This window comes from Diadema setosum, chromosome 5 (assembly GCF_964275005.1).
Source record: "Diadema setosum chromosome 5, eeDiaSeto1, whole genome shotgun sequence".
NCBI classification, from domain to species: domain Eukaryota; kingdom Metazoa; phylum Echinodermata; class Echinoidea; order Diadematoida; family Diadematidae; genus Diadema; species Diadema setosum.
The window spans coordinates 39,583,495-39,652,392 of NC_092689.1; the positions used below are offsets into that span (position 1 = coordinate 39,583,495).

The window sequence follows — 68,898 nt, forward strand, 5'->3', positions numbered from 1 at the left end:
TGCCTAAGCTGCAAAGTCACTCTCCTTTAATGCTTGGATTTTGAAGACAAAGTGCACAGTATGTTTAAATGGAGCATCACATTTGATATTGATTACAGAAAATTGTGGTTTCACTCACACTCTTTGATATAAAACAAACATAGAATGCGCAAGAGGAATGTAAGCATGGAAAGCTTGTAAATACATAAAACTGCGATAAGCAATTTTGTTTGTGCACACAACATACAGTACAACTATCAAACCTCTTGGAATTGTGATTTTTTTTTCTCTTTCTGGTGCATCAAGAGTTTTGGAATGCCATTCTATTTGCATCTTGAGTTACAAAAATAGCTCCTGCTCACTACACTGTGTAGTATGCTTTTCTTATGTCTATCCTATATCTCTACAATGTTGGGGGAATATTATATGACATATTACATTGTATTTGGTTGTAAAAGCTGTGGTGTGATGAAAACAACTTGATGAGGATGCTATTCAATGCAGTCATAGAAGAACAAAAGAAGAGAACATCAATAATACAAAAAAAAAACAACAACAACAAAAAAACTTTATATGTATTTGGGTAAATTGAATTATGTCATTATGAAGATGCATTTCAAGCCAGGTTGAGAAACAAACCCTTCTTGAAACATGCAAGAGAGAATATAAATAGTACAAGCTGAAATCAATATTGTTGCCATGGTATCAGAATCTATTCAAACAATTTGCTGTATTACAAACATGCTATCACAAAGGTACACATACGACAAATCTCAGGAACCATATAGAGCAGAACAGCTGAGAAAATTGCTGAAAAAAAATGAAATCTCAATATAAAGGACTGAATTTGGCAATTTATGCTTCTCGCAGACATAGAAGGAGCTGTTGATCTTTAAAATGTCCAATTTTTCCTGTGAACATCTTTCTTCTTTTTTGTGCACTTATAGTCATGAGACCCATATCATGGATTTATTCATGTTCTGTTTTGTACAATCTGTGCACATCTACAATCTTACATTCCCACTTTTTCCCATAAAGATGTTAAATAGCTCAACCATTTATACAAAACCACAACCTTTCTTTTTTCTTTTTTTTTTCTTCACGATGAATATAAACCTATTTACACATTGTGAAACTGCTCTTACTGTTACCTTTTTAAAATCAACAATTTAAATTTTGGAAGCCACACAAATATCAGCAAAATTGCACCAACTACCCTAATACTTCTAAAACAATGGAGACATCTGCATCATCTCCTTGCAATCTGTAAGTTCATCAATTGTTCTCTCAGTTGAAATGATCTCCCTTCAACTAACAATTTTTGCATCACTGACTAATACCTATTATGGAAAACAGCACTATCTCACTGCATTATGCAATCATGCATAGAGAACTGTTTAAGACAACCACGGTATACAGGAAGTACAATGAACAGATTTATCACTGATGATTTGAAAGTTACATCACTTTGCATTGATTTGCTAAAACACACATAAAATGAACTTAAACAAGGCTTCTCATTTCTGAGAATAAAATTCGTCTACACAACTGTCAAACAGATGGAAGATGTTTTCTACATCTGCAGGTGACACATGACATTCACGGACTTGGTAACTAGAAACTTATTCAGTAAATAGCTGTAAAAGCAATCAATGTTATGCACCACTTTTTGATATTAGAAGATATGGAATGATGATTTCTTTCTTGCAAATCATGAATTTCAAGGTCTTGATGCCCAACAGCTAGTACATCAATGATTGGAACCTCAAGATAACAAAACACAAGTTTTCATACACGCCTTGCAGTCTTGAGGGGCTTATCATTGCTGAGATACAGGGCAAGTTGATACTCATTCATATGCATATAAACTGAGAGAATGTAGCAATATCAACAGAACACATCAGTGAAAGTTTGAGGAAAATCAGACAATCCGTTCAAACGTCATGAATTTATTTTTGAAGTTTCTGCACACTCATTGCTGGATGAGAAGACTACTACAGCTTGTGATGTCACAGAAACTTCAAAAATTCACAACTTTTGAATGGATTGTCTGATTTTCCTTAGACTTTCAAACTGATGTGTTCTACTAGGATTATTACATTCACTTAATCCACATGTATGAAGGTGAACTTGTCCTTTAACCCTATTCTAACTGGGCTATTTGAGACCAAGTTTTTACTGAGGGGGGGTCAATTTGACCCCCCCTTCAGATCTCGGCCGCCGATCGCGCAATCGCCGCGAAATTTTGCCTGAAGATAGAGCTGGATGTCAACTACAAGATTACATTGTCATACAATAGAAAAATATTGCCTTTCTATTTTTAATAAATTAATTATGCAAATTTGTGCATGAAATCATATTTTCACCTATAACTCCATTAAAAAGACTGGAGGATTGCTAAATTTTTGTGTCAGAGTTCCTCAAGACACATCAAACAATTTTTGTGTAAAAAAATAGCTCAATTGAAATTAATTTCTTTTGTTTTTTATTGTTTTGTTAATTTCTTATGTATTTTATTGTTTTTTAACCTTTTGTTTTCCATTGTTTTTTTGCCAAAACTTGTTGCAGGCACTTTTTCAGGCTTATCTACACTAGAATTGATTAATTTCAATGGTTAAAAGTTGAAATAATCTAATTTATATCAATTTAACCAAAGAACACAATTTGCATTGGATTTGCACACGATATCATGAATTTGAGCTGTTTTTTGGTTGACATGCATATGCAAAACATTACGTAACTTCAAAACGGTGTACCCGGACGTCGCAAATTTGGTCTCAAAATATGCGGGAGACTTCAATGAAAAAAGTCGTGAAACGACGCGGCAAAAGCTTTGCGCGTTGCGAAATCGTGGCACGAATCGTCGAGGGGGGGGGTCAATTTGACCCCCCCCAGTTAGAATAGGGTTAAGATTACACATGTATCATGTGCAGACATGGCACGACTACCACTTTTTAGGTGATACGCTATCAGCGTATCACCTATTGTGATTGTCAAAATCTCTCTTTATTTCTTTTTATTCTTCTTTCTTTCTGGACAATTTTGTGTCATCAATATCTCAAGAGTGACATTACAGAATGACATGACATTTTCAGGGAACATGTCTCATGACAATATCTAGCCACAATAAGGTTTTCATGACAGTAACATGTCTATGACGTCATCTAGGCGCCATTTTGTGATTTTCGGACCATGTTACATGATCGATCATAACTTCATAAATAAAGGTCATTTCTGTATCATTTTCTGTGGACATTAAGTTCAGGTCACGCTCTATCTTACATTTTAATGCTAATTACCTAGGACATTATTACGCGCGCGTACGCGCGCGTCAAACTTTTGAAAGGCTCAAAACAACTTACCAATGGGAAATCTCGAAGTTTCAGACAATTTTAAGCGTTTCGCGCGTTCGCGTCCGTCCGCACATTTTCGCGCGTAGTGCGCGTAAGCAAAATGAAAATGCACATTTTTTGACAGATTTGGATTCCTGATACATTAAGCAACAATATCCCTTGATTTCCGATCAATTTTGACCTATAACAAAGGAATGCGTTGGCGTCAAAGTTGAAATTTCGTGTGCGCGTCTATGTGCAAATATAGCGAAAAACATGTCTTTGTTTATTTCGCCATAGCTCTTTAAAACGTCTGGTTACCCTATGTTTTTATTGCATATTACAAAAACATATGAATTGGAAATAACGTTTCAAGTATCAATATCTCCATGAATACATTATGACGTCATCATATCATTATCTGAAATCAAAAAAGTGGAATTAATTTTTTTAAGGTACTGTTTCTGACATTCATTCGCTCGTATCTCTGTTGTTTAAGCTCAATATTATCCCAAATTTAGATATGTTGTACCTTGAACATTTGCCTTTCAAGTCCATGTCATAGTTTTGAAATTTGATGACGTCATCATGCTTTAAATTGTGTTTAAAGGTAAAGACGCAAAATCGGACAAGTTTACGTGTTATGTCTATGGGAGGTGATTTTTTTAGAAACCATGCATTGACTTGACAACGTTTAAGCACCTTTATCTCAGCTGATTTTGCTTCATTTCCTCTGAAACTTAAGTATGTTGTAGCTGTGACAATAAGCTGCAGTAATCATGCATTTTATTCTTTGAAATCTCCTCATGAGGTTGACAATTTTGCGATTTAAAACTGAAAATGAGAATGGAATGCGGACGAAACGATTCCTGATTCATCTTTCACGTACATAAGTTTACGTTCCTCTAATTTTCTCGTCGAGACGTATGGCCGAGTGGGTAGAGGCGTCGTCTCAGAAACGTGAGGTTGCACACGTACGGGTTCGATCCTCACAAGAGCACGAAAGAAAATTATTATTTTTTTACTTTTTTTTCTTCAATGGAGTACTAACACCTTCGTCCATGTAGAAATCACGTTTGCATGTAAACACACATATACGCACACACTCACACAGTATACCTTTGTTTTGCGTTGGAGACTGCATTACTTCGACTGCTGCAAAATTTTGCAGGCTGGGCTTTTCAAACTGATACAGTATATTGTAACAAAATAAAATTTGTTCATATCAATTCAGTAACACAATGTAGTCGTGGTTACTTTGTGCTGATTTATACATGTAACAAGCTATACATTGTAAAAAAGGTATTTGCATTGTTCCTTTAAGTCAGTCTTCTGTATTGATGATTATTTGTGAATTATTGGTTTTTGTGGAGTTTCAGATAGTGATAAAAAGTATGGATGATAAGTGCAGCGATAATTCCTACAGTTAGTTCAAAGTTGTGTTACAGATGTTTGATACATACATTTAGCAGTGTGTGTGTGTATATACGTGTGTATACAGGTTGGCCATATGACACATTCTATACAAATAATCTTAATTAATTAGTAAACGTGATCAGCTATGGAACTGAATATGGTACTAATGTATGATGTTAATGATTCTAATTAAACTGTGACGAGTTTAAAGGGATAGCATAACTGTGTGTAAAAATAAGGCAATTATAAGGAAATTTTAGGGGAATTTGATAACCATGCCTATAATAATTTCATACAGGTACTAATACCTGCCTCACATTACTGAGACAGTTCGTCATGTCAATAGCAAACTGACAACGTACGATGAATGTGTTATATATTGAACAACTGTCTTTCAAGTCCATAACGTTCCCCATATTTTCTCGTCGAGACGAATGGCCGAGTGGTTAAAGGCGACGTCTCAGAGACGTGAGGTTGCGGGTTCGAACCCCACAAGATCACGAAACAAAATACTTAGCTATTTTACTGTTTTTTTCTTCAATTTTGTATTACATATTCGTCCATGTAGAAATCACGTTCGTATATAAACGCACCTATACACACACACAGACACACACACACGCCATATCCCTCTTTTTTGTGTGTTGGAGACCACATTGCTTCGACTGCAGCAAAATTTTGCAGGTTGACTTTGTCAAACCGATCATAGTATGTAATGACGACGACTGAGGTGTTGTACTTTGAACAATTGTCTTTCAAGACCATGTCATTGTTTTGTAATTTGATGACGTCATTACACTGAAAATTGTGATTAAAGGCAAGGTATCAAAACCAGCCGATTATAAGTTTTATGTCTGCGGGACGTATTTTTCCCAAGTTGCCAGAAATGGCATAGCGACCTCAGTCGTTACAAGGCCGCTTTTCCGTCTAGCAATGCAATAGATGTTCACACGGCCACGTTAGTTGAGTGGGCATTGACTTTCCCCCTGTTATATCTATACATTGTTTTTTTTTTTTTGTCTTACCATTTCCGTGGATGACCCGTGGCCGAGTGGTTACAGAAATGGTTTCGCATGCACGCTCAATATAACTTCAAGGTGCCTATATCACATTCTTTTCTTTGTCGATCACAGATGACTGTCATCTGATGACCACAAGCGTATCACCTAACTCGTCCTCAATGTGACGAGTTTTCATGTCTCGTTTGTCTTTGTAAATGATTTTTTTTTGTGTGTCATTATTTGGGTGGGGGGGGGGTAATTTTACTAGTTGCAGAAACTTGCAAATATGGTACCTATTCCAACAACAGCCTTGAATATACAATGTATATGTACTGTATGCTATTTTGTCTAGCAACACAATTTGCTGCAGATGAGTGAGTGGAGCTAATATTGATGATGTCGAAAACTTGGTTTGAGCTGGCAGTGGCCTCCAAACAGGTGTAACTCTGTTGGTAGATTCACATGTTGCCTGCTGCTATGCTGATGTTTTCATTGTGGAATAGCTACTTCTTCTTCCACTGGTATGAGTTTGCCGTCCCTGCTCCGGAACCAGCACGCACACCTGGACAAAAATACATACATCACGAGATATATCAATGTCGTGGAGAGGGAGAGACTGATTTAGAATACATTATTATGAAGTCACTGGTCTTGTGCATTGTGCCATGACAAAATTATTACAAGGAAATGCTTTTTTTTTTTTTACATCATCAATTATGACTTAACAAGAATGGAGAGGTCAAGATTTAAGAACTCATCTTACAAAATAGGTTTTTTGTGGTTATGAGGCAACATTCACAAGTCACGAGCAGATTGCATTTCACTCTATCAATCCTTAATGCGTTTCTTGATGAAGACATCAGTTCAACTGACAGTCGGCAAAGATGTAATGAATATAATTTTCAATAAATTTCAATGTGATCACAAAAATTTTTTCTAATCACTATTGTATCTTCTATCTGTAGGATTGTTAGGCCTCGACTATTGTTGCCTACCTTGCATGATATATCATCAAATGTAAGAGTGAATTAAACTTGAATGCAAATAAAATGATACTGCATGTTCCCGCTCTTTATGTTGCCATGTACAATATATATATATATATATATATATATATATATATATATATATATATAATTTATTTTTTTTTTTTTTTTTTTTTTTTTTTTTACACACAGCTCATGAAAGCAGAGATAATTTTGAGGGGCAGATTTATTGATCTATATCTATATATTGATCTGATATATGATATATCATCAAATGTAAGAGTGAATTAAACTTGAATGCAAATAAAATGATACTGCATGTTCCCGCTCTTTATGTTGCCATGTACAATATATATATATATATATATATATATATATATATATATATATATATAATTTTTTTTTTTTTTTTTTTTTTTTTTTTTACACACAGCTCATGAAAGCAGAGATAATTTTGAGGGGCAGATTTATTGATCGATACCCATGTGCATACCAATACCAGACACTCAACTCATCCATAAGTACAATGTACTGTCATTTATAAGAGTTACCAATCTACCGGTATACACACATACATGTAGCTGCATGAATACACATCCTGAATGAAGAATTAGTAAACATAATGCAGAAACCTATATTTGAAAACATGCAGGTATGTATACCGTAATCACATACACATGCAACAACCCACGACAGATCTAAAAAGCCTCATCCAGTCACTCACCGGCAGGACCAAAATTCTTTTGGTAGCATGGGTTACAGTATGGCTGGCCATCTTTCTGCACAAAGAAAAAGGAAGCATGAATTGTTATTGGGAGAGTCTTTAGGAAATGGATATACTCTCTCAGCCAATATTCACATTTGCAATCACGACTACATATTGACCCTCTAACGGTCATCAGTGGAATGTACCCTGGATATCTCACTTCAGATTGCTACCAGTGGTGATCTAACAAATGACATATCATGAAGGCAGCACATATCTGAGAATTCTGCTGAGAATATTATTGGTTGTCCCCTGCTTGCTCATAAAATACCGGCCAATATCTACTGTCTGGTGCCATATATCTCCATGAGGCCAGAGGGAAATGAAATATAAGACTGCAGATATTTTCTGTATTTTGTAGGGGGTAATGATTTTATCTTTTTAGTGTGTAGATGAACTAGGTCTAGATGAATTTTGAAGTGCAATCTCATTGGTAAATTTTGAATTTTAAAACATTATTCATATTTCAGAAACTTTGGTCTACTCATCACTTGTGTTTTTCTGTCTTTTTCTTTTCATTACTGCTGCTGTGCTGCTACCGAGTAGTTAACTTCAACAGTTCAAGTGCACACAGCTGTGGTGCACAAAAACGTCAACAGTGAAAAAAAAAATGAAATACAACACACAGGGCAACGGCCTCATTCACAAAGTAGGGAAACATTCAGTGGATGATTGACCAATGAGACTATCACTATAGAATTAATAATTCATGAAACCAGCATATGGGCATTAATATCATTAAAAAAATTCCACTTCTACAGTACTCAGCCCCCTGAAGTGAGAGGATGCATGTTAATGGAGTAATTCCATACATTAAACTACAAGACATAAATTTGTGAACACCTGAAAAAAAGAGACAATTATTACTAAAATCAGGAGACTGTTTGATTCCAGTAGGATCAAACCTGCAAAACCTGGGGCACCAGGGGTAGTTGTACCCCCCCCCCCCTTCTCTACATACTGTTCTAACTGTATATTGCTCAAATTTTCACAGAGCTTTTGCATTCACCACTACCAGGGGCTGTGGAATGGGGGAGGGGGGGGGGGGGTCAGAAAAAATTGTAACGAAGAACAACAGATAAAAAAAAAAATCAAGATTCATATTTTCCAAAGAGAAATGGGGGGAGTATGCAGACCCCCGGTCCTACAACCCCCCCCCCCCCCCCCGCTCCCATTTTGACAACTGTTCAACTGCCCTTGTTTTTAACTGTTTACTGTTGTTTTTGATGAGGTTGATTCTCCTTTATTGCCTGCGTGCCTTGTAGTTTGGGGGAAGGGATATCAAATGCATGTCACCATCTGACAGGAAACACTATCATCATTGAGGGATCATAAAGAGTCTCCCCCTTGTCTGAAGTGGTCATTATCACAACATCCAATGAAGGATGCTCAAAATTAAGGGGGAAATCACCAGCATGACAACGCCATTTCTCTTACAATGAACCAAAAGACCAAAAATACCAAAATACAAAAAACACCAGCAACTGAGCAAGAAATATGATCATTAAAGATTTTGATGCAAAAATAGAGAAGAAAACAAGGATATTACCAAAGTGGTTTTGCAGAAAATTGTTTGTGTATATCTATCAGTTTCTTAATGAATACAAAGACTGAATATCTTAGTAAAATTGTCTAATATGACCCATATTTGGAGTTAAAGGGATCGTATAGTTTTGGTTGAGACCTAATTTCAGGTGTCTAACATTTTTGGGTGAGATAATGAGAAACCTCAGTGCCAGCCACTGAAGTATGTAATCACTCTTTTTTGCCCTTTTTTTGGGATACACACATGTATGTGCAAGTGATGTGTTAAATGGACCAACTCTGGCAGTAGTATCTGAAAAATGTTAAATAAAAGTTATCTACAATAATGGTAGATGACTTTAATTTAACATATTTTTATTAACAATTATTGTGATAAGAACTGAGAAATACATTATAATACCACAATCTATTATCACTATCAACTTTTTTTTTTATTAGACTTCTCCAAATCACCCCATCTATTTTATCATAATTTTTAATATCTAGGGGTAATATCAAAGGCATTAACAGAGACTCCAACTCTCCCGTTTTCGACGGGAGATCTCCCGCCGAAAACCCACTTTTGCAAAATCTCCCGTTCTGCCGCTTGAGATCTAATTCTTCCCGCCCTGGCTCTGTGTCTCCCGTTGGAAATGATTTCTTACTTATTGCTACCGTATGTTGAAAAAATAAGCCTTAGATAGCACCAGAGAGCATCTAGAACCCTAGGAACTTCGCGCTTCGCACACATGAACTTGGAGTCTCCCGTTTGCTAGGGGTTTCGGGCGGGAGAATCTCCAGATCAGAAGGTGCTTGGGGTTGGAGTCTCTGCATTAACCCCTTTATGTCAGGGCTACGTGTGTAATTACTTTGACTTACAGTAGTGTGCAGGAATTAATATATTCACTCATGTGATTGATTCTCCAGGTTCCTGCTTCATGGCATGGGTACGTTGCAGGGTGCGCCCCTTTGCTTAAGGATGCAATGTTGCTCAAATTTAATTCAACCATTAATTCATATTCACAATCAGATTCCTCATCATCTTTCTTTGTTTAGAGGTACATATCATTCATACCACTTATAATAAGTTGCAACATCTCTTTTAAAGCCCAAACAAAGTTCTGGTACGCCTGCAAAAGTTGTAAAAGTTCACTCCCAAATGTGAACGTATGCCTAGGAAATGTGCGGAATAAAGCTGATTCCATGAGGAATTCAACGTTTATTTGATGAATATTGGTTTTGAAATGGCTGAGATATCCAAAACAAGAGTGATTCAAATAAAGTGTGGGACCCACACTTTAATACGATCGCTTTGTTTTACTTTGTTTTTGGATGTTACAGTCATTCCAAACCCCATTTTCATCAAATAAACTTTGAATTCCTCTTAAAATGGTATGCTCTGTACTATTTCATAAGTGTTTTCTTGGTATCTTGCAAAAACGTAAAAGCTCAATTCTCATCTCCACCAATACTGTACTATCCCTTTAATGATTACTGGTAATCATTACATTTTTGTTGAAAAAGAAGAGATTGCCTTTCACACAAGTACAGTAGAAGTACAAAATTTAAAATGTCATTGGCTTTTTTTTCAGTAGCAGTCCTCCCCTTTTAATGATTAAGGCTTGTCATTTTATACATAATAAAATTAGCTCAAACTGCAGTTCTTGCACCAAAAGTAGTCAAATTGGCTGAACTAAGTGCGTGTGAAGGAAAGGGTTGTCTTATATGAATTGGGTAATCTGAGAAAGATTATCTGTGCTTTCACACATCCTGAAAGTGTTTAATTTGAATGATGAATTACAAACAAATTGCAATTATGATTCAAATTATCATTCATTCACACAACCAAGGACGGCATCACGGATTCTGTGGTTTTGATTTTCAGAGCAAGGAGGGAGATTTGGCTTCTTTCCAAGTTCTCATCAGTAATCACTCTTGAGCCATCTTTTTGCAAGAATGGTTGGAAGGACACCATAATCTCCGCCCCCAAAGCACGATTAGAGTTCAGTTATGGTCACACGGTCATTTCATCACTTAATTCTGACATAATGTGATTGGAAAACACCTCCGGACCATCATTTGGGACACGATTAGAATTACGTTTCAAATCACCCTCCGCGACTCCAGTTTGCATTCACACGGCAAGAATGTATGCAAGTTTGAATCAAGATTCTCATGATGCTTCATTACAATATGTATTTCAAATTGAAAGCTATAGCCTGATGGTTTACACAACAGATTATGTGCACAGAATAATGGAAAGTTAATAAGCTGTCAAGGACCATGTTGGTTTGTGCCTTCCACATTGATTGATTGGTGAGTAAAGAGGTGCAATAAAAAAAAATCTATATATATATTTCAAGAAAGGAAATCTAATCAAGATATCTAATCAAGAAAGAAAGAAAGAAAGAAAGAAAGAAGGTCACAAAGAAACAAATAATGTAGATAGGTGAATGATACTTACATCAGAAAAACTGCCAATGGTGAGGGTCTTGTTGCATGTAGAGCATTTCAGGCAAGTCTTGTGCCAGGTCTTGCCCAGGGCAAGGGCCTGTTCCACTGCAAGAATCAAACATGGCAGAAACATTGCCGTTAATCAGCATGCATTTCAGTCAGCATCATACTTTCCTTCAGTTACTAAAGAAAAACCAGCACTATCACCACTGCATACACTGTGCAGAAAGAATGCCCACAAATGCCTACAAATACCGTAACATTCTTTTGTCTAATATCATAAACCTACAACATGACAAGGAACGTTTAAATGTAACACTATAGAATGACCAACCTTCAAATTCAAATTATACATAGCAACAGTTGCTAAGCAGACCAAAACAAAAACAAAAACAATTTACAGATCTGAACTGACTCCAAGGCAACAGTTACAACCAACTCCCACACAATCAGAGCTCAGTAGAATCATATTTTCTCAAAAAACAATACTAGACATACCACACCCAAGCATGGTATGTCTGTATATTTAAGAGCATGGCTATGACAAGGTTATGGATGGTTGTCCTAATGACGCCAGATGTCATTATTTTCTCATTTATTATTTGATTGAAACATGAATCCAACTACGCCAAAAGGAGCGACCACAATCAATTGATGTCCATGATGCATATGATGAGCAAACTATTCTGCTGTTACAAGGTTTTCTCTTTCTTTCTTTATTCTTTCATTCACATAAAGAAATGGAGATGATGATAGCTGATTTAGAGCAATTAGAGGCCATATTCATCCAATTAGATAAGTTTTTATTGATTTAATGTACTTACCCCACAACAAAATGACCCTAAATACACTTGGTAATTTCAAAATTACAAGGAACAAAACTGAGAAATTCTCATACGGACAAATCGAAACTACATCTTGTCACTAATGTCCCATAACATACAGCCCCAAGTGACCCATACAATTAGCCTGGATATCACTCCACAAGGCGCAAGATTATCCTTTCATCATCAAAAGATAATCTAAAGGAGTAAATGGTTCTGCATACTTTCTGTTTCCTGGTTATGCACAGGAAGAATGACAATATAAGGACATCATCATCAACTCAAATCAAATGCACTTTTCCTTGGGATAATCGGGAACTTGGGACAACAGGCATGTTTGCATACAGTGTACGTTGTAGTTTCAAGTGGAATATTGTGTGGAACATGAGGCAGTAAGATGTCAACTGGACTGTTGAGACATGGCAATTCTCCCTACATATTCAAATACTTATAGCATACCCCATCCCGTAAGCAATAGGTTCCACTCTAGGCATGGTAGACAATAATGACACATAAATGAAGTGTCATCCACGCAATCAGCTAATGGAACTTGCATTGCAACAACTTCATGCAATAATAACAAACTATACAATATTCAAGCAATAATACTGTACGAGCTGAAATTTTCGCATACAGATATTTTCGCGAATTGCTACAAGGAAAACATTTTCACGTGTTGTTAATTTCGCGGTTGCAAGGTCTAACTGTGGTTATCTGTTCGCACGTTGTTATTTTCGCGTGTTGTTATTTTCGCGGTTCAAAGGCGATTCGCGAAATTCGCGAAAATAAAACCACCGCGAAAATTTCAGCTCGTACAGTATATATATATATATATATATATATATATATATATATATCACACCCTTTCCTCCATTCAGTCTAATGCCATTTTAGGTTTTTATCACATATATATATATTTTTTTTAATTTATTTTTTTTTTTTTACTATCACATGTGCCATGCAATTTTTGAACCCTATAGATACAGTTGCTTTGGCATACAAGTCTATCCTGTATTGTGCAAGAAAAAGTGCAGAATCAGGCATCAGGGATGTACCAAATTTTATGCTACAGTCACACAAGGTGCAGCACAGAGGTGACTCTGAAGGGCTTTTTACACTTGTAAATTTTTGCTTAGTCCCGTACCAACGGTGGGGCTAAGGGGGGGCCTTAGCCCCACCGTTGGTACGGGACTATCCTTAGCCCACTTTCTGTTTACACTCGTTTTTGCCAAAGTGGGCTAGCCCCACCGATAATCCCGTACTATCTGGCCCTGCAAAATAGCAGGGTTAGCACCGCAATTGCGGTGCTAGCACCGCAATTGCGGTGCCAAGCAAGTGAGTGTAAACAGAACGAAAAAATAATCCGGGGCTAAGCGACGGAGACGAAGTCCGACCCCCACTGACCAATCAGAAACGAGGTAATCAAGTGCTGCCGGTGCGTGCGTGTACGTGTACAGTGAATATTCATGTGGCTTGGAAAGTCCGGGGCTAAGAAATATGAGTGTAAAAAGGTCAGTTTTCTCCTTAGCCCCGGACAAGAGATAGTACGGGACTAATTGGCCAGTGTAAAAAGCTGAAAAAATTGGTACGGGACTAACGATAGTCCTGGGTCAGAGAAAGTCCGGGGTTAAGAAACACAAGTGTAAGAAGGGCTTGAGTGTGATAACACTGTAAGAGGCTCCTCTGGTATAGCAGGGAGACAGATCCAATCATGTTCACACTCACTGTCCCATTTCATTGCACCTGTGCCCTCTCCAGGCCTGCTAGTGTACTGTACTGTAAAGTAAGATACTTACGTGGCATGATATTTTCACGAATTGGAGCCAACAGCCATTTTTGCGACATGACACTCTTGCAAATTGCTACTGGCATTCGATCAGTCATACAGTGCAGACAAGAACTTTCGCATGCATTTAATTTTGTGAATCTTGGTTTTTGAGAAAGGCACATGAATATTTTCTGGTTTTACAGCTATACCTTCACTTACACAGGGCCAGCCACTGAAGTATGTAATCACTCTTTTTTGCACGTTTTTGGGATACACACATGTATATGCAAGTGATGTGTTAAATGGACCAACTCTGGCATTAGTATCTGAAAAATGTTAAATAAAAGTCATCTACAATAATAGTACATGACTTTCATTTAACATATTTTTATTAATGATTATTGTGATAAGGACTGAGAAATACATTATAATACCACAATCTATTATCACTATCAACTTTTTTGATTAGCCTTCTCCAAATCACCCCATCTATTTTATCACAATTCTAATATAGAGGTAATATCAAAGCATTGAACCCTTTATGTCAGGGCTACGTGTGTAATTACTTTGACTTATTGAAGTGTGCAGGAATTGATATTAACTCATGTGATTGATTGATTCTCCAGATTCCTGCTTCATGGCATGAGTACATTGCAGGGTGCGCCCAATGTACAATGTTGCTCAAATTTAATTCAGTCATGAATTCTTATTCACAATCAGATTCCTCATCATTCCTCATCTTTCTTTGGAGGTACATATCATTCATAACACTTAAAATAACATTTTGTTGCCACATCTCTCGTAAAGAACAATGGAGGTATAATTCTCAGGGAACTACTCAAGACTAGACAGTACTGGTAATTAGCCTAATATGATGACGAGCATATTGAGCCGTCTGCAATGCACTACCAGTCATGCATTGATAATGGTTGCCATGGAGACATGGGGAGGGGTATGAGCCTCGTCAGAAGGAAAGAGGGCGTGGCTGGCAGTGAGGATGTGTTCTGGACTGTTGACTGTCATAAACATGTATTCTTTGTGTTCTTAGAACTGGTCAAGAGAGAGACAAATCAGTTCTCAGTTGGACAACTTCTGCACCTTTCCAATGTGGTCGTCATGCAAATATCAGTGAAGATGATGTATTCATAAATCTGAACAATTTCCTGCAATGATTTGACAGTGAAGTGAGTGAGAGGACTGAAATAGATGGCACATGATTTACTTTCTTCACCACTGAGAGCATAATCGGTTAATGTCGTCTAAGGTCAGCTGAGTTAATCTCTAACCCCCCTCCAATAAGTGCTTTTTACGACATCATGTTTTCAAGGGTTGGATTAAGTACAGGAGAGATACAAGTGTCTGCATACTGTAATACGAGGAATGTTCACATGCATTTTGATTTTGCGAATTTCGCTAGCAGCAACATGCGCGAAATTAAAATGCACGCAAAGTTCTTGCCTACACAATATGCATTGGATGCCAGAGGCAAGTCGCGAAAATTTCATGCCGCGAGAGAGGCCGTCGGCTCCAATTCGTGAAATTTTCATGCCGCGAATATATCATGTTTTACAGTACTGCTTTCAAACTCTGTGTGAAATACTGTATCCACTTATACACCAATAAACTTGCCCTGTTTTGAATAATAATAATAATAATAATAAGGTCTTATTTACCCAGGGTAGCCTCTTCAGTGTTGCCACTGCTCTACCAGAGGGCCCTGCCATTATTATTACCCCAGCGTTGCCAGGTACTCATTTATACACCTGGGTCGAGAGGGACATGGTGGGTAAAACATCTTGTCCAAGGACGTAAGCGCTGGGCGGGGTTTGAACTCGGGTCCTCCGAGCGGGAGTCTGGAGTCTTATCCACTATGCCACAGCGCCCCCATGCTCTGTCTCTGCCTATTCATATTCTTTTTAGTATACATTGTTTGAATAAATGTGCATTTGAAATCATCAACATATTTTGCTCATTTGCAGTTTACTTAATGTTGACTATAAATCAACTGAAAAACAAAGACAAGATTTAAATTCTTAGATCCTTACTAAACTAATTAGAAACAATACTTCAATGTCAATGTTTGGAATGGTCTTCCATTTCAATTTAACAACATGACTGATTCTACAATCTTTTCCCATAAAATTATTCCATTCCGTGAAAAAATCATACTCCACTGCATGAAAATCCTATGAAAATCTCCACAATTTGTGGACCCCTCCCCCCTGCCCACAAAAGTCTTGTCAATTTCTTAAACCTGAAAGGAAACACTATTCATATAACAAATGTTATGAATCAAAGAAGAGAAGAGTAACCCTTGTTTTCAGATGCATATAATTTAAACAGCACACCATCAAGCTATCATAGAAATTATAAACTGGCTTGAAAAGCATGACAGTTGTCTTTTTTTAAGGGACATGAATTAATAAACTTGAAAACTAATCAAAATATAGGTCAAAAAAGTAATTTTCTTTTCTACAGATAATTTGCTCCTCATTTTAGACTTTTATAACTTTTTTCCCTTTTTGGTTCTGAGAACACACAGCAATGGTTCCTCAGACATTTATTCTCTCCTTCTGGTGATATTTTACAGCTGATCATAAAGAATGCACTCCATTGGAGCATGGGGAGAGAAAACATTTGACAGGCTGGAAGACAGGCTACAATCTTCCACAGCTTTTAAGGGAATGATTTCCTTGAATTGTGTCTGCTAAGGATGTATGCCTCAGTGGAGAAAAGGGATTGCTGGAGGATATGTGTCGCTCTGTTTGGCCATAGAAATTTCCTACTGTTCCAGGGTCACCTGGCACCCATATGCACTCATGCTTTTGTCATAGCATAGACATTCAAACCCACACGGCGAGCAATCCTCATAACAGTATCATTCTAAGTCTGCATGTTTCAATGAATGGTCTCCACCCTACTACAATACGCAAGAAGGACAGGCACATATTCAACGGTGAAAAAGTCCTTTTGACTGCTTAATTACATGTTGACCATGCAGCATTCAAGAAAAAAACAACCTTATGAAACTGTAATCTGCATGTTGATCATGTAGCATTTTAGTGCCTGCATGGATTTTATCTTTAGGTTAACACACAGTGATTGTGAAAGGAGATGATGGCTGTTTTAAAGCAGTCTTGATGTGATAAACCCTGTCTTGATTCTCCTTTGTCATCCTAATTTCATTCACACTGTGCTGTCAGCTAGGCAGAGATTGCATCATGATTTAGAGCAAGTCTCATCCATGCATGGACAGAATAACAGCATATTTGTCAAATTTTCCTATACAGTCTAAAATAATTTCTACTTGAAATCACAGGCGTGGGAGTTAATGGACTGTACAGTACTGGTTGAGGTGGGGATTCATGTTTTGAACATTCCTAGGTGAGATGAGAAACCTCTTATGAAATATGAAATAGCACGTAATTTTAAGAAGGATTCAACATTTATTTGATGAAAATTGGTTTTCAAATGGCTGAGATATCCAAAAAAAAGTGATAATAACAAAAGGCGACAGGCCACGCCTTTTATTAGGATCTCTTTATTTCTCCTTGTTTTTGGATATCTCAGCCATTTCAAAACCAATTTTCATCAAATAAACTTTTGATTACATGTTCTTTGACATCTCAAAGAGTGGTTTCTGAATATCTCGCAAAACGTTAAAAGCTAAATCATCGCCTCGACCAGAACTGTACACACCCTTTAATGTATAGATGAAGTAAGAGTATTTAAAAAGAGCAGCTACAGTATTTACAGTAGCAGTAGTAGTAGTATAGTAGTAGTAGCAGTAGTAATAGTGGAAGAAAAGCAACAGTGTATTCTAAAAAGATATGGAAGTGGCCTACATAAAATATATATACTAGGTCTCAACATTAGCAGTGGCCCAATGTATTCAAGATGGACTGCTATGTTTCTGTTATAAAGATGTTTGGGCACTGCATTTCCTTTTCTAGCCACCAAAATTTCAGATTTAATGATTCTAGTGGCACAAACACACCACCAGAGAAAAAAAAACCACCAAATTGTGTTGAGCCCTGTATACACACGTACAGGGGTGGATCCAGGAATTCCGTAAAGGGGAGACGCCTACGTGTATGCAAAATTAAAGGGGCGCACGCACCCCCCATTTTTTCCTTTTTATTTCTTTAAAAACAAAGAGGGGATGCACGCCTGGTGCATTATACCCCTCTGGATCCGCCACTGCACATACAACATAAGCAGCATGGTAGCAGATGTGCCTATCGCTCCGCTGCTTACTAACTCTCCCAATGAGGGTGGGGAGAGGTTAGGGTAGGGATGCAGTGTTGCATACGACTCATTAACATACCAGATGAAATTGACAGACAATACAATGACAATAACCATGCACATGACTTCGGCATATTTGTGTGGGCACAGGCATGGTTTAACTGCATCAGTTAGAATCTTGGTAAAATTAGAAAAGTTGGGAGTTTTTGAAAACATGGCAAAAGGTAGAAATGAAAAGAAAATATTATGGCAAATATATAATACCACATATGATAGTCCTGATGACAATAAAACAAAATTATGATTCTGACCAATATACTGATATGAAGAAAAAAAAATCTATATTCGTGTAATAACTTGATTACTGATATAAATAGCATGTGTGATTTTACAGGTTATAATATATTAATAATGATAAAATGAAACAAGTATTATATAACGAATTAAGAATTATCATGAAAACTAATAAAACATAACTTTACTGTCACTACAAAAGAGGATTCAAAGTATTTAAAATCATACTTTGAAAATATAGCAGAAAGGAATGCTTCCCCTTAAAGGTCCAGTTTACCTTTGGGAGCAGTGATTTCAAAAATGTTCAAGATATCACATTTGATGCATATGTGTAGGTCTGTTGTATCATAAAACATCCTACCATATGAAATATTTGCAATAAAACCTAAAATATAAGGAGATATCAAAGTTTTTCTCAATAAACCGTAACTGTATACGGTTTAGTCTGGAAACATTTTTATTATAACTATTGTTCACATTTTGTGTATTTATCAACACTTAACATTGATTCTACGGATTCAAATTTTGACAGTGGTTGTTTCTATCCCTAACTCACATTTTAGATCTATTTTAAAGCACTAATGCTGGGTTTTTGTTTCATCTGCAAATGGTAAATTATGCCTTTAAAGGTAGGGAATCCCATTTGCATGCCTTAAATGAAGAGTTGTGTAAACACAGTGGTATGTTGAAGAGAGTATCATTTTAGAAACTCCCATAAAGTATTGAAAGTGGAAGGTAACATTTAGTACATTTTTATTGACCGTTAGATTTTGAATTGAATTCTTTTCGGGGCTCACCGTAAATTCCAGTACATTACTAGGCTACCTTTGCAGACCCATGCACTGCATGTGTGTCCATCATGTATATTTTGTGAATAAAGTTCATCAAAACTTATAAACATTTTTTTATACAATCTTGCCACACACTCTATATGTTATTACATCAGCTCTTATACTTTTAGATTTGTGTTTATAGATAAAAAATACAGAAGACTGCAACAAAAAGGCTTAAGTGTGGCTGACACACAGAACTACTGAGTAGTTGAGTTTTGTGCATTATTCAAATTGTAGATAACTGTTGACTTCCAAATTTCTAAGCAGTGGCCTAAACAAGTCCCCTGAGGTTCATATTTAATGTTTTGCTGCATTTTGGGAGTTCTGTAAAAGGTATCCCCTACCTTTAAGCTTGCCCAGAAATGTCATTTAATGCTCCAATAAAGACTAACAGATGAGTTTTGTATGCTTTATGCTTCATCATCTATCTCTTATTCAAATGTGCAGAATAAACAGGCATATTATCCGCCTCTCACAAATATTTGTCCCCTTTTTTAATGGCTACATGGTGCAGTATTGATAGCAGCTGTGAATGGTCCATTCATAAACACAACCAACATCTGTCCTTTATGCTCCATTTCCTACCTCACACGTGTCAGCAGTTGAATTGCTTCTTGTATGCATGGCATAAGCACTATATAGCTGGCACTATAGAAGCAGTACATGCAATGTGTAGGCTCCTGGCTGATTTTTTTATTTTTTCATTTTTTAAATTTTTTTTTGGGATAAAGGCCAGTACTATAGGTGCAGATCTTTTTGCATGCAAAAAGTGAATTGCAAATCACTGAAATATGCAAGCCATGAAGAGACTAAAAAAATTGCACTATTTTTTTTAAAGGATTTATTGCTCAAATTTACAGGGTGGAGTCCTATATGCACTCCTCACGATCTCTACAACTGATTTTGTTTTCTTGTTACCTCACAGTATATAATGTATATGAACTTGGTTTACAGCTGTAGTATTCACCACACTCATTAAAATCAAGCTTTCCATAGCCACTAACACTTGAAGCATGTCCTGTGCACATGTCACATTTATTTGGCAAACATCCACAGAAAACAGATCAATGCTTAACAATTAATTTGAAGCATGTAATCTGGCAATCTAACACCCCATTAACATCCTTCCTTCACACCTTCATACCTCTCCAAGTTCAGTAAACCCTCAACATCTGACACCGATATTACCACTTAGTAAATCTTTGTAAATAGGTCATAACATTCTATGAGTCTTGTTGAAATGTAGATAAACTTCTCTTTCTCTCTAAATGTCACGGAGTTGGAGCAAAGGGCGAGAACACCCTTCAACTTCTTGTAATTGGAAGACAGGTATTTCTGGAGAAGGCACCACATTGATCTCACCCCAAATAGATTGTCCACCATGAGGGCACATGATGGCTAAGGCAGTTCATTTGCCACTGATGGACTGTTATTCTTGTCATATAAACAGGATAATCATGACTTAAGAAGTACAACATTTAAGAAATGGTTTAAAAACTCAAGACTATGAAAATCATGAAATCTTCTCTACTTGTCTTTTAGATGATATGGAGAAAACACTTAAAATTTAGTTTTGTATGGGTCCTGCCTGGTATCATCTACAGGTATGTGGTTGACATCCTAGGAAACAGGACCAAGTCTTTGTGATCAATGTCTAAAACACTCTTGTTGCCTTTAGTCCCTGCTCCAACATTCATAAAGACTTCTGGTTTGTAGTGTCTATAATTATACTTTGATATCCAACTAAAAACCAGCAAATATATACAATCGTATCAGGACAACTCCCCCGGAGGACTAGTCCCCCGGGGACCACTCCCACCTGACAGCTCCCCCGGAGGACTACTCCCCCGGAGGACGTCTCCCCCGGGGGACAACTCCCCCGGGGGACAACTCCCCCGGGGGACAACTCCCCCGGGGGACAACTCCCCCGGGGGACAACTCCCCCGAGGGACCACTCCCCCGGAGGACCACTCCCCCGGAGGACCACTCCCCCGGGGGGCAACTCCCCCGAGGGACCACTCCCCTGGAGGACCACTCCCCCGGAGGACCACTCCCCCGGGGGGCAGCTCCCCCGGGGGACAACTCCCCCGGGGGACAACTCCCCCGGAGGACAACTCCCCCGGAGGACCACTCCCCCGGAGGACCACTCCCGCGGGGGGCAACTCCCCCGGGGGACAACTCCCCCGGGGGACAACTCCCCCGGAGGACAACTCCCACCTGACAACTGCCCCGGGGACGTCTCCGGGGGGACAATCCTATAACTGAACAGAGATGTTTCTTATTCGTGTCCTAGAAATTAAAATTCAATTCATCTGTGTAAAAACAGTATTCTTTTTATACAGAATTTAAATTAAAGTTAACGTTACCTAAGACACGTCCATCTTTATAACAAAGTTTTGGAAATCTCAGCACAAAGTTTTTACTTTTGTACACGCTACATGTAATGTCAAAAAAAAAGTAGAAACGCAGGTCCATTTTATCACTGAAAGTTGGTCAAGAGATAAACACATTGACGGAAACACGCTTTTGAGGGGAGAGTTCATTCCTTAGCATGTACCTGTTATTCTTCATTATTCTATAATATTTTAAGAAGTCCATTCTTTGATGATTTTCCTTTTCTTTTTGCAATTCATGATTATGATAAGGAATATGTTAAATGAAGGAAAGATATCATTCAGAGGGGTGAAGGCTCAAAGTTTTCAGTTTCTTCAGTTTGTCTACCTCTACAAAGGAATATGTTGTTAGAAATACCCTTTTAATGGGGTTATGATTTTCATCTTAGATTCTTATGATAGTTACTATCCTATATGTCACTGTCAGTAATACTTTACTGTGCAATTTTCGTTTGTTATGTTGACTGTGAATTTATCTGAACATCATTACAATTCTTAATGTCGGAGAAATAATTGACAGAAAAAAATATGAATATTCTGTGCCTGAAAAGACTTGAACGTGTAAAAAGGTAATATCTTCCAACAGCCCTGGGAAAGCACACCCGCATGACCAACAGAAATCTCTCAACCACTGAAAGATGGGATGATTCGAGTTTCAATTAATTGAAAATTGAGTTTTGTTTCACACAGTTTTATTTGATAACATTTGAACATGGAAAACAAAAACAAACAAAAAAATGTCTAGCGTAAGAGTAATTGAAGTTAGTATGCAAACAACACTTTTGCACGTAATGGTATACCGGAGATTGTGGTATCAGATAATGGTACACAGTTTACAAGTGACCAGTTCAAAGAGTTTGCTTGTCAGTACCAATTCAAGCATGTCACGTCTTCATCACTTTCTACATAGCAATGGGAAAGTTGAAAAGACAGTACAAATCGCAATGTCTAATGAAAAAGGCAATGAGAGATGGAACAGATCCAGGTTTGGCATTTCTTGACTATCGGAACACACCGATCGATGGGCTAGATGCTAGTCCTGCACAATATTGTTGATGCAGAGGACAAGGACCACCCTGCCAACAGCTAGTCAGCTGCTGAAACCAAAAGTAATAAAGAATGTGCAAACAAAGCTGACCAAGAAACAAAAGTGCAGTAAAATTACTTTGATCGAAGCGAAAAGCGTTGTTGTTTCAAAGACAAAGTTTCCAAGAAGTTGCATAGTGGAATGTAAAGGAAAAATGCTCCTGTCAAAACAGAATTGACATCAGAAGAGGTACAGCGGAAAACAATCCTTAATGCAACAAAGCTAGATAACTCAACATAATATCGTATCACAAGATCAGGTCAAAAATATGGACCACTGTTACGACCAAAATCACTCTGAGAATGATCGCACAAAAGAAACAAACAACTAATGTTCAGGCGGTTTATTAACAGTGATATTGTGGGTACAGACTCGTAATCGGCTTTCACATCAGTACAATAATGATCAATAGAAACAATTACAAATCGGTAATAGAATCACTTACATATTATGTTATCAAGTAGTCCTTTGAAAATGTTCAGATACGATGTTCGATGCACCGATGAATGATCCTTGACGCACCGATGAATGATTCCTCCGATGTAACTCCAAAGGCACAGGTTGCATTAATCCACAGTATAAATCCGGGGTAAAATCCACGATAGATGTCCACAGCAAAACGTGTAGGATCCAAACGTTATGACGACCACGTCCAGTTGCGGCGTTGAATGATGATTCACTTTTTATTGTCCAGCAAGGAATCCGGCCCGTCACAGCTTTGCCGTAATAATGTCCGTTGACACTAAAATATGGAGTCTCTCTCCAATGTAGGCAAATTAATTCTCTGCAGGCAAAATGTCTCCCAGGCCTTATCTCCACAAACACAGTTTGTATAGCAGGTCAGCAGGTAATACAGGACTGACTATAACAAGTCGCTTCAGAGCCAGAAGTGACGTAACTCTCAAAGCAGAGGTGTTGGGTACTCTGCCTACCTCAGAATTTCTCCTGCTTATATACTATCCATTCACCCCTTTCTAGTACATTCTGTAACTTTCTCCAACCTGGGGCCACATACCTGAACATACTAGCAAGTCCAAATTCCAGGAATCCTGGAAGACTCACTGCCTAACTATGTGCATAACATCATTGCCAAAATTAACTACCAATCACATTGGGCTACAAGGGCAGTGCCTCACTCAGCCAGCACTTCCTAGAATTTTCTGGAATGGGTTAAATCATTCTAGATTGAGTGAGCTATAATGTATTTCCTGTCACATGCATACCTTTTGGTACATGTACTGTAGCTACATTTTATACCATGTAGAAAATTCTCCACTGATCTGGTCAGCCTGTATGTACTATATCTATATCATATAGAATGTTCTCCATTAATCTGGTCACCCTGTGTACATACACATTAAACAACCATGCATACAGCCTTGATACATGTACATAACTACTTGTGTGTACATTTGTGACACCATCCCCCATGGGAAAAAGAAAGCCTTGCCGTAGCAAGGGTTTCTTTTACCTTCACAATTTCTCATTGTTATTTACAACGAATGTGAAGTACAATCCAAGTCAAGCAACAATAATCATATGCTATCACATGCCTTTTGAATAGCTGCATTAATTCCATGTTCTCTTTTCATGGATACCATTTACAATGATATTGCTTGGATTCTCAAAGCTTATACAATCATGTCAATTGTTTTGCATACATTAATGGATATGCTAAACACATATACCATAAGTGATATGCGGTAAAAGCTTTTCACCTTTGATACTCTACTGTGCTATCCACTACCTATGTCACACCAACTGACTTTCTGTCATAGCATTCTTTCAGCATATTGACATGACACATTCTCTGATCTTTGCATCTATCTGGTGTGCTGATCACATAGTTCACATCATTGAGTTTCTTTTTGACACAGTATGGGCCACTGAACTTGGCTTTCAGTGGTTCACCTTGTATGGGCAGCAGTACAAGAACTTTGTCACCTGGTTTGAAGGTTCGGGCTTTGGCATTTTTGTCTGCCTTTCTCTTCATTGAGTCTTGTGACACTTTCAAGTGTTCCCTAGCTACCTCACAAGCCTTTGAAAGCCTTTCACGAAACTTTGACACACAGTCAAGTAGGTGGACCTCATCATCCTCAGTCATGAATTTCTCTTTGATGAGCTTCAGTGGGCCCCTAACTTCATGACCGTACACCAACTCAAATGGGCTGAAACCCGTCGACTCATTTGGGGAGTCCCTCGTTGCGAACAGCAGGAAAGGGATGCCCTTATCCCAATCCTCGGGATACTCCTCACAAAATGCCCTAATCATTGTCTTTAGGGTCTGGTGGTAGCGCTCCAACGCACCTTGGGATTGGGGATGATAAGCTGACGACTTCAGCTGCTTCACACCCAAACGATACATCACCTCTTGAAATATGCCTGACATGAAATTTGACCCTTGGTCAGACTGCACTTCCTTGGGCAACCCATACCTAGTGAAAAACTGCACTAGCGCATCTACCACAGTCTTGGCAGTGATATTTCTCAATGGGATAGCCTCTGGAAACCGTGTAGACATATCCATGATTGTCAAGAGGTACTTATGACCCAACCTAGTCCTAGGCAAAGGTCCAACACAGTCAACTAGAACCCGACTGAATGGTTCTTCAAACGCAGGTATCGGAATCAATGGCGCCGGCTTCACTGAATGCTGTGGCTTACCAGCCACCTGACATGTGTGACAAGTCTTACAGAACTCAGCCACATCCACATTCAACCCTGGCCAATAGAAATGCCTCATGATCCGATCCTTTGTCTTTCTGACGCCTAAATGGCCGCCAACAGGTAACTCGTGAGCAATCCTCAAGATCTCACCGTGGTAACAGGGAGGGACAACAACTTGACGGACCACCGTCCAATCCTCATCAGCTGGCCTATGGGGAGGTCTCCACTTCCTCATCAAAATGCCATCTTTGACATAATAGCACTCAGGGACCTTTTCAGCCTCAGCCTCAGAACACGCCGTCTGAGACAAGCCTTTCAACTCAGAGTCTGCCTGCTGTGCTTCAACCAAGGAAGACTTGCTAAACAGCCCATCACTGTTAGCCTCGGAGCCTAATACAGCAACCCCATCATTCAAATCCTTGAAAAAGGTTTCTGCCAACCAAACACCGGAATTCTCCTCCACATCAACAGAATCCGCATCATCTTGAACAGCTCTACGAGCCTGAGACCTAGTCACAACACAATCTGGGAAAATCCCAGGAAACTCCTCCTGCAACTGCTCAGTTTCAGCAACCACCACTGGTTTATCTGAAACAACTGGAGACGCAACCACCTTGTCCCCAGCCAAGTCATTCCCCAACAGGAAGTCAATGCCTACCATGGGCAACTCAGGAACAACTCCAACAGTGACAGGACCAGAAACTAGGTCACACTTCAAATCCACTCTATACAGTGGTACTGACATATAACTGCCATCAACAGTCTGAATCAAGACTTTTGCATTAACTGCACTATCTGGTGGAAAAGTCATACCACCATCCACCATCAACGACTGAGAGGCCCCCGTATCCCGCAGGATGACTACTGGTTTACCTGCCTCACCAGAAGTACATGGGGTCACCTCACCATCAAACAAAAAGCTACGATAGCTCTCATCCACCTGCTTAGTTCTATCTCTGAATTTGGGAGATCGACTTTCAATGGCCTGTGTTTCACTGAACGGGACACTATTTTCGGGTAGGACACTTTTTGACATGACAAATCCCACCTCCTTCGTTGCACCATTTTGCAACTTCCAACATTGCGACTTTATGTGCCCTTTCTTGTGACAATGAAAACATCTGATGACATTTGCACTTGTACTGGACCCTTTGTCAGATTTAGGCTGTGGTGCAGACAACATTCCTGAACCAGCATTCTGTTGGTTGCTCGACTGATTTTTGTCTCTCTTATTTCCCGAGAAATTTCCGAAAGGTGGTCTGTTTTCATGTCTGTGAGTCAACTCATACTCATCAGCCATGAAGGCTGCTTTATGCAAACTTGTCACTTTGTGATCTTCCAGGTGCAACCTCACACTGAAAGCAACACTCTTTTTGAATTCTTCCAAGAGAACAACCTCACGTAGGTTATCAAAATCCTGATCCACTTTCAGGGATCTATACCACCTATCGAACATCATTTCTTTTTCACGAGCAAACTCAACATGTGTCTGGCCTGGTTTGCGGTACGAATTTCTGAACTTGTGTCTGTACGCCTCTGGCACCAACTCATAAGCATTCAACACTGTCTTCTTGACTGTAGCATAGTCACGTGATTGCTCTTTTGAGAGAGATGAGTACACATCGGCAGCTTTGCCGACAAACACACTTTGAAGGAGCATGGGCCAAAATTCCTGTGGCCAGTTCAAACTGTCAGCCACCTTCTCAAATGACACAAAATATGCATCAACTCTATTTTCTTCAAACTTTGGAACCAATCGAATGTTCTTGGCCAAATCAAACTCAGAGGGAGCCCTTTCACGATTTCCAACAGTCTGTGCATGAGTCAATTCCATCTCACGCAATTTTATTTGGTGCTCCATTTCAAGTTTCTGCATTTCCATTTCCATTTCTTTAGCTCTTTGCTCTCTTTCTATTTCTCTAGCCCTTTCCCTTTCCTTCATTTCCATTTCTAATCTCATCTTCTCTTTCTCCAGTTCTAATTCCCTTGTTCTTTCTCTCTCCTTGATTTCCAATTTAGCAAGCTCAAGCCGTGTTTGATATGACATTTGAGCTTGATCTGAAGTGTCAATTTCTTCTTTGAGCTCCATGTGACCAGCTACCAAGTCAAGAATCTCTGCCTTTCTTACACCTTGTGGAACATCAACATTTAAATGCTGTGCAATAGCAGTCAAATCACATTTGCGTAACCTTTGCAAATCTTTGAGGGACAAATCTGTCCTCTGAACAAATGCCTGAACATCCATTGTACTGATTGACATTGTCACATGTATTACACACAATATACAATTGAACAATCAACTCACTGGTATTTTGTCTGTACCAATATTCTAGGTTCCGGAACGTTCCAAATTCTAAGTTTTGGCTTTAAATTCACTTCCCGGACAAGCCCCCAATTTTGTTACGACCAAAATCACTCTGAGAATGATCGCACAAAAGAAACAAACAACTAATGTTCAGGCGGTTTATTAACAGTGATATTGTGGGTACAGACTCGTAATCGGCTTTCACATCAGTACAATAATGATCAATAGAAACAATTACAAATCGGTAATAGAATCACTTACATATTATGTTATCAAGTAGTCCTTTGAAAATGTTCAGATACGATGTTCGATGCACCGATGAATGATCCTTGACGCACCGATGAATGATTCCTCCGATGTAACTCCAAAGGCACAGGTTGCATTAATCCACAGTATAAATCCGGGGTAAAATCCACGATAGATGTCCACAGCAAAACGTGTAGGATCCAAACGTTATGACGACCACGTCCAGTTGCGGCGTTGAATGATGATTCACTTTTTATTGTCCAGCAAGGAATCCGGCCCGTCACAGCTTTGCCGTAATAATGTCCGTTGACACTAAAATATGGAGTCTCTCTCCAATGTAGGCAAATTAATTCTCTGCAGGCAAAATGTCTCCCAGGCCTTATCTCCACAAACACAGTTTGTATAGCAGGTCAGCAGGTAATACAGGACTGACTATAACAAGTCGCTTCAGAGCCAGAAGTGACGTAACTCTCAGAGCAGAGGTGTTGGGTACTCTGCCTACCTCAGAATTTCTCCTGCTTATATACTATCCATTCACCCCTTTCTAGTACATTCTGTAACTTTCTCCAACCTGGGGCCACATACCTGAACATACTAGCAAGTCCAAATTCCAGGAATCCTGGAAGACTCACTGCCTAACTATGTGCATAACATCATTGCCAAAATTAACTACCAATCACATTGGGCTACAAGGGCAGTGCCTCACTCAGCCAGCACTTCCTAGAATTTTCTGGAATGGGTTAAATCATTCTAGATTGAGTGAGCTATAATGTATTTCCTGTCACATGCATACCTTTTGGTACATGTACTGTAGCTACATTTTATACCATGTAGAAAATTCTCCACTGATCTGGTCAGCCTGTATGTACTATATCTATATCATATAGAATGTTCTCCATTAATCTGGTCACCCTGTGTACATACACATTAAACAACCATGCATACAGCCTTGATACATGTACATAACTACTTGTGTGTACATTTGTGACACCACTGTAAAAACTTATCTGTTTTATAGGATAGATACCGGAATTTGACGGGAAATGAAATGACAATGATCACGGGATTGTGATAATGTTTAGATGTTGAACTATTCATCTGGAGAGTAGAGTTGGTTACATTTTGAGTGCAATAAAAGTGTTTCATCTAACTTATCAAAAGTAACAGCTTTGTCGATTATCATAAGAGAAACAATGATTAACGTTTCTTCAAAGACAAAAATAACACATTTCTAAAAGTGAACAAAAGTACAGTTTACAAAACAATCACAAGTATTCCTCCAAGTGTGAAGAGCGAGATTGAACTTACGTCGTTATAAGAGTGCGTTGTAATGTGTCATACAAAGCCGTGATATCTCAATATTGAAGTGAAGTGTTACTCACTTTACAAGTATCAGTAATGTTTGTGTTTATAAGATGTGTTGCTATGATTACACATGTAGTAAAGTTGAATGTAAGATATAAGATATGGCAAGTTAAACACGCCCATACAAGACGTATCTCCATTATTACTCAAATAGGACAAGTATATTGTGTGAACAACGTATCAATTGCCATGATAATCCTAAAAAGACAATGGCTTATTAATTAAGTTTCAGTGGTAGTTGATAAATGAAAAAATCTGTGTGAAAAAGAGAAACGTAACTTTTCTAAAAAAAAAGGGAGATGCCAAATGTTTGAAATTAATACAGTTTGAACGCAGAGACTAGTGCCTAGCTATGCAGCACCAACCAATCCCCACAGAGATGATGCAGTTGCTATGCTCTATAGTTACCCCTCTCGAGAAACCCCGGAGGTAGATGTACTACCTCAGCAAACTTCCTTACTTGCACCCAAGACCTAGAAGAATAAAAACATATCAACCTATCACCTGCGTGTTAACAAAATGTGCACATATACTTTTTGACCAGTGTCCGTTTCTTCCCTTGGGCATCCGATGCAATCGATATCGCTAAAGCATCTGCATTGTTCAAACTCGTCATGATTGTAATACAACAAATTACTGCCAAGATCGTGTGCTTATTCTGACTGATTAAAGAAACAACTAAGGAACTCTCTAAATAACAGGCTAAATATTACAGTCGTCATCCCTTGATATCTCTTAGAGATGGGCTAAAGAGGATGACATTTTCAGAACATGCTCATCACACCTTAGTTTGATGACTTTGTGCCTACTGACACCATTTTTGAAAAAGAAAAAAAAAGAACGAAAAATGCGAAATCCAGGGTGCCCCAGCCGAAAAGCTGGTCGCCGTTTCGGCTTTAAAAAGACATTTCTGGTTATAACTCGGCTATTTTTTGGTCAATTGTGATGGTTTGGTGTCTAACCCCATGTTTTGGGGGTCAAGGAAATGGATTATAATGATAATTTTAGTGTAAAACCTAATCTTCCACATGATACTAACCTTTTACCCATATTTAGGCATAAAATTTCCTTGCCTTTTACCCCTACCCCAACTGCCATTTTTTGCATTTTTTCTGTATTTTTTCAAGTAGTATTGACTACCATACTCTTAATAACAAGTTCTAGCTATCAATCTGGTGTTTTCTACCAACAATAGTACAGCAAGGGTTATGTTATACGTGTGTCATGCAGATACCGGTATGTGGCTGGTGCATTCAGGATGCATGGTAACTGTACAACCAGTGCTAATACCGTTTCTGCATTATAGTGCCTAATGCCGGTTGGAAGATATTACCTTTTTACACGTTCAAGTCTTTTCAGGAACAGAATATTCATATTTTTTTCTGTCAATTATTTCTCCGACATTAAGAATTGTAATGATGTTCAGATAAATTCACAGTCAACATAACAAACGAAAATTGCACAATGAAATTACTGACAGTGACATACAGGATCCTGGAATCTAAGATAAAAATCATAACCCCATTAAAAGGGTATTTCTAACAACATATTCCTTTGTAGAGGGAGACAAACTGAAGAAACTAAAAAAACTTGAGCCTTCACCCCTCTGAATGATTTCTTTCTTTCATTTTACATATTCCTTATCATAATCATGAATTGCAAAAAGAAAAAGAAAATCATCAAAGAATGGACTTCTTAAAATATTATAAAATAATGAAGAATAACAGGTACATGCTAAGGAATGAACTCTCCCCTCAAAAGCGTGTATCCGTCAATGTGTTTATCTCTTGACCAATTTTCAGTGACAAAATGGACCTGCGTTTCTACTTTTTTTCGACATTACATGTAGCGTGTACAATGGTAAAAACTTTGTGCTGAGATTTCAAAAACTTTGTTATAAAGATGGACATGTCTTAGGTAACGCCAACTTTAATTTAGATTTTATTTAAAAAGAATACTGTTTTTACACAGATGAATTTAATTCTAATTTCTATATAGGACACACACACACACACACACACACACACACACACAAATCTCTGTTCAGTATGGGATTGTCCCCCAGGAGACGTCCCCGGGGCAGTTGTCCTCCGGGGGAGTTGTCCTCCGGGGGAGTTGTCCTCCGGGGGAGTTGTCCTCCGGGGCAGTTGTCCCCCTGGGGAGTCGTCCTCCGGGGGAGTCGTCCTCCGGGGGAGACATCCTCCGGGGGAGTAGTCCTCCGGGGGAGACGTCCTCCGGGGGAGTTGTCAGGTGGGAGTAGTCCCCGGGGGAGTTGTCCTCCGGGGGACAAGTCCTAGACCCATATACAATATATGTGTACACACTTAGTAAGTATACTGAGTATGGAATGCTGACTTAGGAATTGTGTGGTTAATTTACATAGCACACATTGTGCCTTCTCTGTTGTCACAAACCCTTCTCTGTATAGCATTCCACAATCAATTTTCTAAAGGGAATCATCTCTTATGGAGAGGATGATACACTCTTTTTTTTTGGGGGGGGGGGTGGGGGGCATTGTGTGCCCACTCTTCCTTCCGAATAAACTGGAAAGAATGCACATTTGGGTGTGACTTCGCACGACCACAAGTGTTTGACGTCAATCAGCAAACAATTGCAGCGTGCTGACGTCCAGGATATCTCTCTTCATTTAATAAAATTATGTGATATCAATGGCACTAGTACAAAGGCATGGCATTAATGGAATATGACTCATGATATTGACCAGTAACCCTGTTTATTTCCCAAATAGATTGGGAAATTCACTGTTACCTTGGTGATTGTGGAATGCATGCCATTGACATGAGAGGAAATATGAAGAACTGGTGACAACCTGTACATCAAGGTGTACAATATTGTGGCACTCTGGATATTTGGTCTCACGGTTCAGGTGTAGAGCTATAAATATTACAAGCTGTGGTTGTCCTAATACTTGCATGGACCTGTTCCTAAAGTGAACAGAAAAGTACCTCTCAAAACTCACTTCAAAGGCTTATAATTAATGTTGTACTACTATAATTCATGTCTATATGTCAGTCTGTCTGTATAATATACAAATCTATATTCATGCGTGCTCCAGTGGTATGTGTATATTTTTATATGCCAGTACATTTGCATCTCATCAATGCATTTCATTAGCATAATTCATATGATCATGTCACAGCTAGGTGGACATTACATTTATTATCTTACATTTGAATTATACAATATATTTCCTTTCATTTGCATAATTCATAAGTCTTCTTTGGTGCTTTTCCTGTACAACTAAAGTGACATATGGATTTATCCTTATTATATTCCAGATTGTTATCATCAGAGTACGTACAGCGTTATAATTCTACTTTCTAATATACATCAATTAATTAGCCTCGGGACAAATCACAGCAAGTCAGCCCTCTCTGATCTCTGCTACAGGTGTGATTCTCATGAACACTCCGACACAGTAACAAGGACTTTCCAATGGTGAAATCCTTCATTTACATGTGCTGAAAAGACCCATCTACCTCTCTCCACCAAAAGCATGTTAGATGATAATGTATAGACAAGCACCCACTACTAGAAGTATTTCCAAATTCTGCTTCATGTGTGTTAACCGTGAAGGTTGCCGATCATGTCTGATACCATCTCTGTCTTCTTATCTCATCATTGACCATGGCAACCATCAGCCATCTACAGGGCAGAGCATCAGATAAAGTCTCCTAATTACGCTGGATGTCAAACTGTAAATTTCAACCGTACAAACACACTACGCATTTGCTCTGCTCCAGAGTAAACACAACTGAATGGTTTCCACAGCATTGAAGAAACCCAGTCTCTCAGTTCAAGTGTTTTTAATCACATCTTCCATTCTTGTATTCACATTTCCTTCTTTTTTCAGTATTTTCTCCTCCACATCAACACCATAGCAACAATTTGTCATGTTGCTTATGTAATGAACTTTGAATAATGTAGTGCCATAGTAGTATAAAACCAACTCACATTATTCTATCCTGTTTAATGTGCTATTGCCCAATTTTCAACACTAGCATGCTTAAGTACCGGTAATTATCATATATGTGGAACCATACACACATGTGCAAACCACGGTAATATCTACAGACAAATAAAATTCTTGTGCCTGACTCCAATCTCCAGAGTCTGTCGACAAAAATGGAAAAGAGTCCAGCCAGTTAGTCATGTGATACCTTCCCTCTCCCCAGACTCCTATGTCTGTTTACACCTTGGTCAATTGGGTGGCCTAGATACTGGCTAGCTGGCTGAAAAGACACCAACAAATTCACCCCATCATCAGAATTGGCAGCCATTTGCCACAGTCATGTCTAGGATAGAAATGAAGCCATGATTCATTCTTTGATGCCTCCCCTCCCCTCTCTGTTCCCTCTCCATCCCAAATTAGAATGAGAAAGACAGACCCAAGCAGACTTGATAAAATAGTGTCAGTACCACAGTCCACACATTGATATTTCTTTGGACTGAAAAGTATTTCCAATTAACTCTTGTTTACACACTAAAGAAAATCTGAATATAGATTGATCTACCCATACAGCATCCCTGATTACCATATCACAAAATTTTCTACCCTTGTAATAGTGACCATGCAACATGAGACTCCATGTCTATCAAATTTCCTTTTAAATCATTGCGTGGTGCTCTGTGGTGATGATGTTTGTACTGAACTGATCTTGCCTTTATATCGCATCCTCTTTGCCACAAAATTTCCAGTTTGAAAAATCTGAGCTGTATGATCTTCTGTGATACTAGAAAACCTGAATTGTAGAAATATGAAGCCATAATAAAACTTAGCTGAAAATAAATCTTGAACTTTGGTTTTTAGGGGGGTTTTCTTAGGTGAAATTTTTAACAAGTAAACATTTGTGAGCAGCTAAATTTCTCAGGCTCAGTGTTTCCCACAAACAGGCAATATTAATTTTTCTATGGTTCTTTACTAGTAATCTGAAATTATGGTTTTGGAGGGGAAAGTCCTGTGGTGCGGGATTTCCCTGCAATGCACATGGGATATCTGTGGACTGAGTTGACTGGTACTGGGTGGTTGCATTAGTTTTTTTTTTTTTATTTAGCTAGTGCTATTCTGTGGGCTTTATCTCCTTTTAGAATGTAAGGTCTCCAGACATACACTTGTATTTGTGGTCTACTTATACGTACAAGCATCTAAACCTCTTAGCCCAACATATCATTTCTTTCCTCATCTAATTTGTGAGATCAATCTTTGGACTGTGTAAAAATGATAACAAAAAATGATAAAGATAATACGAAACTTTAGAAGAAAACTTTTCAGTGTCAGCCTGTACAACCTTCGTGATTTCAATAGCAACTGACCTTCAGAGAATATATAAGGCTTAAATGGAGCAGCTTATTATAGCACTTAACAAAAGTAGGCTGTCTTGATCTAGTTTTGGTGCTGCCAAAATATTTCCAGACATTAAATGAATGTCTCAATTCCTATTTAGGTGGTTGATTGCCTTCATCCACTCTAAATGTGCATTCACAGGCAAACATTACACATAATTACGCAAGTTTGTCCTGAACAGACAATAAACTCAAATGGGATTCAGAGAGGACTAGGTATAAAAAGTCTTTTTTTCTCCTGTTTCAAATGCAAATGTTCATGACACTTCTCTACATTGACAATGTTGCAAATAAAGAAACATCCTTGTCATAACCTAACCAACATATCTCTAATGGCTAGTGAAAAAGAAACTTTGCATTTTCTTTTTCCAGTAGAGTAATTTTGGTAAAACACTATACAGCCCAAACACCTGATACTTGGCAAGTGTTGATATGTTTATCTAGCAACAAATTCACTCCCTTATCAAATATCATTGGCATAACAGCAAATATGAGTTATCAATCTCAGCACTATTTTATATTCTTCTGAGGTGCACGCACCTTGTTTGAATAAACTACAAAAAAGTAATCCATAAAATCAAGAACTTGTGCATCCATCTGTGAAGATCTTAACAAGCTGATGGGGATGGTTTTGTTCTGACTGGCTGCAGTACATATTTACACAATCAGTTTTGTCAAGAGGGTTATAGCCATGCCACTGCAAACAGACAGGCTCTTCAAAACACAGCCTCAAGAACGTTGAGGAATTTGATTTGAATCTACAACAATAGCATCACACTTCAGTGTGTGTACCTGGTGAGCAAACATAACCTCTTCTCATTTTGGGGGAGAGAATAATGCTATTTTATAAGTTGGATAATGCTGACAAGTAATTCTGGCAGGTAGGAATACGCATTTGATTTGGTAGGGTCACCTAATCATAAATAATGCAGCAAGAAGATGCAGTGTACTTATTGTCCACGAGGTAAAGGCAAACAAATTAATAAAGGTTAGAAAAATCTGAACGAAACTAGAAATACTAAATCATATTTATGTCATCAAACCATAACTACACTTTCACTTTGGTGCAAGATTCCTCATCCATTCTTGACCTACTTCTTATGAGATACACCCCTCCCCTCGAACCTATCTTCTCTTCTTCTTCTTTCAGTGCATTTTCGTCTTCTGTCTTCTTTTATGTGGAAAGTGCAAAATAGAAAAGGTCTTCTGATCTCACAAACATATTATGCGATGATGTTTGGAACCAGAAACCCACCACTCACAGTGATGCAGACACATCTTGGGCGAAGAGAGAGTGTTAAAGAAGACATGACAACATTTCCACAAACTATTATACGCAATCACTCTTTCAAAGAGATCTCCTTACAAGTTTGCACCGAGCAAAAATACTTTAATTCTCTTCACAGGATGGAACTTGCACCTGTTTGAGGTTTTGTTTGTTTCATGTGAGTTTAGAAGGTGAAGCTGTCAGAGAGAAAAGACACAGTACACTATTCCTATTTATGGCAGGTATTTGCAAGAGGGAGTGAAGATAATAATCAAAGACACTTCAGCATGGGTGGGTACCTGTATCAGTGCCAGCACACGACATGAAAACACAATATAGATAAACAGATAGATGGAAAAATATTTAGAGAACTCAAGAGGTGGAGATAGATCAAGGGTACAAAATTACTCTTGGTCCTGTATGAAACAATGCCTGCTTATTTCTATTGGTAATGGGATCACTGATCCCCAAGTATATGATTATGTAGACAAAAGAGGACACACAATAAATTTCAAGAGTGCATTTTTTAACAAAAGATTGGAATCCTATCCCTTACTCTTTGTTTCCATGTCTTTCAAACCAATTAACAACATCTATTGTACAAAGGTATATACACAGAGATCGAAAGCAGCAATGAACAGACAAGTCTATCATTCTCTGTCACATGGGTGAAATAATAATGTATAGATCTTTCCTTAAAGGAGAGTGAAACCCAAATAGGTACGGTGCATATATACATTGTGTGAATTTACAAATGTTAGTAGAACACATCAAAGAAGTTTGAGAAATATTAGACAATCCATTCAAAAGTTATGAATACATGTTCTGGTTTAAAGTTTCTATATTGCCATTACTGAATAAGGCAGCGACAGAAATGTGTGATGCCACAATTGATTGCTATAAACAAAACAAAGAGAATCCAACATTTATTTTCACTTTTCTAGCATGAAAGAGTACTTCCCTTACGTCTTTCAGAAGACACAGGCAATAATAATGCCTTCAATGTATGTCAGTAACAAGTGGAAGAAATGCTTATTTTTTATTTCTTGAAAATGATTTTTTAAAAGAATTCTCTTTATATTTTCTTTATAAAGTTGTCCAACTTTGACATTGAATAGTTGTAGTCTTCTTATCCAGAGAAGGCTGCACCAAAACTTTGAAAATTCATAACTTTTGAACAGATTGTAAGATTTTTTGCTCACACTTCATTGAAGTGTTCTACTACTATTACTACATTCACTCAATGCATATATTTGTGTTTCATCCTCCTTCAACTATTGAAGTGTGTGGGAGTGTGTAATGAGTGGGACAATGCATGCCTTCATTATGAATTACACAATCTACATTATTATGTACTCTCACTGTATCTGACATTATTTCGTAAATGACACTTTCAAGTATGACAATTTCCAGAATGGATGAATTTGTGAGTGAGAACCACATTATGGAATGAGAAAGAAGAATCACCACATTTATAACTAGTGAGAGAAAAAAATACAGATATTCCACCTTTGAGATGATACACACTGCCAAATGCACTTATGTTAAACAAGGAAATATCTTCCCGGAGTTGCCAATTTGGCAAATATCCGTTTAAGTGGCAAAACTTGTGAAAATTAAACCACCGCTTGTAGATATACCACATGTTCAGTATTCTGTATACCCGGTATGTACAACTTCAAGATTCTATTCATCTATTCTCTAGCTATATGTAAAAACTTTAAAATGGCATATTTATTTGCTAATATTTCTTATTCAATATCTTATTTCTATGAAACTTCCAGATATTATTGTGACTGTCTGATTTCACTTGGTGAATTTCAATCAACTGCAACGTGATGAGAAACTGTCCTGAAAGACCGAAATATTTGTTCCTAGCCAAGCCCTTCCTTAGAGACCACTGCGTGGGTGTGTAGATTCTGGTTTTGGGTGTGCCTAAACACTCAGGATCATAGAGGTCATGTTGACTCAAGGCTCATAACACTAGACCCAAAACCAGAGCAAAATTTGTGCTACTACAGTTCTAGTTCCCACTTGAAACTTGATAATGATGAATTTGCTTGGATAACTCAAACAGAGGCAGAGTTTTTTCATAATGACCACAAGCTTTGGTCATAGCCTAGTCATGGTCATAGTGTTGGTTTGCCTGTATGGATTAGTCAAAAATTTAATGTTATTTTCAGATTTGATAATCAGTTGATTTATCTCATATATAACAAGAACTGATTAAACTGCATACTAACAGGAAATTCACTCTTGTATCAATGAATTTCAGTTTGCATTCCTCACTATCACAACAAACAACTTTCTCCTTGATTGTTTAAAGGTGCATGGTCCCCGTCCGGATAACCGGACGCCTGTCCGGTTATCAGGAGGTCGTAGGTTCGAATCCTGCTCGAGTATGTACGCCCATGATTTTTTATCATGGCTACTACTAAAACACTGATCAATTCAGTGCTTATTTACGTCGATATAGGGCAATTTGTCAATCAGTTGCAATGAAAACTTATCTTGACTCATAAATTAAGGAGTTACCAGCTTTGCTTTTCCTGATGGTGGTTTAGTCATAGGAATGTTTATGGCACAAACAAAACACGCGGAAGGGTACAACACATTTGACATTATGCCCTTGCACAGGTAGGCCCTATAGGATACAAGGAAAGATATGACTTTCTGCTTATCTTTGATGATTATGATGAATACATAAGAGATGACTGATATGGAAATAAAAGGTCATCTTTGAACACAAAGGTTATTTTAGAATAATTTGATCTTAATGCTTATAAAATATTCATATATTTGTATCTAGGCCTATGTCTAAATATTTGGAAAACTATTCAAAATGCCATATTACATACTATTTCATCTGCGTATGCAAGATGTGATCAAAAGTCCGACATATTTTACATGCACCTTACAGAACACTGAATTCAGCCTTGACTACAATCATACAATTTATTATACTTTTATATATGACTGAAAACCTTGCTCGTAATAAAAAAAAAAAGATTATTTTTCTATATCCTCAATAATGCCTATCACCTCATGCAGAGACCTTGCCGATGGCACATTATGCATACATGTGTTCACTTCCCAGTTTTTAGGTTTTATGTGTGTGTGGGCCTGGGGGGGGGGGGGGGGCGTGGTAGTATCATCAGGGCTAGTCCACATACTTCTATATTGCCAACAGAATAACTTTTTACAGATCCTCCAAAATGAAGAATCGAAATGATATGCCAATACTACAGTTTTAAACTTGTGCCATGAAAATAAGATACATGTACTTCAATCACTTGAATTCAGAATCACATCTCACTAGGCCAACATTATATTTCACTCTTCCAGCCTTTTTTTTTTTTCTTTCTGTCACCAACTAATAAAGCAGTGATATTGTCAGATTACTTAGATGTGGTGGCTGAACCATCATAGAAAAAATACATTGCACAGGTAACCGACCAGCGGTATTTATTATGATCCTTAATATATTTCATGCTCTTTCTTTGCCTTGTCACACAAGGCGTAACAATCATGCTTCATGTCATCCACGCTCCTACCTATTGTATTAGTGTCATCCACGCTCGCTCGCGCTCAAAGCATCAAGCGAGGTGAACATATGTGAGGAAATACCAACAGTTCGTACAGCATGTGCCTAATGCGATTATATAGGGCAGTGCTGAGGTGTTCACGATCAGCTAAACACAATCTAAACAGGGTAGCCTACTGCCGACAGCCGGCGAAATACGATCGAGTTTATGTACCACTGTACGGTATAGCCGATTGCAGTGCTAGTGCGTCAGTCGGTGCGTCCTTTTCCCTTTACAGGTCACATACAGAGTTGTGCCCGACACTCATATCATCCTACTAGCCCCATATGTATGATGTATGCGCCCAATGCCCGTAGAACACGTATGATATACAGATGTATATCAAAATACTACTGGTCATATCAACGCTTCAATATATATACTTACCGAAATATACTGGCTTGCTGCATTTGGGGCAGTTCGGCATGGTGAATATTAATTGGTCGTTTTTTCTAGATCTTTGAAAAAATCAACCGACACTCGCACTCCCGGTTCCGTACCGCTAGCAGACAACAACTTGCCTAATTATGAACAGGTTGCAGTAGAAGATTGTGTGGCTTTTGTACACGAGGTGTAGTCGATATTATCCAAAACCGCGCAATCAGTGACGCTGGTTTAAACCAACAGACCTCTATCCAGTAAAGAAACTACACGGTTACTGCTTTAAACTGTGACAATGCAGAATTCACCACACCAGTTTCTAAGTCATTTGATTTGATACACACTGAATACTAAAAATTCTCATATACTGAATCAAAAACGAGTAAGTTAACGAGTTTTTATACTCAAGGTAAGAAATATCTACAATACACATAACAAATGCAAGACTATTCACCTGATTTTAGAGTGCCGTGTGCAATCTTTCCGTGTGCAATGTTTCCTGGGCGAGTGGGTGTGACCAAGAATCTAAAAACATGCTTCGACGGCCAGCTGTATTGACGTGTTTGTACGGTTCTTACTAGTACACTGTATAACATCAGCGTTCACTCAGGCTTGGTCCTGTATGGGGACAGTCAAAATCTTCGCTGTTCGTGCGTGGCGCTGGAGAGGGCGCGCCCCACCATTTGGCACCAGAAATTGCGCATGCGCAATTGATGCATCAAGCAGTCTCATAGACAGATAAACATCTGGAAAACAACAACAACAAGATCAAAATGTCAAAATATAGAATGTATACGAACAAGAACACTGTCATTCGTGCTTCATATACGTACACCAACTTATTCTCTGCGTTCCTAGAATTTGCAAGAGGATTCTGTTCGAATTCCACCGGTCATGAAAGATATTATAGACTAGAAGTCTCCTTATAAGGCAAAAGAATCCGGACTTCTAATTGAAGTGTACGTTGTACAGGGCACCCCCAAATCAGCCACACTTAATCATTTTCAATAGGCTTGTCTGGCCCATTTTTATCATACAATCTTCCAGATTTATTTTAGTGTCTTATGACAAAATTATGAGGCTCGGGCTCGCCCACTTTACTTACTGGAGTTAGACCTATGGGGTCACATGTACCCAGTTCAAATTTAGTCTCCACTCCCGACCAGTTTTGAGGGGACGCCAGGAGAAGTCTCTTTTGGCGTCCACAGCACTTTGGTTTTTGAGGAGAAATCCAAGCAAATCAAAATTTTAGTTATCATTAGGTTCTAGACTTTAAAAGTTTGTAGAATATTTCTTCGTGTGTCTTTTATTTTTGAATGAGATTGAAATGGGTTAAAATGCCTCATCACTGTTTAAAGATTCGCACTTTCAAAAAATCCTCATAGGTTTGTTTGTTGTTGTTTTTGTCAAATATTTTAAGAGGAGGCACACAGTGTAAATCAATCTATAGAGCTGTTTTGTCAGGTGTGATTTTTTTTTTCACGCAGTAGATCAAAATCGAAAACTAATAACATTGTATGAGCTTTTTTTTTTTTTTTTTAGCAAAGCATAACTAATCTGTTTGAAACATGTTTTTCTGATTCTTACAATATGAAAGTTTAGTTGAATACGGGGATTGAGAATCACATTTATTTCACCCTATGATTCAACGACAAAAAACTGTGTAGTGAGGGGGAACTTACGTCCTACAATGTACATCGCTCATAAGCACCGCTCAGACCAATTCCGACAATTATGAATACAGTACTCCACTTTGAGTGTTTTTTGTTTGTCTTGTTTTGTTTTGTTTTGTTTTAGCTTGTTTGCTTGCTTTTTGTTTTGGGGTTTTATGTGTGTGTGTGTGTGTGTGTGTGTGTGTGTGTGTGTATGTGTGTGTGTGTGTGTGTGTGTGTGTTGCCGCTGATTGTGCGATCTCAATTGTGCGATTCAAATAAAGAATAATAAAAAAAAAGAACTCAGCAAGACTAAGTGTAATTAAGCCGCTAGATGGCGCACTTACAATTTGCAAATAATACCTACTCGTTGTCGGCACCTCTTGTGGATATCCGCAGAGGGCTTACCGTCAACTTCCAGTATCCATTCGATTCCATCAGCCTTCCCCATTGCCCTATTTTTCTTGATTTGACACCGTCAGTGCACTCAAGAACTGTTTAACGTTAAATTATCTTTAATGACATAAATGACATGAAATGAGATTGATGATTTGCTGTTTGATGCAGTAATCACACACTTTGCTTGTATACAGCTGACATTTTAATGAAACAAAATACAACGGAGCAAAGATGAGGAAATATAAATGTCACCTGATTTCTGAAGTTACATCGCAATATCGAAAAATGATATGTTCATAACAGCACAAATACAATGTATTTCGTTCCTATAGCTAATTGGTGTAATGCCTCTGATATAACAAGCAATCATGAAAACGGAGAAAGCGAATTTTTTTCTTTTTGCTGCTGTTGATATTGAATTGTCAAAACTTGCTCTTTTCACGGTCTTTGTCTATATTAAAGCCAAGGTTACGGTTCCTTATTCATTTTGTATTTTCGCATAAATCGTAAGATGAAATAAGGTTCGTTATTTCCAGGATCCGTTAATGCGGATAAGAAATAAGGTTTGCTATTCCAAATGTTCGTTAAGTGTTAAGAAAGGGCATGTTAATGATTATTCGGAATAACAAACTTATTTCACTTTCGGAATTCTTTTGGAATAATGACCTTCCGGAGTAACGACCCTTGTTTCATTTTAGCATTTACAAAACTTTGGAATTTTGGATACGAACCGTTTGAATAACGCCACAAATGTTCGGATTAACGAATCCTATTTCATTTTCGGTATAGACGGGGAATTCTTGTGTTATAACGTCCCTTCGGAATAAAGAACCCCCATGTCATATTTGGATGAAGAATTCTTCGCAATAACGAACATTACCTAAAGCTAAGGCGTGATATTCAGATGTGATCTGCACTGTTCCACATGTCTACGTGTGTAAATAAGTATGCGTGCGTGTGTGTGTGTTCTCGCAAACGGCTTTAATCGGGGATACGTAGTGTTTCAATTCAGGCAACCGGGGATACTACACCGTGCATTATGCCCGTTTGATCAGAGCATTTAAAACAAATGAAAAAGCACGTTCCTAAATGACAATGATTTGAAATCCTTGTGGAATAAATCAATGCTGCTCCTGTCATAATGTTTTGATGTATGCGCAGTGGCGTATCTAGGGAAAACGGCGCCCGGGGCAAGCGCGAAAATTGCGCCCCTAATTTCTGAAAAAGTGTTCAACCCCAACCCCATCCCGGTCCACATGATATGCTTTTTCAAGCACTCAAAAGGGGTCTTTTGATGATTCATTTAAATGTGATATATTTTGATAAATTTTGGCGAGCGAGCGCGGCGAGCGAACCGAAAATTTTTCTATTTCAGCTTACAAAACATATAATTCTTGTCATTTTTTGGTTATTATTTTGGTTATCAATCAAGATATAGTGACGGCCTTATAGATAACGATTTATACCAACAAACTGAGGACTTGAAAAAAATACTCTAAATCAGCACGAGCGAGTGAGCCGAAATTTGTATATTTCTGTGTAGGAAACATTGCACTTATCTCATAGTTCGTTGTACTTGTAAATCATACAATGCTGGCACACTGTTATATGGTGGCTTGCCCTGTATATAAAATAACAGATCATGCGACATTTTATTGAATCCAAAAGCTTGCTAAAACTTACAAATCAGTGTGAGCATTTTCTGAACATGTTCGTATATAGGAAGTACGGGATTCTCTTCAATATATGGTTGATAATTCAAGTAATTATTAACATTACGATATTATGGCTGGTCCGGCTGGATTTATGAATGGTAATATAAACTGACAAAATGGGAAAAAAAAAAACAACTTCACAAAGCATAAGAGTTAGTGCAAGCCAGCGCAGCGAGTGAGTTCCTTTTATTTTTCACTTAGGTTGGCAAATAGTTATATCGTATAATTCTCAATAATTATATGGTGGCTAATTGATAAAAGGCATGTATAAGTTGTAGAGAGTTAAAATTCTCGTATTATTACAAAGGAAACGCTGGAGATTTTTTTCAGTACATGTATTTGGTTGTGAATCACGTTTTTCCTGATACGCCACTGTGCATGCTAAACAGCGCCCTTATAAAGACCTTTTTAGAATTGCAGCCGCTGCACCGTGTAACATTTTGCCTGCTAAATATAAAATGACATGTGTGAACAAAATAGACATTGTCATTTTATCCGCGTCATCATCACGTTTTGTTCTTATCTTGTCTGCTTTGGTTTTCTGCGCCCCCCCCCCCCCCGTCTGTTCGAAGCCGTTGGCGCCCTCTCTTGATCCGATCGGCGATCGCTTCAGAACGAAAGAAATTGCTGCCGCTTCTCCGTGTAACATTTTGCCCGCTAAATATAAAATGTCATGTGTGAACACAATAAACATTGTCATTTTGTCCGCGTCATCATCGTGTTTGATTTGGATTTCTGCCCCCCCCCCCATTCCCCCATCCCCACCCCCGTCAGGGCAAGTTTCCCCCCCCCCCCGTTTTTTGGCGCCAACAAGGAGAGGCGCCCGGGGCACGTGCACCCTTGCCCCCCCCCCCCCCCCTAGATACGCCACTGTATGTGTGCGCGTAGTCAGAGGGCAGTAGTAGTTTCGTCATTGTGTGCCACATTCTCATTTCAATTAATGCGGGGAAACAAATAGCTATCCATTGTCAGTGGTCTGCCAAAAGGCTTAGTCGACAATATCAAATTATTAACTTGTTGCCTCGAACTGCCGCCAAATTAACACGTCACTACAGAAATTTAACAGCTTGTGTAATGATGGACAGGGTTACGTAAAAGCATGAGTACAGCAGAAAAAGTGAAACCACAAAATAAATTACACAAAGCGCTTGACATAATTATTAACCATCGATAGCTCATTTAGATTTGAACCAGTACTGACTGTATGGCTGGTGACACGATGTAATCAGCAATGATCAGCTAAAGGTATATTGGAAGCAGGTCTAGCTGGTAGCCTGTCTCTAATCAGGAATACACAATATTAACGACAGGTGCACGCAATAAAGAATTTATGAAAAACGAAGGGTTACGCCATTTCCTGACCCACTTTATCTGACACACTCTTTCTGACACACTTTTTTTTGCCATTCACTTTGTACACGGGGCAGTTTTCATGAGACGGCGTCTGTTATTGGCTACTGTGCTAATGAATATTCAAGACTATGGTGTGGCTTGTCGAACGTCGCGCTCAAAGCTGGCCAATAAGAGGCGGCCAGGAGCTGGTGAGCTGGAGGCGCGCGGCAATTTCTAACCTCATCCACGTGTAGGCCTTGCTACTACGTGGGCTTCCAGTACCTTTTTTTTTCAGCTGCTTAACCCATCCAAGTACGGGCCTCTGTGTACTAGTAATCTTCGTGCCTGCCTAGTAAGTCGGCAGTGAACTTGGGCGCGATCTTCCTTACGGCGCGATCTACACGCGAAGGGTATTCATGCTCCCAACCCCCCCCCCCCCCCCCCCCGAGATAGCTCTGGAACATTCCATTCAATGACGGGGGTTTTATTTTGCAATGTTATCAAATAACTCTCATGTAAGCAAATTCTTGCCATAGCTAATCTATTTTAGAATAAAATCGTAATCCATCTATGATTAGATAACCTAATTCAAATTGGCAGAGACATAGAAAAATATTTGTTTTACAATCGTGATACGTTCAACTACTCATCTGTGCTGAAATCCGCATGTCTGCTCCACACATGTTATCGCTATCGCTCAAACTTCGATCGCGGTGCCGGTGGCTTGTGTGTGTTTACAACATGTGTGCATATAGACCGGGGGCCCAGAAGATTTATTCAGCTGAAAAGGGTCACACTTTTTAATGGTCTCATCATATAGGGATGTGTCCAAGGGTCAATAAAATGCATTGCTGGCAAGTCACATCCTGTACCGTAAGCCTAGGGACCACAAAAAGGGACCCCGAAAAATGGATTTATTCAGCCGAAGGGGGTCACGGACAAAAGTTGGTGGATATTGTTCCTTTGGGTGTAAGTATCATGAAAACAGCAATGCCAGCTATTTTATCCTGTACGGGGCCCTAGACAGTAGCCCCAAAGGGCCCCAGAAATATGGTGTTATTCAGCTGAAAAGGGTCACGGCTATTTTCTTTTGCAATGGAAGTAGTTCCCATCAGAGATATCTAAAACACCAATGCCAGCTATTTTATCCTGTACGGGGCCCTAGACAGTAGCCCCAAAGGGCCCCACCCCCCATAGGCCTACGTACAAACACACACAAACATTGATTTTATTCAGTTGAAAAGAGTCACGGCTAATTTCTTTTGCAATTGAAGTAGTTCCCATCAGAGATATTCAAAACACCAATACCAGCTATTTCATCCTGTACGGGGACCCAAACAGTAGCCCCAAAGTGCCCCACCCCCATAGGCCATACATATTGTACGTACAAACACAGACAAACATTGATTTAATTCGTGCAGCTGAGAAGAGTCACGGCCAATTTCATTTGCAATGGAGTACCCATCAGAGATATCAAAAACACCAAAGTCAGCTATGTTATCCAGTATGGGCCCCCGGACAGTAGCCCCAAAGGAGCTCCCCCCCCCCCCCGACACACACACCCACACTAGTTTCATTCAGCTGAAAAGAGTCACGGCTAATTTCTTTTGCAATGGAAGTAGTACCCATCAGAGATATCCAAAATACCAGAGCCAGCTAATTGTATTTTATCCTGCACGGGGCCCCAGTCAGTAGTCCCAAATTTCTCCCTCCCCCCCCCCCCCCCACACACACACACATTGATTTTGTTCAGCTGAAAGGGTCATGGCTACTTTCTTTTGCAATTGGTAGTAGGCATACTCATCAGAGATATCCAAAACACTAAAGCCAGTTGTTTTATCCTGTACGGGGTCCCAGACAGTAGCCACGAAGTGCACCCCCAACACACACACACACACACACACACACACACACACACACACACACACACACACACACACACACACACACACACACACACATTAGTTTCATTCAGCCAAAATGGGTCACGGCTAATTTCTTTTGCAATGGAAGTATACCCATCAGAGATATCCAAAGCACCAAAGCCAATTATTTTATCCTGAACGGGGCCCCAGACAGTAGCCCCAAAGTGCCCCCCCCCTCTCCACATACACACACATACACACACACACACACACACACACACACACACACACACACACACACACACACTAGTTTCATTCAGCTGAAAAGGGTCACGGCTAATTTCTTTTGCAATGGAAGTAGTACCCATCAGAGATATCCAAAATACCAAAGCCAGTTATTTTATCCTGTATGGGGCCCCGCACAGTATAGCCCCAAACACGGGTAATTTCTTTTGCACTGGAAGAAGTACCTATCAGAGATATTCAACACACCAAGGCTAGTTATTTCATCCTGCACAGAGCCCTAGACAGTAGCTCCACAGTGTCCCATCCATTATACATGTACTGTGAGTCTGTGAATCAGCTGAAAATGGTCTTACAAATTCTTTTGTAACGTTAATATCAGGGCCTACTGAACAGACATATCACAAACACTAAAGCAAGTCACTTATCCTGTATACGGGGTCACATAGGTTACAGTAGCAAAACACTCAAGAAATTTGCAAAGGAAGCATACTTCTGTATAGTGCACAACCAAGATGACCATATTACTAAAACCAGTCATTTCATCTTGTACTGGGCCCAGGTTACAGTGGCCATAAAGTGCCCCTCCCTCACATAATTATTATGACATCATTTAGCTGAAAAGAGTCATAGTTGTTTTTCTTTTACAATCGAAGTAGGCCTTAGTTTACATCATAGATACCCAAAACATCAAAGCCAGTTAGGTTTTCCCAGCCAATTTCGCACTTTTGTTGGTTCATTAATTTTGATAGAAGGTTCGAATTCGTAAAATGGGTATTCAAATTGGCTGGTACCCTACGTTCATTCAAATTCGCCTTGACTTGCAGAAAAGTGTATTTCAGTCATTAAATTTCGCGAAAGACAGTCAAATTCCAAACGTGTTCATTCAAATTCAAATCATGCTATTTCTTTGTTTCAGATCTTTTTAACATGTCTTTCTATGTGTGTTTTCGTTTCATCTATAAATTACTGTTATAAAGCAGTAAAAGTGTCATATTTCTTATCTAGTATAACTGGATTTGGTTGTTCTGTAACCAGACTGGTGACGCTCCTTCTCTTTCATATACATGTCATTATAGGCCTATACGTGTACCAGTAATGCAGCTTAACTTCATTTTTTATAGTCATGACAACACAATATATACAGACGTATATCTCTAGAAGACATAGAAAGAATTATATAAAAAACAAAAACATTTGAGGATCATAACCTTGACTTCTTGTAACTGGCCGACCGCTCGTAATAAAGCGTAACGGCCAGATAATTTGTGGCTTCTTACTTCTCTGGATTCAAAAAGCACGTTAAAAATGGTGTCAAAATCTCTTAAACGAATACGAAAACATGAAATGCTATGATGCTTACAAAACAATAACTATACGACGAAAGAAAATAAGGAAAGAGGCCAAGCATGAACATATCTGTTTAGTTGACTGCAGAACATGTTAAATTAGAAGGCCAGAAATCAATTTGAATGAACGAGCGCAGCATGTAATCACGTGACTATATCATTATGAATTTATGAATGAACGGATGGTGGAATGGTACTTGTCTTATATATCGATTTCAGTTGAAAAATTTTATTTAGAATAAGGTTAGAGGTAATGTGAATGTTTCAAAATAAATTTGAATGAAGAGATTAATATGACATTGAACTACCATGTCATCTAGGCGAAATTTTTGCTAAATTTAATTCAACATTAAAGAATTCGATTAAAAGAGTTGCGATATTGGCCCGGATGCAGGGCCCTTGACAGGTATAGCCCCAAGGTATTCCCATCCCATATGAATTAATTGTTTTTAGGTGAAAACAGTCATGTATGCCTATTTTCCTTGGCAGTGGAATTAACAGCTGAGATACGTAAAACACAAACCCATCCAGTTAAGGGGCCCCCAGCCAGTAGCTGGAAAGTGCTCCCGTATTATTTTATTCTAAAGTGAAAAGAATCATTGCTATAATTTCTTTTGCAATGGAAGTAGTACTCAAGGAGGTATCAAAACACCGAAACCAGTTATATAGCTGTACGGGGCCCCACGGAGTGTTCCTAAAGTGTCCCCACATGTAATTCCACTATCAAGATCTGCATCCCGATCTATTCAATCTGTCAGATCGGGAGAGAGCGGCAAAAGTGTACGGGGACCGGGAGCATCGTAGCAGCAGCGTTTGGGTGATGGGGTTGGATCTGGCAATTTTACAGATCGGGAAGAAATCTTGAACTGGTTCAAAATTTCTTCCTCATCTCCCCATCAAAATTGACCTATTTTGAATCGTAGCTCAAACGGGGAGAGAGCAGTGACAGTGTAAATACCGCGGGATGAGCGTAACAATTCCAGGTTTTTCTGACCGTAGTAACAGCGGCACAAGAACGGGAAATATAGTCTAAACTAGACACCGACGACATGGTCCCGCTGCTACGCCGCTTTCTTGATCAAAGCACGACCTTCCCGCTTTAACGACGCTCTCACTAAGTTCTCTACTCTCGTATAAAATCAAGGCCTGTTCCTACGACGCTTCATTCCTGCTTCGATAACGCTGTTGGCCGCTTTAGCTACGCTGTTCCTACGCTTTCCCAGACTCAATTATGCACGTCTTCCGCTCTCGCCGCTCTAAAATCGAAGGTAGCCGATACGCTGGAAAATGTTTGCCAGAACAGCAAAACTGATGATGATGAGGAGGGCGCGTTGTCGTTGTCGCGAAAATGAAGACGAAGGAGCGCATATTTAAGAAGAAGAGATGCACACAATAAAGAGAATAAAGCAAAACACTTTGGAGCTACTGTACGGGACCCCGTGCAGGATAAGATATCTGACTTTGGTATTTTAATATCCGATGGATACTACTTCCATTGCAAAAGAAATTAGCCGTGACCCTTTTCGGCTGAATGAAACCAATATATGTGTGTGTGTGTGTGTGCGTGTGTGTGTGTGTGTGTGTGTAGGGGGCACTTTGGGGCTACTGTCTGGGGCCTCGTACAGGATGAAATAACTGGCTTTAGTGCTTTGGATATCTCTGATGAGTACTACTTCCGATTGCAAAAGCAAGTAGCCGTGACCCTTTTCAGCTGAATAAAATCAATGTGTGTGTGTGGGGGGGGGGGGGGGGGGGGAGGGGGAGGGGGTAAGGGGGCAATTTGGGGCTACTGTCTGGGGCTACTGTCTGGGGCCCCATGCAGGATAAAATAACTGGCTTTGGTATTTTGGATTTCTCTGATGGGTACTAATTCCATTGCAAAAGAAATTAGCAGTGACCCTTTTTCAGCTGAATGAAACTATTGTGTGAGTATGTGTGTTGGGGGGGGGGGCACTTTGGGGCTACTGTCTATGGCCCCGTACAGGACAAAATAACTGGCTTTGGTGTTTTGTATGTCTCTGATGGGTACTACTTCCATTGCAAATGAAATTAGCCGTTACTCTTATCAGCTGAATAAAGTCAATGTGTGTGTGTGTGTGTTTGTACGTAGGGCTTATAGGGGGTGGGGCACTTTGGGGCTACTGTCTGGGGCCCCGTGCGGGATAAAATAGCTGGCTTTGGTGTTTTGGATATCTCTGATTGGTACTCCTTCCATTGCAAAAGAAATTATCCCTGACTCTTTTTAATTGAATAAAACCAATGTTTGTGTGTGTTTATACGTAGGCCTATGGGTGGTGGGGCCCTTGGGGCTACTGTCTAGGGCCCCGTACAGGATGAAATAGCTGTCATTGGTGTTTTGGATATCTCTGATGGGAACTACTTCCATTGCAAAAGAAAGTAGCCGTGACCCTTTTCAGCTGAATAACACCATATTTCTGGGCCCTTTGGGGCTACTGTCTATGGCCCCGTACAGGACAAAATAACTGGCTTTGGTGTTTTGTATGTCTCTGATGGGTACTACTTCCATTGCAAATGAAATTAGCCGTTACTCTTATCAGCTGAATAAAGTCAATGTGTGTGTGTGTGTGTTTGTACGTAGGGCTTATAGGGGGTGGGGCACTTTGGGGCTACTGTCTGGGGCCCCGTGCGGGATAAAATAGCTGGCTTTGGTGTTTTGGATATCTCTGATTGGTACTCCTTCCATTGCAAAAGAAATTATCCCTGACTCTTTTTAATTGAATAAAACCAATGTTTGTGTGTGTTTATACGTAGGCCTATGGGTGGTGGGGCCCTTTGGGGCTACTGTCTAGGGCCCCGTACAGGATGAAATAGCTGTCATTGGTGTTTTGGATATCTCTGATGGGAACTACTTCCATTGCAAAAGAAAGTAGCCGTGACCCTTTTCAGCTGAATAACACCATATTTCTGGGGCCCTTTGGGGCTACTGTCTGGGGCCCCGTACAGGATAAAATAGCTGGCATTGCTGTTTTCATGATACTTACACCCAAAGGAACAATATCCACCAACTTTTGTCCGTGACCCCCTTCGGCTGAATAAATCCATTTTTCGGGGTCCCTTTTTGTGATCCCTAGGCTTACGGTACAGGATGTGACTTGCCAGCAATGCATTTTATTGACCCTTGGACACATCCCTATATGATGAGACCATTAAAAAGTGTGACCCTTTTCAACTGAATAAATGCTCTGGGCCCCCGGTCTAATATGGAGGAAGCATGGGGCTGAAAAAACAGTACCACGTGGTGAGGTAAAAAACAAATCGGACGTAAGAAGTCGTACATTCGAGAGCTAAACAGACAAATAGCGAAAACAAAGTCCACTGAAAAGGTCTTGACACTGTAATGTATGTTCCAAATTCATGTCTGGCTTAGTTTCGAGAGAATTTTCTACACTTGTAAAGGTTTTCTTTGCAAGAGATCAGGAGTGAGATCGGTGAAGTAACTAAACATGTACTCTATGTGACTGTTGGTGACTGTTGCATGCATGCTTGCACGTGGCTGGGAGAGTGCGGCAAGAACGCTAGGAATGCACCACCAGCGCAGCACGTACGGTGGGGCTGCAAATTCTTGGGGCAAAATTAGACTTCATTGTTCAGCCCGTCAAGTATTTATATATTCATAATAATTCTAATTCTTCATGAAATCACGATAAAAATTCTTCATATTTATATTCATAATACATTTAAGAAGCGTAATATGAAATATTTTGACCTTTTTTTTGAAATCCAAAGAAAAAAAATGTTTTGAATAAAAAATTGATAATAAATAATAGTTCTTGACTCAAGTCTAAACTTCGTGCGTCTTCTTCCAGTTACCCCGCAGTTGCCCATGGATACGACGCATAAATAATCAGCTGTTTGCCGAGTCATTCCTACCCTACTGCCTCTGTTCAAATTGAGAGCGATTGTGATTTTATCGGTGGCATTTATAGTTTCATGACCTAATCCAATAAAACTAGACAAATTTAAACATCAAATGTCGTGACAGTTTTTGTCAGAATTTCCTATCAATATCACTTGTTGCCACGATAGTTTTGAGATTTCACTAGCTTCATTATCGAAGCTGTTCTGAGGCTGTTGGACATTTGAAAGAACTGCTTTGTAAGAAATCACCTTTTATTTATTATCTATTTTCACACACAAGAATTTTGATGACTTACATAATCTTTTAAAACTATTCTAATGTCATAATATTTCATGATGGTATGTGTTCTGTCTTTACATGGCAAGATGGGATTTTTTTTTTCTTCCGTCCAGGGTCAAAGAAGGAAGTGACAGGAAGGAAACCAACACGATAGGAAGGAAATGAAAAGGATAGAATGAAACACCTGCTCAGCGGGCTCTTTTTTATTGATTTTTACAATGGTGAATGCAGTACATCAGAATTTAAGTAAATTTACAGTTCTAAATAATTTATCATTTGAAAAATGAGCAAAGAAAATGGGATATAATCGAGTTCTTAAAATGAAAACTAAATTAGCATCGCCATTTAGATCTAATATTTACTAAAGAATAGCCCTGAGGCAACCTTATTGTCAAGCTTTTGGTTGAGTTTCTTTAGAGAAACGAATTTTTGGAGCACTAACCCAAGTGAACAACCAAAAGGTTAAAAAAAAAAACTGATTAAATGCAGGTCTCTAGGTCTAGACCACTCCTGTGCATGAGCGAGCAACAGCCCCCGTGGACAGTGTCACTCTCGTCCTTGGCCTAGGCTAGGCTACTCGTGTCGTTCTCGCCATCATCAATGATCAACGTCATGGTCACACGAAATAAATTGCATCATCAAAAGGGTTCGTATATCATCACCAGAATCATTATGATCATCATCACTATCATCTGAACCACAGCAAAACCCTGAATATCATTCCCACCATAGTCACTCCCAGCTCACAAAAACACATCAGCATACAGACATCGCAGACTTTGTAGCTAACTACGTTAGACTTTAGATCAATGTTAGTTGTACACAAAATGAAACGGAGGTGGAAAACTAGTAATGAATACACGGAGATCATCAACGATGGCATTTTACCGTAGAAAAAATACATTGAACATCTTGCACCGCAAAAAAAAAAAAAAAAAAATTGAGGTAAAAAACTACGTTGAGGAAAACTAGGGTGAAAACTCGCTGCTTGGAAGACGAACGATGAAGACACTGTACGGTAAAAATGCACACGGAAAGAAACGAGTGGGTACCATGAATGTTCTCGCACACACGTAGATAATCTACATCGTGTTCAATCAAAAAACTCAACAAACACTCGAACAAAAACTCACCTCTAAATTGTTGCAAACGAGATAATCACTTCAAAAAATGGGGGAAAACACTTGTGGTAGTACGATTGTACTCTAAGAATAACAGAGATAAGATGATACGAAAGCAAAAGAGAGAAAAAAGAGAGAAATGGACAGGAAACCTGCAGAAGTTATGCCACACTCACTGGCACTAAAACGCAATTCAACACACACGCGCACACTGGTAATCAGATATCGTCATGGACCCCTTGAGGAGATCGATATCACGCGTAAGTCAATAGCTAAAAGCCAATCACAGACACAGAATCAGACCGAGTGACTCATTATGAAAAAATTATCGCAAGGCTGATGAATATTCATTAGCACAGTTGCCAATAACAGAGGCCGTCTCATGAAAACTGCCCCGTGTACAAAATGAATGGCAAAAAAAGTGTGTCAGAAAGAGTGTGTCAGATGAAGTGGGTCAGGAAATGGCGTAACCCAAAAAGGAAGAAAGTTGTGAATTATCACGAATTATCATAAAAGCAAATACAAGGTTACATCCGTCCACCAAACATCAAAGTGTAAGGACGTTTCTTTTACCTGCATCACGATTTGTTTTTCTGTCAACATAGAGCTGCGGCATTTGCCTATAAATGCGATTTTTTTCTATCATCCCTTAGGCATGTGTATTGATTGGGAGTGATACAATATCTCTTTTTATCATCTCACTTGTTAATTCTTGTCTTTTTCCCAGAGATTTAATATCTTCACAGATTAACAAATAATAAAATTATTCCACTTACGCCCCCCTCCCTCTCTCTCTCTTTCTATGTGTTTCTCTTGTTCAATACATTATTTGCCTTGCCTGGAGACATGATTATAATAAGCTCAGTTTAATCCTGCTTGAAGACTGATGCGCCAGTAGAGAACTCATTGCCGTATACTGATGCAAAAACTAAAAGAAAATGACGTCAGTTTGATCTGGCTCCCCCCCCCCCCCCACCGTCCCTTATCCTCCTATCAACCTGCCATCCTATACAGAAGAAGCTTGTATTCCTTCAGCTAATACAGAGGACTTTTAATTACCAAGGCATTCTCTCGGAGCGGATGCATTGAATACTGGCAGACGCCACCTCTCGTCACATTCGGCCAAGATGGCGATGGGGCAATTAATCGTATGCGTGTCATTTTCTTTCTTCAGTGGAGCAATTGGCATGATTGGTGAGTACTTATTTTTCTAATACTCGAAAGAGTTTCTTTTCACCTCAGAATTAGCAATACCAACTACTCATGTTTGACAAAATTTAATACTCTCCGTTAATGGCTTCATTAAGAAAATGCATGCACGGAAAACTTTAGCTATTAATTTAACCCCAATCCTCGATGAAAATCTCGATGGGAGATTTTTGGCTCATATCAACGTCACATTAGATCACAACCCACACAGATCGCCCATCACACTCTTCATCTTCTGTCAAAATATTTATATTCTGTATTTTATTGACCTTTCCTGATCGGATAGGAAGTTAAACAAAAGACCAAGAAGTCAAGTTACTGAAAAAGATAATGAAAAAAAAAACAAAAATATTCAGGATCTCAAATACGTTTACTTCGTTTGACGACCATAATCAATTTTACAACAGAATGTCTAATGTGTAACTTGTTAAGAGTCTCGTATTTACCCGATACTTATTTCAAATGAATTCATTTTTTTCTTTTCCTGTTTTGTGTAAAATACTTTAAATATTGTTTGTGTCCAATAGAGTTGAATTAAATGGAACAATACTATCTTTGCGTCAATCTAACCAAGATAAACGAGGAACACACTTTCCTTTTAAATAATCGTTTTAAAAACTCTTTGTTACAGGTCAGCATTTTCCCAATCAAGGTCGACTTATTCACGAACTCTTGGATAGTGGATATGATGCCAGAGTACTACCACATGTCACCGGGCAAGCCCTGAACATCGGACTCTCTCTGGTCCTGTATATTGTTAGCGAATTGGTGAGTTTTTTATGTGAATGTCATCATTTCGTATGAAGGAGATAAATCTTGTCTCGTCAGTATCTCGACGAACCGTTCTGTCCCTCATTTTTTTGTAATGATTTGTTGTTGTTGTTTTTTTTTTCCACGAGGCTAATGCGCTTGATACAAAGGCCGCTGAAGGGGAGGGGTATGATAGTGGCTGTAGCCAAAAACACAAATTGAAAAAAAGAAGGAAACAAGTCGAACAAATAAAAAAAAAACCACAAGAAAACCTACAAGGAGGTGTGCTTGTACCCCCAACACAATTAAAAATGGACTATAGCCCCGATTTTGAGGGGGGGGGGGGATGTGACTTGTTCACTGGGTATTGAATACAGTCATATAATTTTTCTTGGTGGAACTGCGAAAATGTATCTTTTAAATTGATGGGCAGGTACAGCAATCGTCATATACTCTGTTATATAACCAAACAAGTTGAATAAATCCATAAAAAAAGTTGTATTGAAAGGAGCCAAAACAACATCAACAAAACGATAGACGGTGGGAACCTGTTCTACTTCCAGAGACTCTGTCGCTTTGATTGTGTGTAAGAGAGATAGGCACAATCTTGTCACTTCTGCACTTCCATTGGCACGTTTCCATTGGCACGTGACATGATGACATGTAGGCCCCTACATCTTAGGATATCTTCCAAGGAGAAGTAATTTGGATTACTGCAACAAGTAACAGGTAACAAATTACCTACGCCACGTATGTTTAACCGTGTTAATACTACAAACTCCTGCAATAACCTTCCGATTTTTTTCCATCATTTTCTTAATCATAAACATCTACAATAGCATTGTTGTCATTGTATCTATCATTGTTACTGTTGCCCTTCTCTTATCATCAATATTTTATTACATTTTTCTTTATTCGCTCAGGACGAAAAAAATCAAGCTTTCCATGGGTCGTCCTTGCTAAAACTGGTAACAGTAACCAAAAAAAAAAAAAAAAAAAAATAGAAAAGAAGACTAAAAGGCAACATTTTCTGAACATGAAAATATTGTTGTTACACTATAAATGCTTTCTAATGCAATCAACAAATTATGTCCCCTGTCATATTCACATCGATTCTTGTTCTTATTGACAGCATTAATGATTTCATAAAGTGCCATTAGGGATTGCTGCCTGCACAAATTCAAATTTGTCAGATTTGTTACAATATGAATCATTAATCTGAAAAGATGAGTAACAATTTCGAAATATTCATATATCACCTAGGCTCTTAGCTAGTCATCATTTTGAATTCGGACGAACCCTATGTAATTCTTGGAGTAACGAACTTTCGGAAAAACAAACCTTCGGAACAATGCCACAAAATCTCCGGATTTTGATGTTGTAATTTTCGGATTAACTAACATCTGGGTACAGTATTCCTATTACTTGCGAAATCTGTGTGTGTGCGTGTGTGTGTGTGTGTGTGAATGTGTGTGTTTTGGTATGTGCTCTGTAATAACGAACCTTATTTCATTTTCATAATGAACGAACCTCCGGAATAACGAACGTTATCCGAGCAATAAGACATAGCATTGCCGCATGTTTATTTCTACCAGAATTGCACAGAAGGACTCAGACGTTCCCATCGACGATGATAAGTCTAAAGCAGCTGTCAACTGGGACGGGTCGGTACACATTCAGACGGCCTTGCACCACTCGACTTCCTGCGAAATTACACTCCGCCACTTTCCCTTCGATTCACACCACTGTGACATTTATTTCGTGTTTCAAGGTATTTCCGCAGAGTTCCTCATGTTCCACGAGCAAGTGGCGTTCATCTACGAAAATAAAAATCCGCAATGGGAGGCAACAAACATTACTGAAATGGCTAAAATTGAGATCGATCCGTCGAACAGCGAGAGTTTCTCCATGCTTGATGTCACTGTCGAGCTGACCCGGCTGCCAAATTTCTACCTTCGCAGTATCGTTGCTCCACTTCACCTGCTAAACACGCTGCAATGGCGCTGGCGACTTTCTTGATCCCGCTGAAGAGCGGCGAGCGGCTGACCTCGTGTGTTTCTCTCGGTTTATTGCCGCTTGGTCTATTCCCATTTGGTCTAATCACCAGTTGGGCTAACACCATTCGGGCTAAACCCATTTGGTCCACTTCTCACTTGGTCTACTTGCCACATGGTCTAATAACCAGTTGGTCTAATGACCACTGGGGCTAATCGTCACTTTGTCTAATTCCCATTTAGTGTAATTGCCAGTTGGTCTAATGTATTTTTTTGCCACTAGGTCTAATTGCACTTGGTCTAATATCAGTTCGTCTAATGTTCAGTTGGTCTAACACCAGTTGGTCTATTGCAAGTTGGTCTTTTCCCACTTGGTCTAATAACCAGTTGGTCTAATAACCACTTGGGCTAATTCTCACTTGGTCTAATTTACACTTAGTCTATTTCCATTTTGTCTAATAACCACTTGGTCTAACTGCCAGTTCGTCTAATCATCATTTGGTCTAATTCCCACTTTGGCTAATGACCAGTTGGGCTACCACAGACTACTGATTCTAGGTGTCAATTGATTATGGTAATTAAGTTGGCTCAAAAACAGATTTATATTTCAAGTTCAATATTGCGTTAAAACAGGTTGAATGGTTAATTATCTTTTTTCTTGAAATGGTCCGGGTGAAAGTCCACAATGTAAATGTGTGTATTAATTGGGCTTGAATTATCTACTTTTATTCATTCATTTTTTCCAATGTTTAGTAGTAGGCAACGGCGTAAGAGGAGTGGGGGATGATTGGCGATAGTCACCATCACCACAATTACAAGCCCATAACCGGACCGGCGCACCGGGGGGGGGGGGGGGGGGTTAGAAAAGCTTGGTGCCCCCCCCCCCACACACACACACACTTTACGGGGATCGAATGTCCCACTCTTTTGCATGAAATGTAAAGTGGGAGGAAAGTGGCAGCAAAAATATGAAATATATGTTCCTTTTTTTATTTTGCTTGTCAGATGACTTTCGGTGGAAAATCAGTATGAAGACTTTTTTTTTTTTCTTTTTGAAATATCTGTGCGAGGGAGTGGAGCGACCGAGCGGGGGGAGATTGTGAGAGGGGGTATCCCCCCTCCCACACGAGGAAGATTTTGCATTTCCAGACCTGAAATTCAGCGATATGGTGCACACTTCTTTAAAAAAATAAGTAAGAAAATGAAATATTAGTATATCATTGACTGAGTAAATCGTGGTATTATAGCTCTTGCTCTGTCTGTGCGAGATTACTGTGAAGGCCTTCTAATCAGTGGGGGCCATCACCGCCATAGCGAGAATTTGATCTTAGGGGGAGCGGTTAGATGCGAGGGAGCGAAGCAAGCGAGGGGGAGGGGAGGTGTGGGGGGATTTCCCCCTCCCACAGTGAGAACTTTTTGCATTTTGATGGTGTAAATGGTGCAATTTGATGCATTTTTTGCGTGTTTTATCGACTTGAAACAGTCCCACATGATCAAGGTCGCTCAACATGTCTACCATGCCTGTCCACGCACATCTGTGCTCTACCCCTCATGGCTCCTACTAGAAAAACTCTTTGCTGTGTTGTTAGCTGCATGGTCAGGACGCAAGCTTGTACTTTAAACCGTATTCATTCTCATTGAGAAATTTGGTGAAAGAATTGCTAATGAGCCCTCCCTTTGTTAACAAACGTTGCAGCATCCTTTCAAATCTTGATGACCATTTATACTGTGCAACTTGATTTTGACATTCAAATTTTAAACTCTCCTTGCTCGTCAGTGAATACACTTTAAGTGTCATATTAAAAGAGGAAGATATAAACTTTATGATGATATGTATTATACGACATGAATTGTTCTATTTTACCGGGAAAATAACTGACAATTCCAGTTTCCTCTTTATTGGGACGCACTGTATATTTATGCCTGTGGTTCCGTCGAAAACAATTTATAAAGCGCAATTATATACCATTTTGGATGCTCTGAAATACAAGTCTTGTAGACAGATTTTTGAAAAAGTCCCTGGTGTAGGAAGGGGATACCCCCCTCCCGCACCCTCCCCCGCCCAACTCTGCAATGATCAGTTGTGTATTAGGTTGCTGTAAGATGGCTGTAAGAAACACACGCATGTGTGTGTATCATATAGAGTTGTATAATATATAACGGTTGTTAACACTTCCTTTTTTTAAATCTATGGTTATGTTTCTCATTTAGACCAAGTGGCACTAGACTACTAGTAAGTGAGAAGTAGACGAAATGGAAATTAGACCAAGTGACGATTAGCCCAAGTGGTAATTAGACTAAGTGGTAATTAGACCAAATGACAATTAGACGAAATGGAAGTTGGACTAAGTGATATGTAGACCAAGTGGTAATAGCCGAAATGGGTGTAGCCCAAATGAATATTAGACCAAGTGGCATGTAGACGAAGTGAATATTGGACCATGTGGAAATTAGACGGAGTGGAAATTAGACACAGTGGCAATTAGCCGAAGTGGAAATTAGACCAGGTGGTGTTAGACTAACTGAGAATTAGACTAAGTGGTATTAGCCGAACTGGTCATTAGACGAACTGGATATTAGACCAAGTGGAAATTAGACGAAATGGTAAATAGACGAAGTGGTTGTAGCCCAATTGGGTTTAGCCCGAATGGTGTTAGCCCACCTGGTGATTAGACCAAGTGGTAATAGCCCAACCGATAATTTACCGTTTCTCTCGTCCTCGGTCAGACAGTCTTTCAGATCCTCATCGCTGATATTCTGCCGAGGACATCGCGACCCGAGCAGGAGCCGGTCCTCATTAGCTATGTCTTGTCCTCGTTTTTCATTTTGGTCTGCATCACCACTACCTCAGCCATGATGGCTGGTCTCAGTTTCCAACCCTGGCGAATACGGAGTAGACTCCTGCGCTTCGTTTGTTTTGAAGTCCTCGCTTTTATCACTCTGACTAAAACGCCCTGTAAGCGATGCAAAGGTAAATGATTTTTGTTAAATTTCACTAAAACATAAAGTAATATAGGGAAGAGTGAAAGGTGCAGGTCAGGGGAGTCCACTATTATCATTACATTCAAGTTGCCATCGTGACTGATGTCTTAGCTAAATGAAATTATGTGAAGCTTCTTCAAACATTCACCAGCATTAGCATACACTTTGCAGTCATCAGTGAGAGAAGTTGATGACCCTCTATAAACCCAGACCTTGGCATTATTATCATCATTACTTGTATGATCACTATTATTATTATTATTATTATTATTATTATTATTATTATTATTATTATTATTATTATTGTTATCATCATTATTGTATACAAAGCGAAGAGGTTACGCATCTGAATTGCCTTGCATCGATAACATTTTAATTTCTAATGGGAGAAAGAGGAAAAGCTAGACACTTCACAGAAAAGTCTATTCTAGTCTGTGAAACGATGCCAATCTGAGTAATTTCTAAAAGATTATACATTTTAATTTCTTGTTTGTTTGTTTGTTTCTTTCTTTAACGGACGGGTCCCTCTCCCCCATTCCGTCAATTTCTGATTCCTGGAGAAAATCACCTCTGTTCATCGAAGGTCGAAACCTGCCGAAACGAGAGAGAGAAGACAGGCACCACTGAGCTTGAGCTTCCAAAGGCAAAAAAAAAAAAAAAAGCTTGGACAGAGGGAACTGAATCCAAGGTGAATGGTATATTTCTGAGTACTAACTGTTCAGTACATGCGACTAGACAAAGAGGCATTGATTATACTAATATTGTGTATATATAATCTGAATGATTTATCCTCATATGTGACATTTTCATGACTAGATAAGATAACTAGATGTGTAGGGCTACATGATTATTCATTTATGTCTTTTGTATCTATTTTCTCTCATACAGAGCGTTGTCTCCAAGGACCTTTGCTATTAGATATTCCCAATCAGCATAAAAGATCAAGATTTGTTGTTCAGTTATTTCTCATTGCGTAACGTTTATAATATATTTAATAATTTTCAGCTGCACCTATAGATTTATTTGTCAAAAATATGACTTCATATCTTCGGCTGAGAATGAGAAGGGTGTTAAGGTACCTCGAACACTATGGCTTCATTGGCAACCCAATAATAATAATAATAATAATAATAATAATAATAATAATAATGTGAGTGTTGATGGATTTTTTCACCTTCATTGCAACGATTTTGTTCATCCTACAAATTTTATTCTTTAAACAGGAACTTGTACAGTCATCTCGTTCAGCGGTGAGTCGATGCGTCGTTATATGGCTTCGCCCTTTACCCTAATTTGAAAGTTAGATGGACAATTTGAGTTTCATCTGTTATTGAATTAATTACTGCTTTAATTTTGAGTACGTCACAAAACTTATTTATGTGACTGAAATGATATTAGTGATGTCCAGTAAAAACAGTGGTGCTAATCTCAAAAAACAAAGAGCAAATCTTTTTAAATTAAAACATTTTGAACCATCCTCCATAGAAATGTCTGAGGATCAAAAAAAAAAAAAAAAAGAGCTATGCAATATAGTTTGATTTGAGAAGGGACACAAAATGATTTTGCCTCTTCTCAAAATTACAGTACATGATTCGTTCTTACCTGAAAGATTAATAATTTAGGCGGAGATAATCTAAAGTGAAAGAGATTAAACCACCGGGTAAATCGTCAGCAGTACTTTCAGTGTTATCACCTCTCGCCTTAAAAGACTGAAAATCAAGGACTTCCAATACGCAAATGATTCTGAACAAAATAAAGAGCTGGATTTAAGACGATATTTTCAATGAATTTACTCGGAAACTCCCGAAGAGCCAAAATAAAAAAAGCGGGTTTATTCTATGAGTCAATTCATCCTGTCATAATAATGCCAATAGACATTATGTCCTGTATGACAGTCAAGACATTGTTGATTACTCATCTTTCCTTTACTTCGTATTAATACAATGTGAGCTACTGAATATGCATACTAGTTGAAAAACTTGTTGAAAACTATAATACACTGTATTATATTCTACCGGCAACTGAGTTGCCGGTAGAATATCTCTCAATGCACAATAGTCAATAAAACAATTACGGAAGGGATCGTGTTTGCCCCATTTTTTTATTTGTTATTCTATTTATTTATTTATTTATTTTTTATAGAAAGTAATCGTTTAAATTTGTTCGCCATCTGCAGATGACTGACATGGAGTTCCTGTCTATCTGCTGCGATCGTATTTTCCTGATCGCCACATTCATAGCCTTCGCTTTCGTCTATTCCGATGCTGGAAAGGTCGTTTCTGCAAGTTTTCTTACCATCTTTGCTTGAACAAGATGGCAAGCCACGACCACAACCAAGCTAGGCCATCTGAAGCCCTTCACACTGGCAATGCACTGTCAAGAAGTTTCGGCCTACACAAGATGGCAATACAAAAAAGGAATTCATATTTTCGCCCGATGTTGGTCCCAACTTGGCTAAAAGCCAATCAACAGCCGAAGCAAATACATTGTCTACAGAAGGTCTCACGATGATACCCGAACGGCACCAGAAGGCTACACGAAGATTTGGATCTTTACTCTTCCAGATCTTTACATTCGCAAGACCATAGGGCTATTTTTGGCTTGTCAAAGATTTTATCGCTGCTCACGAAATTGCTGCCGGATCCTGCAGAAACTCAATTGGTGGTCATACGGTTGCTCATTATTATAAGCATGCCCTCATGAATGACCGGAAGTTTATACGATTATAGCCGAATTTGAACATTTTCTTTATCGCGTATCTAATTTGCTTAATTTCTTGACAGTCGACGCCTGCTTTATATTGATAGAGGGAGCCAAATAGCATGTTGTTGATGAGAATGAATAGTCCATGCCGTATAGTTTAGGGACAAGTTCATGTTGTGCTAGGGCATATGGTGTCTTTCTCTGCCTTGACAATGACACGCCTTTTTGTTAACCCTATAAAGCCCAAGCTATTTTGACCCCTTCCAGGCCCAAGGGGGGGGGGGGGGGCACATTGTGCCTCCTATATAACTTCTTTATTATATGATGTATGACCGTCATATTTGGCACATGGATAGAGCAACTCATACTCTACATGACCCAACATTTGAAATTTCTCAATGCAGCAACATGGGATTGTTGCTGCATGAATGTTTTCCCTGAGGGCGCTATTTACCAAAATATAAAGAAATACGTAGGATATACGCTGAAATCATGTTTTTTCTTTGTATTTCTTTATCCTAAGCATATATGTTTTTATTTCATATCAATCATTTTAATATTTACCCCAAAGGAAAAGCAAATCAACCTTCACTATTTGTCATGGTTGAAATTTCTCAAGGTCAACATATGGGGGCGTTATTCACTACAATATAAAGAAATATATGAAACCTATGATGTATTGCTTGGAATAAATACATATATTGGTATCACATTTCATATTTCCAAAATATTGAAATTTTGAGTTTGCAGATTGATAATATGATAAACAAATGATATTACAGGTAAAGCTTGTGTAAAGGTAACACAAAATAAAAGGGTAGTCTTTGGAAAATGCTGCGTTTTCGATTATTTCTATTATATCCATTGTTTGATGCCTATGTCATATAAAAATAAAGGAAATAATAAGAAAACCATTTCAGAGTAATTCACAACCATAATCACTTCACCATTTGGTCCTTTCGCAAATTAGAGCCAAGAAAACTCCCATTTTATCAATTATTATACTGTTAACTGAAATTGGAACAGAAAATCATGCAAAATCTGACAAACATGGTTGTCAGTTTACGGTTGCCATGGTAACCAGCAATATCGAACATAGCTAAATTATACATCAAAATGGTCGCAATAAGATTTTAGGAAAAGTCACCAAATTTGGTTGAAATCGGTTAAAGGGTGTAGGAGTGGCAAACGAATACATGGTGGGGGGGGGGGGGGGCACAATGTGCCCCCCCCCTTGGGCTTTATAGGGTTAAACGCCACTCTGTTCTCATCAGTTAATGATATTGTGATACGAGCAGGACAGAATCCTTAGTGACCGACATATTCTCTGCGCAACATTTGACTTACAACATGGGATTGTTGCTGCATGAATGTTTTCCCTTTGAGTGAAAATGATTAGGCCTATGATGTCCAAAAGATTAAAGTCGATTTTAATTGTCAATAGTAGATGGAAAGGTCTTGATATTGCTTCTTTCATTCTTATTTTGTTTAGAAATGGCATGGGAGAGATTTTCGTTGAAGTTTTGAATATAACAAACATATACATTCTGCCTTTTTGATGTAATTTTAATTGTGAGAAATGATGACATGTGACATTGATTATTGCGCATTGCCCGACCTTTTCCGAACAGCAAGTATCTAATATTGTCCCCTCTGCGCATCTACCAGCCAGATTTCCTTCATAATCTCGCCTGCTGACATATTGTGTCTGTTACTTCACCAGTTCCACGGAACAATAGTGCTTTAAACGTGTCTACGATTTGTCATTTACGTATTACACTGTACTATATTTAGCCAATTAAGCTTATTTGGTTTGATATGATGAGGATGGCGATGGCGATTCAACCTTATAAAAAGTTGTCAGTGGAAATTGTAACTGATATTACAACATGATTTATAACGGTTTGACAAATCCACCCGAAAGGTATATAGGGAAGCTTCAATCTTTTCTTTTTTACCGAAATGGATGTACACAATATAGAATCAGGGGACCATTTCATCTGACGAAGAACACATTACTACATCAACATGATCAAACTGAGACTTGTGTATCAATGATTTCCAGACGCAAAAAACTATCGCACTTAATGGTGAAAGCAAAGCGAAGTAAGCTATAGTTATAATAAATTTGAATGAGTTTTCTGCTCTTCTCTGCGTGCTGCACAATTCAGTATTTGGAGAGTTTTTGTAAATCATAGAAATAAAAACATTCATGCGAAGGATACATAAACCCAAGGGACTAAAGATCGGTTAACTTTGAAAGAAATCAAACAAATTTCGAAAGTTCATAAACACATAAGGCGAACATCTGGTTTTCCTAAATGTTATTTTCTGATTTCATTTGTGCACAGGGAGTTCTCGAGATGTTGTCCATAGCACGCGACTGTTGAAAACGTGTCAAAGGATCTGTTATAGACAAACATATTAGCTTTCAAGTAGGTTCCTCACACTATAATTAGCAAGTTCCACCAAATTCAAAAGCTTTGCTAAGAACATTCTTATTCATTCCCTCACATTGTAATATAACCTTCAGAATGTATCAATTATATTTTAATATATTGTTTGTGTATAATTTGTGTGGAAACTTAAAGAAATAATGAAATGTAAAACTGATAATTCCTGCATGTACATTGCCTACCCTGTTTTAAACGGTATTTGTAATTACATTTATGTTTCGGATTTCTGTGTATTCAGTTTGTGTCATGTTTATTTGCGAAAAAGAATAAAAAACATTAAAAAAGAAAGAAAGAGCAGGCCCACTATCAGTTTGACGGTTACAGGCCGTTATTCCGAAGGTTCGTTAATTTAAAAAAAAAATGAAATATACAAGGCTCATTGATCCGAAAATGAAAAAAGTTTCGTAATTCCGAAAATAAAATAAACTTTATTGTGACAAATTATACAGTGTTGTAGTTGAAAAAAAAAATGGTACACAGGAAAGAGCGATGAGTTGGCTCAGTCGGTAGCGCGTCTGCCTCCGACCCAAGCGGCCCGGGTTCGAACCCGAGTCTGGACTGAGCAATGTTGTGTGTAATCATACCGTCCCCTCTAGCAAGAGGCAAAACACTCTGTCCCTCGGATAACAGGACATAAAATGAGAGGTCCCATGTATGAGAGAGTCACAACTCATGCACGTTAAAGATCCCGCTTCATTCATTCATCACAAAGAGCAGGGTGTATAACCCGGTGAAGTGGTCCCGCCTCACATCCAACAGGACCTCATGGAAGACCAGATTAGCATAGCTGAATATGGGCTATCCAGCCATCTTCTCAGATGGAAAATGAACAAACAAACAAGACATGTATATAAACACACACAAACACACACGATGTACATAACTATTGACGAAGTAGAAGACAATCGTAATCTAAGATTGAGTGAAGGATGAAAAGGAAGTATTTTCTACTTCTCCGTAAGCCACCCTTCCCCCTCCTTTGCAACATTATCAGGATGAGCCATTCTATATGTCACAGATAATTCATTGTTGGGAATATCGAACCATAGTTCATTTTTGGATTGACGAACCTTATTTCATTTCCGGAATAACGAACCTTATTACGTTTTGAATGAACGAATTTTCGGATTAACGAACCCGCAGAATAGCGAACACTATTTCGTTTTCGGATTAACGAACCTTATAACGAACCTGATCATGACTATTTTCATTGATAACGGGACATACATTTGCACGATCCTTAGCCCAACTTAAAAATGGTTGTCACGTGTGTGGGATTTTAATAGTTTAAAAGTTATCTTTAGAATGGGCGAATAAGAACGTTCTTGAATGGATGATGTTCGTTATTCGGCATGTTTCATAATAAGGACATGAAATAGGGCCGGTTCTTTACTCTGAAGGCACGTTATTCCGAAACACATTTCCGTATACCATGATGTATCCGAACAAAAAATCGGGGTCGTTTATCGGAACACTTGTGGCGCTATTCCGAAGATTCATTATTCTAAAGCTTTGTTAGTGCGGAAATGAAATAAGGATTGTTATTCTGAAGGTTCCTCAATCCGAAAATGAAATAAGGTACGTTAATCCGAAGATAAATGTTACGTTAATTCGAAAATGAAATAAGGTTTGTTATTTAGAAAAGAGAAAAAATATTTAGGCACAAACGAATCTTCGGAATTTGGGTCCCAATCTCGTTTACGGATTAACGCTTTCGGAACATCGAATCGTTTCTAATTTTCGGATTAACGAACCTTTGCAATAACGAAACCTATTTCATTTTCGGATTAACGAACATCGGAAAGTGAACTTTCGGAATAACGAGTCTGTAGAACAACGAACCTTTGGAATAACGAACAGTCGCCACATGAAATTTATAATGGCTCACTGTAGAGAGACTACACACCAGAAAAGTGCCACAAGGGTCTTCAGCAAGACTGCCGATCTCTATTATCCTCAGCACATTATGTATGTTCTGTTTCTTATTATTATTAAATTATAGATGCTGATGATACGGTCGAAATGGCACGAAGTTCATTTATTACAGGCCTTTACATGAAGGATTTTATTTTTGGTAAAATCTGGATTTAGAATGTATTTCCCACCTCGAGAGTGCATTCATCCCCGTCCTCAGTATTCGCTAGTCTTAATTGGATACATTCTGGTTCTGTTGACCAGACACCCCCCCCCCCCCCCTCACGTCCACCCTCAACACACACACACACACACACACACACCACAAAAGTGGAGAAAGAAAAAATTGAAAAAAAATGAAATAACAAAAATATACAGAAAAAATGTTTTGTCCACTTTGCCAATGACCAGTAAATTCAGAGGGAAAGATAGAGGATATAATAATGTTTTATCGATTATGATGCTGTGGTACATTAATTATATTAACGTGATAACCCCCCCCCCACACACACACACACACACCACACACAAACACGAAAAAAAAAAAGAGAAGGTCACTGGTACATTCCATCACTGTTTTACAATGTGTGACTCACCGGGTATATTATGTAACAAATAATCATATTTTTGCTACTTCTCCTTCTCTTGTCCACAGCAGTAGCAAAGGACAATGAATATAACAGTATGTAGGCCTACAATAGGACTTTTCAGCTTGGATAGCCTGTACGTTTTGTAATATCCACTCTCCCAAAATGCAAAGAGTAAACACAAGAAAGAGACAATACATAACAGTATTTTTGTTTAATATGTGAAGGTGTCACAGTTGTCTGTATAGGGTAGGACCCACCTCCGTACTCTCAGTTTGAAGAAAAACACAAAAGTAGAAAAATACAAAATAAATCTAATTTTTGATCCATGTTCAAGGTGATTTCAAAAACAAAGAATGAAATTAAGATTTAAGATTAAAGATT

The 68,898-nt window shown here is 38.7% G+C and overlaps 1 protein-coding gene across 1 annotated transcript; it reads right to left on the minus strand.

The window, feature by feature from the left end:
• Window positions 1-5,966: 5,966 nt before the first annotated feature.
• LOC140228273 (cysteine-rich protein 1-like) lies at window positions 5,967-40,316 on the minus strand. The gene is made up of 4 exons (XM_072308499.1): window positions 40,091-40,316; window positions 11,469-11,563; window positions 7,439-7,493; window positions 5,967-6,290 (listed from the first exon to the last, which is right to left on the minus strand). The coding sequence occupies exons 1-4, from the start codon at window positions 40,128-40,130 to the stop codon at window positions 6,232-6,234; spliced, it is 249 nt and encodes an 82-aa protein (XP_072164600.1). The 5' UTR covers window positions 40,131-40,316; the 3' UTR covers window positions 5,967-6,231.
• Between the last annotated feature and the right edge of the window lie 28,582 nt (window positions 40,317-68,898).

Bases quoted from the DNA above. Each gene is read 5' to 3' on its own strand.
- LOC140228273 (XM_072308499.1), bottom strand. From the start codon at position 40,130: ATGCCGAACTGCCCCAAATGCAGCAAGCCAGTATATTTCG. The intron at 11,564-40,090 runs GTAAGTATATAT...TGATTCTTGCAG, and splicing joins CAGCAAGCCAGTATATTTCG to TGGAACAGGCCCTTGCCCTG. The intron at 7,494-11,468 runs GTAAGTATCATT...TTCTTTGTGCAG, and splicing joins CCATTGGCAGTTTTTCTGAT to AAAGATGGCCAGCCATACTG.